Here is a 72,089-nt window from a genome sequence, read left to right on the forward strand (position 1 = left end):
AACAAGACTTGGTGTGCATCATGGACACAAAAACCCTCCCAGGTTGGACCAACTAACCTGAAAGTTCAAGAAAATTACTTCCAAGCATTGTGAAGTGTCTCCAATGGGGAAACTTAAATTTAAGACTATCGTCCTCTGAGACAATACATCATAGGTTATCACCTTTTTCTCTCTTAGGTTTCCAAAGAAAGACTTCCTATCAAAGAGACACACTTTGTTTCATTTCCAATTCAGTTTGACTGAGTGATACAGACCAAGCTTTTGGTCACTAATGCGTCTCAGCTGCAGAGTACTGAGCCCCTTGAGTTGTTCACTGCAGCCATTAAGCTCTCTGCAAATTACAATCTTTGGATGTAATTTCTACAAAATATGCCATATCTCATTTTATTACCCGCCTTCCTCGCTAATCATGCAGCTGTGTGAAATACTTGATTCTGATTGGTGGAAACTCTTTGATAATAGTAAATGATTCCGACAAGCAAAGAGACGACCTGAACACAAATAAAATCAGGAGTTACATCACATCCTGTAAATTGTTTATGATTTCACCTCCTTCTGCTGCCAATCTGACCACATAGAGGACATTTTTATTTTTATTCATATTCTCAGATTATTGGAGAGCATGAAGCTTTAGATTGGTGGTTAATGACTGAGCAGTCACCAGCAGAGAAAAGAAGTCAAGAGACAGTGAGAAACAGTGAGGGGTGCTTCAACACACAAGGAGCTGAGTGAAAGAGACATCGATCAAGTAGAAGAAAACAGACACGAAGCAACCACCAACCATGGTATGAGCTTTGGCAGAATTACAGGCCTGGTTAAGTGGGAAGAAAACGCCAACAAATTAAGTTGCTGGGAAAAGGACCTTATACAGGTGCTGCTGTTATTTCATGCATTATAAGAATGCCAATGAAATAAACGCTTGCTTGTGAAAGACCCACATAGGGACACCTAATTGTGAAAGTGAAAAGGCATAGTGGAGCGTCGTTATGGCATTGCAGGGGAATACCATTGTTATAAGGGCTGATGTTGTGTACAGCCAGGAAAATATACATAGAAGTGATACAGAAAGGCTTGACATTCAAGTGGTAACCAATTGGGAAGACTATTGCAATGCAACGGCAGAGTGGATGCCAAAAGGTCAATTGTTGTCCTCCTTGCTTTTTTTAATTAATTTTTTTTATTTTAAAGTTATATTTTTGGGCATTCTTGCCTTTTTCAATGACAGGACAGCCAAAGAGTGACAGGAAAATTTGGGGAGCAGAGAGTGGGGGAAGACTCGCAACAAATGGCCAGCCAGCCGGGAGTCGAACTGGCGACCTCTGCGACGAGGACTATAGTCTCTATACGTGGGGCGCTTAGACCGCTAGACCACCAGCGCCCCGTCCTCCTTGCTTTTTATGTAGAAACGCTAAAAATGAAGTTTATTCTTCGTGCTGAAACACCAAGCAAAGGAACAAAAGACAAGACGACAAAGTTAACAATCTAGATTAAGCCTTGCCATAACCGGAGTTCAGTCCCATACGGAGCTAACATTCTATGTTGTACAAGCTGCACTCTGGCTAACATTAGCCAACGTAGCTCCTCTAAATTACCTGTCAGTTGCATAAGGAAACTGGAAACCGGATTCCATAGGCTTCAAAAAGGTTATCAGACTTGCAACAACTTGTGAGCTTGAAGCTTTCAGAAAAAGTTCAACTTAAGCTTTCGTGAATACGATAAGAGGGATATGTTCATACAGGCTCTGCTCGTGAGCACCGTAGACATGACGCCATTGAATGCAACACTAGTCTTAAGAAAGGTCTAAACAGCAAAATTAGCCTTTTGTTTTCTTCTTAAATGTTTTTGAATAGTTGTGATTAATTTCTCAGGGCTTTAAGTGAGTGTGGGGAGCCAGCTTCCAGCAAGGAAGATACTTTTAATGAAATTAATTTGTATTAATATGAAGAGCAAACATCAAAACACCTTTGTGTGTTGCACTGCCATTTTTATTCAGAGACAGTGGAGGTGTTAAGTGAAAGCCAGAATAGATAATGACACATCTCTAATTGATTATTATGCTTAAATAGACTTTAATCACCTTGTGGATTGAACTGTTTGTAATAAAACCCCCTGTTATTGAATCTTTCTGGGAGTCCCCTGGATAGACGCTCCTTGAGTGTATAATAATCGTGATAAATGGCTTGTTAATGGTGTTTGACTTGATTTGGTCACCCTCTGTGGAGAGTGTGTGAGTGCAGACAATGATAAAAGACTGAGAGAAAGCTGAAGTTAAAGAAAAAAGGTATCCATATAGAACAAAGTGATTTCTTTATTCCCCCCCAATCCATAAATGACCAGCTGGCCCAATTAGGCGATGATTTAAAGGAGGCACCTCTCGACCCTGAAGACACTTCATAATCACTGCAAAATCATTAAACGGTGTGTGTGAAGCAAAGCGGCTGGATAACAAGCTCTGATTCCTCTACCATTACAGCTGGCCTGAGTCCCAGCAGCAGCAGCAACAGTAGCAGCCCCTCCGCACAGGCTGCCTCACAGGCGTCTGCAGGCCGAGGGTTGACTTTGAAAGAGTGCTCAACAAAAGCCTTTGCCTTTGCATGCAGGGGAGCACGCTGGGGGTTGCACACCAAAAGTGCAATTTATAATCTGTGTGACAACTTCCATCCCCAGCTGGCGCAAAAAAGCATCAGTCACTGCATCTGTGCTTTGCATATTTCGAGTCAAACGCGTTGAATGGTGAGATGTAGCTTCCCTCTTGTACCATTGATCATGTGGCGAGCTGCGACTCCCATGAGCTGCGCACATTAAGGCCAGTGACAAGCGGAAAACATTACAAATGAGCTTCAGCAAATTTGCAAGGAGGTGTCACCTCTTTGATGTATAGATGAGTGGATGCTGCCTTCTTTCTCTCTCTCCGTTAGCCCTCCTTAATCTCTCCAGTTGAATATCTTCCTTGAGTTTCTCCTCCTCCTCTCTCTTTTGAAGTAATACATTTCTCACTACTACAATGACCACGGCAGTCATTCTGATTACAGATGATTGGATCTGTTATGTCAGGATGGGTGATTTTCTAGCATTGACTTTAGGACATACTCAATTTAGATTTGCAGTGTATTCTAATGCTTCTGGAAAATGTATCAATAAATCAATAACCACAGAAACCATGCAGCTGTATAAGAAACAACTGACTGCAATGGAAGTGTAGTCTTCTAGTTTTTGTGGGCAAATGTAAGGTTCGATGAGGAGCTGGTATATTATGAGGTAGTGGAGTAATTTGGTTTAGTTAAAGCTCCTGTGAGTATCTTTCAGTTGGTGTTGTTTTTGGCGCCCCCTGTGTGCCATTTTGTCCTGTACATGCAAAGTTGACAGATCTCTCATCCTGCTATCATGGTTAAAGGTATCACTCATCAAGAGTCTCTGCCTTGGGACATGTAAAAAAAATACGGCTGTATCAGCAGCTACACAGCTAATCACGTTGTCTGACACCTACCCCCCACTAGACATAGTGATGGTAATAACTTTATTTGTATAGCACCTTAAAAGCAAATGTTTACAAAGTACTTGGACAAGCAAAGCATGGCTGGATTCGGTTTAAAAATAAACCATTAACAGACAGAGAGGAGGGTAGGAATTCTAATGCAAAAACAAAATACAAAGCAAAAGATTAAACATAATAAATGCAATTTAAACAGAATAAAGTGGTGAAACAGTAGACCCATAAATTGAATAAAAGCAAGGACAATAAAATAAAAAGGATTTAAGAAGAAGACAACATCACATTGGAGAGAAAGCGGAAAATGGAAAGGGATAAATCAATAATAAATGAAAGATTAATAAAAAAAACACTAAATAATCAAATGAAATTATCAAAAAAATATATATATATATAAAATAATAAATATAAATAATGATAAATACAAATAAAAAGCGGTTAAAAGGATGAAGTCACATAAAAGCAAGTCTTAAAATATGGGTCTTAAGAAGAAATTCAAAAGATGTCACTGACTCTGCGAGCCTTATTTCCTCTGGGAGGTAGTTTCAAAGTTGAGGGGCTCTGATGGAGAAAGCGTGATCCCTTTTGGATTTGAGCCTCTACTTTGGACGGACCAAAAGTGCCCCACCTTATGTTTCCTTTTCTTTTTTGTGGTGATTTATAGCATATAACCTGAACTACTTTTCCAAAAATGTTCCTCTTTTTTGTTTTGTTTGACTTAGTCTATAAGTTAATACTTCATACCAACCAATACCCAGGTGACCTCCAATCCCAGGAGGTGTAAGGTGCAGGCATAAGGGGATGATAAAGGGGGGGACTGATGCTGGTGGTGATAAGGCCAGAAGTGTGGGTGATGAGAAGATGAAGGTGAAGACCAGGAAACACTAGTAATGGCAGTGACTCATACTTCCAATGTCTGTGTCTGAACAGTCTCTGGAACAAAATGAAGAATAGCCTCTACCTTCAAATTATCCTGCCTCCTGTGTTCCATTCCAGTCTGCCAATATTCTTCTTATTTGTTCTGCAAAAGTCTGAAGTGGCAAATGTGTGGGGTCCTCATGACCCTGACGTCTGCAGCTGTGCATTACCTCCGTGAAGGAACGCCAGATGGCTTCTCCAAACTTACCATAGTTAAGTATTTCAAACAACCCTGTTACAAAGAACCCAAACTATCCCTTTAATGAGGCGCTTCATATGAAATTCCAACCGTTTAAAATTCACAGAAAATAAAAGAGTGGAAATGACATCCTTGATTGTTCTGGTGTTAAACAAAAGCTCTGCCTGCGATGAACCCGTCGTGGCTCTGATGAGGCCGAGGCTGAGCGTGTCGTAAATCATGCCCATAGAGCAAGGGGGAAATTGTACTATGATAAATATTGAGAGGTGGAATGAGCAATAGTTTTGTCACAATGCAGAGGCGCCAACCAACGCCGCCCCTTCCCTATGAAATGTAGCTTTGTGATTGGGCCCGGGCAGAGGCTGAGCAGAGAGCAGTAACTCAGGTTGCATTCTGAAGCCGGGATACAAAAAGCTTGTGATAAATTGTTATCCAAGCTGCACATCTTCTCCTGTTTTTCAGCGCTCTGTCAGACTCGGGAGACGTGTAATTGAGAGAGAACATGCAAACAAAGCTAATGATTTTCCTCCCACTTTACATTTCGTTCCCCCTGAGGCCTTTTGTCTGTCAAGCAGGGCTCATGCATCTTTCACTAAGTACAGCTCAGAGTCTGATGACCCCCTTCACACGCAAACCTTAAAAACGCTGCCTTCTCCTTCACAAAAGCCGAAGCAGAAGTCTCCTGTGCTTATGATCTCATGCTGTCTAGGATGAGTTTGGAGTAGCGGATGCCTGAGGGTTTCTTTTCATGAGATCAAAAGTTTATTTCCAGTCAGCGAGAGGACAAAACATTCACGTGAAAAATAATAATAATAATAATAATAATAATAATAATAATACATTTTATTTAAAGGCGCCTTTCTCGGCACTCAAGGACACCGCACAGATATAAATATGTACATACACAAATTTACATTAAAGGAAACAAAATCAGAGTCAAAAATGAAAACAATATAAACTAACAAGGGGTAAGAAAAAATAGAAACAATAACAAAATGACAGAGCAATTGGAGTCAGACGGAGTAAGCGGTTTTGAACAGATATGTTTTGAGTTGTGATTTGAAATGGGGGAAAGAATCTGTGTTTCTGAGTTGAGGTGGCAATGAGTTCCAGAGACGGGGAGCAGAGCGGCTGAATGCTCGGCTCCCCATAGTGGTGAGACGGGCGGAGGGGACAGACAGGTGTGTGGAGGAAGAGGATCTGAGGGAGCGGGAGGGAGTGGGAACATGGAGGAGGTCGGACAGATATGGGGGGGCGAGGTTGTGGATGGTCTTGAATGTCAACAGAAGGACTTCGAATTGAATACAGAACTGAACAGGGAGCCAGTGGAGCTGTTGGAGGACAGGAGTGAAGTGGTGGATGGAGGGGGTTCGGGCAATGATAGGGGCAGCTGAATTCTGGACCAGTTGGAGTTTATGGAGGGATTTGTGAGGGAGGCCGAAGAGGAGAGAGTTGCAGTAGTCCAGACGGGAAGTGACAAGGCTGTGGACAAGGATGGCGGCAGTGTGAGGGGTGAGGGAGGGGCGAAGACGATTGATGTTACGAAGATGGAAGTAGGCAGTCCGGGTGATGTTATTGATGTGTGATTGAAAGGATAATGTGCTGTTTAGGATGACACCCAGACTCTTAACCTGGGGGGAGGGTGAGACGGAGGAGTTATCAATGGTGAGTGAGAAACTATTGGATTTGGATAGAGTGGATTTGGTGCCAATGAGGAGAACCACTAAATGACTGTAGTGAGTGAACCGTGGTGCAAATGTACATCAAATGCCTGCTTTTGCAAAATAGAGTGCTAAATTATGAAATGACTACATACCAACACCCACATGTGCTCTGAAAAGTCACTGAATAATTAAAAAGGGTTTAAATATTCAATTTCCAGATGACAAATTGGTTGTGGTCATCTTATCTCGTGTCTGCCTCGACCATCAGTCTGTCCGGGTCAGGCAGAGGTCAAAGAGGTGTTACTTAGATTCAAAGACATGAAGTCACACACGCACACAGACCCAGGCAGAGGAATGGGTCATCGTGACTCATAATGGATTCATCTTTCTTTTTTTTATCTTCAAAACCGTCTCTCATGTGTTTCTGAGAGTTAGGAATATTAAGGAATGGCGAGATACTTAACACTTCCAATATATTCCCTAATCTGTATGGACACCTGCTGTATATGGAGCACTCAATTGATGCTTACTGGATGTTTTCCAGGTTTAAATCTTTTGGAAAAAAAAGCTTCTGAAATGAAGGGTGGCGCTGCAAAGCCAAGTCTCACATCAGCTGATAAAGTGGCAATAAATCTGTCCTGACGTTCATACACTCTACAAAGTTTATTTAAGTCACATTTCAGGGAAAACTGAGGGTATAATAAACCAGGGATTATATGGATGGAAGAATAATTTAGCTTGAAGAGAAGTAACCCAAGTAAAGCAGCACTTGTTGAAAAAGAAGAAGAGGCCAGAAGGAACGAGAGAAAGCAGATTATGCAGGGAGTAGGTTGTTGTGGCAGATTGGACATTATCATATTTTATTTCCCACAATGTTATAATATAGTCACAGCCTATGAGTGTATTGATTTAATGTTAATGACATGGATAAATAAATGTATTATCAGTGACTGCTGCTAGCTTAAAGCTAATATTAAGCCAATTTACATTGTGTCTAGACATAAAGACAGTTCTGTTTCTCCAGATATTTTTTGTGCACATATTAAAAAGTTGTACTTTTTGGACTTCAGGGGCTCAGTATCTTTAAGTCTTTAATAGAATAAATACACACTAAATAGAATCAAGGTGTCAAGGTGAAGTTATGATGTCTTTGCATTGTTTGTTGAAGCCTCTTAAAACGTAAATGGAATATTTAAAATTCAAATAGAATATCAACATGTAATGTGCAATCAAGCTTCAACAAAAATCTGAGTGGAAATAAACATTCATAACTATGAAAAAACTTGGTTCAAAAATAGCTTATTTTCCAGTTCAGTCCATTGCTCGGGACTGTGTGGGGGCGTGGCCTAACTCTTTGATTGACAGGTCAAGAGAGAGTTCACAGCCTGCATGTTAGAGCCGTCTGACTCTGAATCTAAAGACATAAAAACTCCAGAATCTGAAAAGTATTCATTTCAAATGGTCTCTGAGTGCTGAGTCACAAAATACTTCAGAATCAGGACTTCTATCATTCATTAGTTTTATCACTTCGTAGTCTCCGGGGCATCAGGACCATGGGACGCCCGGAGCAGAGGAGGCTGAAGTGTAGTATGTGCACGCAGAGGAGCTCGGCTCCGGGTGTCAGATGGAGCTGTTTGTCTAAACTCTGAGCTGTTTGGGGAAAGTTAGTGAACCGGTCCTGTGGAAAGTTAGAGAAGCGGTCCTGGGGAAAGTTAGGGAAGCGGTCCTGGGGAAAGTTAGGGAATTGGTCCTGGGGAAAGTTAGGGAACCAGTCCTGGGGAAAGTTAGTGAACTGGTCCTGGGGAAAGTTAGGGAACCGGTCCTGGGGAAAGTTAGGGAACCCGTCTTGGGGAAAGTTATTGAACCGGTCCTGGGGAAAGTTAGTGAACCGGTCCTGGGGAAAGTTAGTGAACCAGTCCTGGGGAAAGTTAGTGAACTGGTCCTGGGGAAAGTTAGGGAACCGGCCCTGGGGAAAGTTAGTGAACCGGTCCTGGGGAAAGTTAGGGAAGCGATCCTGGGGAAAGTTAGTGAACTGGTCCTGGGGAAAGTTAGGGAACCGGTCCTGGGGAAAGTTAGGGAACCCGTCCTGGGGAAAGTTATTGAACTGGTCCTGGGGAAAGTTAGGGAACCGGTCCTGGGGAAAGTTAGGGAACCCGTCCTGGGGAAAGTTATTGAACCGGTCCTGGGGAAAGTTAGTGAACTGGTCCTGGGGAAAGTTAGGGAACCGGCCCTGGGGAAAGTTAGGGAACCGGTCCTGGGGAAAGTTAGTGAACCGGTCCTGGGGAAATGAGCGGATCATATGCGGGACTGCTTTAGCCACTCGGCCGTGTCTCAACTCAACCCCAAATCCACCACAGTTAGGGAAATAGAAGAATGACAACAAGCTGTCATCTTCAGCGGTGGATGTGCAGACAGGGACACACGAGCACAGCGGAGAGCAGAGAGACAGCTATACAGACAGATTACAGACAGTACGTGATTAACAAACAAGCTAACAGCTAAGGCAACACTGGGCTGGGAGCTGGCTGAGACATCAGGAGCAGAGTAGTTTTGTTGAACATGTGTGCACTTGACTCAGTGTTTCATTTCTGATTGGTTAGATATTTATTTCGCCATTAATATCCAAGTTAACCCCACCTTCTTTATCCCAGCGTTAGAATGGTATCTAAAACTTGACTGATAATATTTAAAAAATGGATCAAAATTCAGTAAATATATATAAATATATATATAAAAGCATGTAAATGTGACTACAAATATCATATGTGGAATGTTTTTGTTGATTTGGGTTACTAGAGGTTTTAAGATGTTTCTAATGGTAACTTTTCCCCGTTTTTAAAAGTGGCAGTGCAAACTTTGTTGAATATGTAATTCATGTCAGCATGGACCCCAGTAGCTGTTGCCAAGGCAACAACTAATTGAGACCCGAATACTATAAAAAAAAAAAGACACCATCTGCTCATGCAGACATAGGGTTCACTAAAGGACCTAATGATGGCACACCTGTTTCCACAATCACCCAGTGAGCAGATGATGTGAGATACAACGCTCATACACACTTTATTCTGTTAGCTATATAACCCGAGTGATATCCTTACTAATTAACAGTAACATCGGAATGACACCAATGATTTCACTGAAAACACACGGAAATCAATGTACTAGCCTTTAAAACAGGGCCTTGTGAAAAGGGATGGAAGCAGAAAAACACTTCCTGTACCACTCTGCTGTTCTACACTTTTCCAGACACTACACTCTGTACTCAGGGGCCTTATTTTCTTGCATGGTGGGGTGTTCTGGTGTCCCCTTGCAGTACATTTGGAGTCTGAATAGTATTGACCAATCAGGTATCACCAAGCTTTGGTGCATGCAGGGGAAACAGTCCATGAGAAGAGCAAAAGCAGGCAGAACATAACCAGCGGTAACAACATCTTGGCTCCCATCTGTGATAATCTGACTGGTTTATTTAACACTAAGCATTAGCATATTTACTTGCAAGTGCAGCCAATGCCGGACTTCCACCAGATCCATGTTGAGTCCATCTCTGATCTGCTGCGGTTTGGTTACATGCTCCCTTGTATGTCAACACCCAGCAGATAAGCTGGAGTCACAAGACAGAGGATTTCCCGCTGTAATTACAGAATCAATGGTTTTCCGCCTCCATGATGAGCATCTCCTCATGTTGTCATCATCGGCCTCTGAAAACCTCTAACCTGTTGACTCCAGGCCTAGCTCCACTCATTATGATGATGTTTGGTGTCTGACTTCCCACCTTGCATGTTTGCTCTGTGCTAAATTGTTGCCCCATGCTTGGACATATGGAAAAAGTTGATTTCTTGCTTATCTGTTGTGTGGGGCTCTGGATTACCGGAGCAGAGAATGAGCAGACTAACACATTGACTAGAGTTGGAACCCATCAGCTCTGTTGTCGTGGTGGAGGGAGACGTGGTAAACATGGAAGTTAGCTGTAATCATTAATTTTAGATCAACATCTCAACCTGAGCAACACATTTGCTGGACCTTGTGTTGCAAAAGCCAATCAGTGTTTAGTTTCCCCAGTTCTTTAAACTTAAGACCCTAAGTTGCAAGTAAGTCACCAAAAAAATAGTTTCTGTGAAGTGAAGCGGGCTGCATGATGGTGCGGTGGGTAGCGCTGTTGCCTCACACAGCTAGAAGGTTCCTGGTTCGAATCCCCGGCCGGGCAGGTGCCTTTCTGTGTGGAGTTTGCATGTTCTCCCCGTGCATGTGTGGGTTCTCTCCAGGTACTTCGGCTTCCTCCCACAGTCCAAAAACATGCTCACCAGGTTGATTGGTCACTCTAAATTGCCCGTAGATGTGAGTGTGTGCGTGAATGGTTGTCTGTCTCTCTGGGTTAGCCATGTGATAGGTTGGCAACCTGTCCAGGGTGTAACCTTCCACCTGAAGCCAGCTGGGATAGGCTCCAGCCCCCCGTGATCCCTAATGGCAGAAGCGGTCAAGATAATGGATGGATGGATGTGAAGTGAAGCCTCTAAGAAATGAACAATGTACAGTTAAACAGAGACTCAACAGAAACAGATGAACAGGAGATGCAATGAACCAAGAAATGACGGCAATGACGGCTGTAACAAATTTGTGAATCTTAAAGGAGTGTCTTTGGAATCTGGGTCATTCTGAAGGCCTTCCTGACTGTTTCCTATATCTACAACCCAAATAGAAAGTGTCATTTCCATTGCTTGCTCTGTATTTTTAGCTAATACATATTCCTCAGTAACATATTAGCGTGCCTCCTCAAGTTCTTGCTGTTTAGGATAGTACTTTTCTCAGCACCAAAATCAGCTGCAAATCAGTTGCAACTAGGACAGCAAAGACACAGCCATGTGTTTACAACACTCTCAGCTTGCATCGCTGAATCTCATTCAAATCATATTTCATTATCAGCAGCTCAGTGAATAACATTACCCTCGTGGATTCATTTAGTTTGACACTAAAATAATTCTATGATGTTGGCACTTGTGACTTTTTTTTTGAGTTTTAGTTTGCATGTTGAATTATCTGGCGGGTTGGTTGTGTGGTTGGAGAGTTGGTTTCACAAGCAAAGTAGTGACAACATGCATAAATAACCATGTCGGCTGTCACCCAGTCTGACAGAGAGAGCGTGAACTCCAACAGTGTGCTTACAAGTCTTAACACCTACAATGTAGGAATGTAAATTGGCCTTTCCTTTGAGCTGTAGACAGTTGCACTTGTACTTATAAAGGCAGAAAATGTTCCACACAGCAGGTTAGTACATACAGATGTCATGTATTGGATCATTACCACTTGTCACCACCTCTGCACTTGCCTTGACAAAGTCGCGTTAGCATATCTGACTCGCTTATGGCGCTTATGTTGACATTGTGCTGACTGAAGAAGTGTGGCGTTCATATAACGTCTTCCATAAGCTGGTCTTTAAAAATAGACACATGGAAAATGGCTGCACCGTTCACCCACATCGCCAGTGTCTGGACGCTCTGCTTGTCTGTGTTCTCATTAAGCTTTTGTTCCGTCTCTTGAGCACAGCTTTAGGTTGTAATTTGGAACTTACACCTTTTTGAGAGCAGTTCTTTGTCCACCTGTTTTAATCATCAGCTCAAGCAGGTGTGTGCTCCCTCTGAGGAGCGTACACTTCACATTTTAAGAGCCCTCAGATGAACCTGTCTGAGGTCTAAAAGTTCCAGCAGACTGAACTTGGACTGCGGTGCATTATATAAAGGTAAGATAACAGTGTGTGAAGTGAGCTCTATCTTGAGCTGAGACCTCATGTGAATAAAGGTTTCCTGAGGGAGCAGGAATAAGACGCAGAGATATAAACTTTATATAGTTAACTTTAAGCTACACGTTCATTGTAGTGTGATTTAGATCTGTTGAATTTAGATTATTTTGGTTAAGAAATTTAAAGTCTGAGCCAGTCTTGGGCCCTGTTAACACGGACACCTTCTCAATGGAAATAGTAAGTTATTGTTGAATTTTGGCCGTTCATTTACACGAAACCATCAATTTGGGTGACTGAAATGTAAACTTTTGAAAACAAGAGTGGACTATTTTTAAAATGGACCATTATCATATAGATGAGCGATACGTGAATCCTACGAATGGCTACCCCAAGTCTTAAAATATGGAGCCAATGTGGAAGTGTGTAGAACTGCAGTTCATCAAAGGATTTTTTTTTTGGACTTGTTATTTTTGAAGATGTTAAACTTACGAGTTTTGACTAAATAAGGGCATGCCTGTGTTGGCTAACATGCGGGCACTCTGAAGCTGTTAGCCAATAGGCTTAAGAGCCGGCCTAAAATCCACCTCTTTGCATCACACTAGATTGACCAAAGTGAGATAAGATAAGATAAGATATACTTTATTTGTTGGGGGAAATTTATTTTGTTGCAGCAGCTTACAACACCGGACAGGGGAATACAACAATTTACTAACATAGTTAAAAAATATAATAACAGTAATCATAGCAATGACAGGGGTAAAATAAAATAAAGTAAAAATAAGATAAAATAAAATAAAATAGAATAAAATAGAATAAAATAAAATAAAGTAAAAATAAAATAAAATATGGCAACTATTTCAGATATATACACACTATATACACTTAGGTAAGTTATTGCATTGATAAAAATTGCACCAGGTTATTTAAAAACAAACATACACAGTATGAAAAACAGTGCGATTCAGATGGATACAGTAGTTATTTGTGAATGTACCAAGTCACATAGTAACTTCCATGTAGTGTAATGAAAGATGAGAACAGCTGATTAACGGGACACAGCAGTGCTGGTGTTAAACAGTCTGATTGCAGATGGGATGAAGGACCTGCGGTAATGCTCCGTCCTGCAGGGTGGGAGTCTCAGTGTGCTGCTGAAGGAGCTGCTCAGGGACCCCACAGTCTCATGCAGGGGGTGAGAGGGATTGTCCATGATGGATGTAAAGGCTGATTTATACTTCTGCGTTGAATCAACGGCGTACCCTACGCCGGGGGTCCGCGTAGCTCCCATACCTACGCACGTAGCTGACGTGCACCTCCTCCAAAATGTAACTACGCGTAAAGCCGACGCGGACCGCAAGCTCTGTGATTGGTCCGCTCAGCAGCTTTGTTTTTCCCGCACTCATATCACTTCCGGGATCCCAGACATCGGCCGCACATCGGCCGTGTATTTCATTTTCTCCTCTCTATTCTTCATGTAATCATGTCTGTATGGTAAACAGCAACATGTATCAGATGTAGATCAACATAACACGCTCTGAATCTCTGTGGAAAAGTAAACAGAGATCGTAGCGGGACCGGAAGCAGGCGACCGGCTATCAGAGAGATCACACTGCCCTCAAGCATTTCAGCAAAGAATTGCTGCGCGACACGGACACACCGACGCACAAGTATGTGGTGCTCATGTCCGCGTCAGCCTCTGCTGCGTAGGGGAGACACAGAAGTATAAATCAGCCTTAAGCTTGGCTAACATCCTCTCACCCACCCCCTCTATGGAGTCCAGAGGACAGCCCAGGACAGAACTGGCCCTCCTGACCAGTCTGTTAAGTCTTTTCCTGTCCCTGTCTGTGCTCCCTGCTCCCCAGCAGACCACTGCATAGAAGAGAGCAGACGCTTAACCTCACAGAGGTTCACAGATGCTACGTCCATTTATTATACAGTCCATGGAATTCTCTGAAACAGGGACATCCAAGCGCCATTCTCACCAATTTTATTTTTATGGCATCTTTTATACATTCAAGCATGCAGCCAAAAGTGCTTCACTGAAGAACAGAGAGAAAACAACAGGAATAAGTGGAAAAATGGAAAGGAAAGTGAGATAAAATACTTAAAAAGTAAAATCAGGACGATCAAATCAACAAAATAAAGTCAGATAAATATCAGAAAAATTAAAATAACATAAAATCATTACAATAAAATGAATTAAAATTAGATGAATACCAGAACAAAAATAAGATACAATAGAATAAAATAAATAAAAATGGTCATATTGGTAATAATGGTAGTAATGCAGTCCAGGGCTAAAAGGGAACTACTCCAAGTTAAAAGCCAGATTAAAAAGAGAAGTCTTAAGTTTAATTTTATAATCACCCAGAGAGCTTGCTGTGTTATGCCGGTGCATAAGAACAGAAAGCTCTCTGGATGGTGCTTGCAAGGGACACATGAGGAACATTCGAAAGGGAAGCACTTGAGGACCTCAGTGATTATGGTGATACATAAAATGACAGGACATGTGCTTAAAGTTCTAGTCTTTCTTCCTGTTTTTTCCCTCCTTGTGATTGTGTGTCCTGCCTTCATCATCTCACCTTTCTCGTTACTTGTTCCAGTCTCTGTGTTTCCTCCTTTCTGCATCAGATAGTTGTCAACCTTCCTCAGCGTCCTCAGTTTTCTTTGTGACCTTTGCATCGACTTTTACTAAGTATGTTTGCTTTATTGTGCTATTTGGCTTTTGCTTATTAAATCTTAATCATTTGCACTCAGCTCCTTGTTTTTTCACCACACATAACACCTCTTTATGGCACTTGGAGTTCTCTCTTTTTCTAAATAAACAAGAAAATCCTTAAAATAATGTAAGAGAGATTTCTTAATTCATGAACGCCTTCAGACTCATTTTTTTCCTTGTCAATAAAAACTTAAACCTCAGAGCCATCTCAAGGCCTATAAGCGAGATCAAAAGCTGCCAAAGCCTTGTATTGATTTTGTGTTAAAACATAAAAAAAATGTAGTTCAAGGGTCAAATTCTGTTAAGGCCCCTTTGAGGGCTTAAATGTTGCATTGCACCCAATTTGTTTCCTGCAGTTAATTTCCTTTTATCTCAGTATGTGACTAATCTCCTCGTAAAATGTTTGAATGTAAGCTAATAAGATTGCTGTAAATTTTTAATGATGTTAAATGTCGAGACACTGCAGCAGTTTACCCCCGGGATTAAAAGTGGCATGTTTATGAATTGTTGTGCCTGCATCCTTTAATTCAAGCGTTTTGTTTCAGCAGATGTGCTTCATTCACCTCTACACAGCAGCTTGTGTCGGCTCGTACTCCTTCTTACACAATCTCATAAATGTCTGCTTGTGCATTCACTCGTATGGAATAACCACTCCGCGTGCCTCAGTACGCAGACACAAACACACCCGCTGAGCAGTCACTCCTCATGTGAGCATCCACACGTGTTCCCATGCTAACTATGCGTGTCTCTGCATCAATAATTAAATGCGTGTCAGTGTGTGATCGTTGGTATTCACGCTTGCTTTGTGTCGCTGCCGTAAAGCTGCTCGAGTGTGTGCAGAACACAATCCCACTGTAAATATTAACCATATTAAAGAGGATGGAAAGCAATTACATGAAGCTGAATTAGACTGTGATGACCAGCGAGACAAATGAGGACATCACAAGGATACTTCTAATAGTGGTCCTCTTGGGGGGAGAGAGCTGTGGGGGTGTTACTACGGCAGCCATTTGGGTGTCCATCCATGCCCCCGCGGCCTGGTCCCTCGGTCGCGGGGATGGGGTTGGGGGCGTGGCTGGGGGAATGGTTGTGGCAGGGAGGATTGGCCCTCCGGTGTGCCGGCTGGCGGGCTGTGGTCCGGGTCCTGCCCGGCTGCCTGACTGTCTGCTCCTGGTGCTGGGCCCCCTCGGCCCTGGTGGCTCCTTTGGCTCTGTCTTGGGGGGCTGTGGGGGTGGTGTTGTGGAGGTGTTCCTTGGGGGGGCTATGGGATCTCCCCCCCCCCCTCGCCCCCGTTTCCTCCTGGGTCGCCCTGGGTATCCCGGCGGTACCTGTTTGCTTCCGGTCTGGGTCCCTGGCTTGTCCCCTGGCCTGGGTCTCCCGCAGAGCGTTGGGTCCCTGACTGCTCTCGGGGCACAGGTGTGGGGCTGAACCACTCGGCTGATCTGACCCAAGTGGTATCATCTGCACCAGTGGTGGTCTTGTTACACAAATAGAACACAGCACGGCGGCAACCCTCTGTGGCCCGAGCTTCAGTAATGATTGTGGACACTAAGGGTTGCTTAATCATTAGTATCACCACACAGTGTTTTTGGCTTCATGGTGAGATGGTCCCTCTCCATCTAAGTGTCTTAGGTCTCTCTCTCCTTCTCTTTCCCTGTCCCTTTATATATCTTTGTGTATCCCCCTTTTTTTTTTTTTATGGTCCACCTAGGTGTGCACGCCCTCTTTTACAGAACATGATATTAGCTGTCAATAAAAGATAGGCCAGATTTCAAAGAGGGATGCTGATGGTCGCATGCACACAGTCACAAGCAAGGGCATACTGCAAGAATAAATTGTATTAATATTTGACAGTTTGTGACAAACATGACACAAACCAGAAATATATATGCAGACAAGAAAAAAGAAGAAAGAAAGGAGAAAAAGAGAGAGAGAAAAAAAAAAAGGATACTTCTAAAAAAGACTGAACAACCTGTTTTGACTGTAACGAGGATATTTCCTCAACGGGGAATGGCTTTAGTGTGAGTACTCAGGAGGACAGATAGCCGGACAGTTCCTATCCCGCCACTGACTGGACCACTTCTCCTAAGCACAGCACTTACTAGTGTACACCCGTCTCTTACTTAGCAATCATACAGCAGGACGCGCTGGATTTGACCTGACAAAGGAGTCTTATTACCCTCCCATAATTGGAAACGCCTCGCACGGAGGGGGCGCAACATCATGATTCCATTTACAATATTTACAACTCAATAAACATTTCGTTTCATCCGCTGTCCTTCATGCCTGTGAATTCCAGATAACACAGAGGTTAAAGAGAACACTAAATATAAATTGGCTCAAAGCAGAGCATATGGAAGTGAGGGCTGAAGGGTCCCTTTGAGATTGCTGCCGCTTTACCTTCACATTACTGCCAAATGATATTGGGTGTGAGGCTTGAATTAGCACTGAAATCAGGCGTGGGATACAATCAGGCTTTTCAAGGGTCTTGGAGCTCCTGTGGACTTGCTGGAAAAGCTGTGGACTGCTGACTGACTCAGAAATGAGTTGAACAGGAGCCATGTGTTTAATGCATGTTATCCAACAAGGACTGATACTGCTTGCTTCTCTCAGGGAGTTCTGCTGGGGGAAGAATCCAACTTGAGATTCTGCAAAGCTGTGAAGGCAACTATTACTGATGCATTCTGGGTTTTTTGTCTCAGTGTTCATTTAAAATGGAGTTGCATTGCAGTCAATGTTATGCATTTGTTAACGGTTTTCATTAAACATGGGAAAACAACAACATGAATGGCAAAGAGGAGACCTATGGTGCATATTTAACATAATTTAACATCTGATTTAGCAGTTTTCTTTAATGCCCTTGAAGCCTATAAGTGTTAATGATTTACCTGTTGTTTTATTTACACTATGGAAGCTGGTAGCTTCATTTGATAATAATGAAAGCAAGGCTAAAATAAGCATTTTGCTTCTCTAAACATTAAATTAAAATAAATTAATCAATTAATAATAATAATAATAATAATAATAATAATAATAATAATAATAATAGATAAATACATAAAAAGAAAGAAAAAAAGATTAATAATTACTACTACTACTTATAATAACAACAATCATCATGAATAATTTATTTATTTATTCATTTATTGCACATATAAAAGAACAAAACAAAACATTGCATGTTCAATAACACGAGCCAAGATCATGTCATGTGCAGGAGGAGCCAAAAAAACCCTGACAGGCTTGTCGAGTGGCCCTCAATAGAAAATAATCAACACAAAGACAAAGTATCAATGTAGAAACAGAATATCTACATACAAAACAAACAAGGATTAATATTTAAAACTATTATTACTACCATCACATACAAATTAAATACATTTAAAAAAAGTTAAAAAGGGGAGAATAGTTGAGTTGGCAAGTAAGGAATTGAGTTGATACAAATAAAGAGATATACCACTACTAATACTAGTACTAATAATACTAATAATAAGAGTAATAATAGTAATTAGTTTGATGTATTTAAATAAATAAATAAAAATACTATAACAAATATTAAATTATTATAATAATGACAATAATAATGGTTATAGTAGCAATAGTACTAGTTATAATTCTTAGTATCATTTAAACCATAGCCATCATCATCACTGCTTCCTCCTTTCACTCCAAAGTCCCTCTGTGGGTTTTTGTTTTTTGTTTTTTTTGTTTTTTTTTGGGGGTGTTTTCCAAGATTTGTTGGGTTCCTGTTACTCTAAAGGCTGATTTATACTTCTGCGTCGAATCGACGGCGTAACCTACGCCGTAGGTCCGCGTAGCTCCCGTACCTACGCAGAGGCCTACGCACGTAGCTGACGTGCACCTCCTCCAAAATGTAACTACGCGTAGAGCCGACGCGGACCGCAAGCTCTGTGATTGGTCCGCTCGACGGCTTTGTCTTTCCCGCATTCACAGCACTTCCGGGGTCCCGGACATCGGCCACACATCGGCCGTGTATTTCATCTCCTCCTCTCCATTCTTCATGTAATCATGTCTGTATGATAAACAGCAACATGTATCAGCTGTAGATTAACATAACACGCTCTGAATCGATGTGGAAAAGTAAACAGAGATCGTAGCGGGACCGGAAGCAGGCGACCGGCTATCAGAGAGACCGCACTGCCCTCAGGCGTTTCGGCGGAGAATTGCTGCGCGACACAGACACACCGACGCAGAAGTATGAGGGGCTCATGTCCGCCTCAGCCCCTGCTGCGTAGGGCGACGCAGAAGTATAAATCAGCCTTAAGTATCATAGTATGGTGATGCAGTGGGAACCCAATATCAGTCGCCACCAGACCCAATGGGAGGGAGGGAGCTTGCCCGAGTGGTTCAGGACCCAATCTGTCCATCATCCACACTGTCGATCATTTATTTCTTTATTTCAAAAAGTTTATCTTTTCAAACTCTTCTTTCCATTTTCATATTAAGGGTGAACAGAGGGTGAGGTGGAGGGCATCAGAAGGGAGCAGAAAGGGTGAAGCAAAAAAAAGCATGAGCATGTTGCTTCACCACTTAGTGTCTGTACTGTGAAATTACTTCTACTACTTACATTTTTTTTGCATCTTTCAGCTCATTGTTTTGTGTTTTCCTCACCTGCAAAGTTTCAGTTTGATTTAATCTTTTTACCCATCCTGTTTTTTAGTGAAATGTGTTTTTAAACTGACTGAAAACTAGATAAACTCGCATCAAGCAACACACTGAAAAAGTTGGCTACTCCCTTGTGAGCAGTGTAGCATTTTGCCAACAAAAAGCCAAATATTTAGAAGTTGAAAACAGAGCCAAAAAGGTAGAGTGAATATTCCTTTCAGCAACATTACTCTGAATGAATGCCTATTTTGCTCCAGATGGGTTTTTGGGGGGTTTTCATGTGTGAACAGGCAACTGGTTGTTGGCACATTCACTGTTACAACTTTACAAAGAGGGGGGAAATGTCAGAAGTTGTGTTTTCAGCTTGCTTGCACTCAACACATGGCAATTTCAAACGGAACAGTTTGGACAGAAATTCATGGCACAAAGAGAAAAAGTAAAAAGATGCAAAAAAATTGACTTAAAAAAACGGGATTAGTAGAGTAGAGTAACGGGTTTCTTTTGGCCAACTTGTTCCAATTAATCAAATGTAGAATTACTCAAAATGCAGACGATTGTGTTGTTTACATGATCTTTATTATCTGAGTTTTTATACAGTTGAATCAAAATGTTAGTGTTTTTGGTGGAGGTGACGCAGATTTGAACTCTTTGTACAGTATATTGATTGGCTCAACAGTAGCAGTCATATTTTTGTACACTCAGTAGTCAATCAAAAGACCATCAACTGTATAGAAGTGACAACATGCCTTCACTTCCGCCCATTATGAGCTTTGAAGCCAAAAGACTGCCTCACCCGGCGCTGACATATTGCTCTGCTGCAGCCAAGGCATGCACAGAAGGGACCTGGCTGAGCAGAGCAGATTCTTGTGTTTATTTGAAGCAGACACTCAGGGTTATGAAAAGTTCAATGACTCTTGCGTTAGTGTCTGCTACATTTCCCCTCTCTGCTCCTCTTCCTCTCTGTCGGTCAATCCGATAAAGAACACAGCAGGAGCCCGCATTTGTCAACAGAGCTGTCAATCGATCCTCTTTTTAACATCCAATAAATAATTCAGACTAAACTTCTCAGAAAAAAAAGCACTTGGACATAAATCAGCATGATAAGAAGAAACTGCAATGACAGAAACTATGTTTGAATAAGAGATATTTGAAGTGTACTGTTATTTTATGGTTCAATGTAAGTTTGATCTGTTCACGTGGGGGAGGTGGGGTTTATGACTTATACTGCAGCCAGTCAGTAGGGGGAGCTCTAAATCTTTTGGCTTCACAGTAAGTGAACATTTATGGGTTTCATTTTAATATACAGTCTATGGGAAGGACCAAGAGGCAACCTCCAGTTTCAAAATAGCCCCAGTAATAACTAATTCCATAACCAATCTATTCATACCAAGCCCAAACAAGGGTTATACAAATATTGACATAATTAAAGTTGTTACTGGTTTGACTGACAGGTGGGTGAATCGTAGCTTAGTGCCAGTGGGCAAATCGCCTGTATCCTCTTTACCACCCTACCCGTGTCTAGGTTGACCAAACGTTAGATTGGATCAGCATATCCAATACGGCGACCACCATTATTTTGCTTCAAAACCAAGCGGCAACCTCCGGTCTAAAAATATGAGTCTCTTTCTCCTACATACAATGCTGTTTTGAATTCTCTGTCAAAACAAGTACCAGGGCTACAAACATTGTTAAAGACTTGTCCCACCCCGGTCACCATATAATCAACCTGTTGCCCTCAGGATGGCGCTACAGGTCTGACAGATCCAGGACCAATAGACTCAGAGAAAGCTTTTTCCCTAGAGCCATCAACGCTCTGAACACTCACCATAAAACACACTGACTACACTCTTCCTTCCGTGCAATAAAATCAATGTGCAATATTCTCCCCCCCCTCCCCACCCGATGTGCAATACTCACTGTAAATATAACTTGATACTATTTATTTTTACAGTCATTTCTTTTTTAAAAAAGGTTTTATTATCAGAACACTGTTGCTCTTGCTGCTATTGTTGTTTTATGTATTTATGTATGCATGCACCAACGGAGCTGCACTCCTAATTTCATTGTATGCAAATCACACAATGACAATAAAGGCATTCTATTCTATTCTATTCTATTCTATTCTATTCTATTCTATTCTATTCTATTCTAAGTAAGACCATACTCACACCAGAGACCATGTGACTCTAACGACTCACAGCTGACCCATCACCCTAATGACTGTCAGGAACTAGACTAACGACCCCACTTAGGACCCTTTGTGACTCCTGGACACACCCACGACTGTTAGTGGCTGATATCTTCGAGCTCTTCCCCAGTCTGGTCAGAACTGAAGAAGCCTTTCGGAGGAGAGGTGAAATTTCTTCAAGAATATCTAACAGTCCAGTTGCCTTCCGGATCAAGCTTTGGAAAAATATGATTCCAATGAGGAAGTGCTAAAAACTGCAGTTCATGGAGGATCCACTTGAGGTTGGCTCCAGAAGTACTGGAAACCACATACACACCAATTCAAATAAGACAATCTTTACAGCAGAAATAAACATGTTTACAGGACGAGTGTAGTCTGGATAGCTCATTTCTTGATTGTCACTCACTGTACGAGGATTAACTTTTTTCTAACACGGCAATTTCGATGATATTGAGATTGCAAGTCTTCCAATGAGAGGCACAGCTGACTTGATTGACAGGCGGTAACACTGTAGCTGTTGGCTAGGAGGCTCAAAGCCCGCCCCTTTACGTCACAATTGCTCGACAGCAGCAATATGGCTCCCGCCGACGATTGGCCTCAAAACGGCGCTTCAGAAACAGATGGGTGACATCACAGGTACTACGTCCATATTTTATACACTCTATGGATAAGACCCCAAAAGCAGGCTGCTATGCCAGAGTTGATGCAGTACAAAATACTTTTATAAACCAGACACATTCATCACAGGGCTTACTGTGAGTGAGGCAGGCAAGGAGGAATGCAAGCAGTCCAAACCAAGCAGAATAAATTGTGGGAATGATTGACACGCTAACTCACAAAAGACAAACTTGCATTAAAGAAAAACACAGGTTAAATAAACATGGAAGGTGAGGCTAATCAGGCTCAGGTGAAACCAATCAGGGCAGGGCAGGAAAACGCGAGGTAGGAAGTGAAGGGTAAAAAAAACAGATCAGAGGTGAGTAACTCAAATAAAACACGTAACTGTGTCTACATAATGAACCACTGAAGCACCAAAGAAGCAATACCAGACATAATAGTAGGTTAGTTTTGCAGCTCTGGAAGCTCCCCCTGAATATCAATGCTGTGGTGTTTTGCATTAGCGAAAATATTAAATCAAGACATGCATGGAAGGAGAGGAGAAATACTAATATTCTCACCCTTCATTACCAACAATTGACCAGCCTATAAATCCATCACGATGCACCCTCTTCAGAGTGCTGGCAATCGATTCTCTCTGTAATGACTTTGAATTGTCATTTTTATATGTTTATATAGAGTGCTACATATGATTTACTCCTCCATCACTCTTTGTGTCTGTTCTGTGTTGTAGTTTGTTGTTACTTGCCTCGGTTCGGAGCTTGTTTTGAACGTCAATGTCACATATGCCCACTTCTGTCACATGTAGTTTTTGTGATAAAGCCCCTGGGATTACCGACACCACCTGTGCGTTTTACATATACGGTACACCCCTCACATTTCTTCTAAAGATGATGCACAAGAAAGTCTGTAAACAGTTTGCTAAAGACAGCAGACTAAGCACATGGATTACTGGAATTATGTCTTGTGGTCTGATGAGACCAAGATAAACCTATTTGGCTCAGATGATGTCAAGCGTGTGTGGTGGCAACCAGGTGTGGAGTACAAAGACAAGTGTGTCTTGCCTACAGTCAAGCATGGTGGTGGGAGTGTCATGGTCTGGGTCTGCATGAGTGCTGCCGGCACTGGGGAGCTACAGTTCATTGAGGGAGCCATGAATGCCAACATGTACTGTGACATACTGAAGCAGAGCATGATCCCCTCCCTTCAGAAACTGGGCAGCAGGGCAGTACTCCAACATGATAACGACCCCAAACACACCTCCAAGATGGACTCTGCCTTGCTAAAGAAGCTAAGGGTAAAGGTGATGGAGGGGCCTATCATGTCTCCAGACCTAAACCCTATTGAGCATCTGTGGGGCATCCTCAAATGGAAGGTGGAGGAGCGCAAGGTCTCTAACATCCATCAGCTCCCTGATGTCATCATAGAGGAGTGGAAGAGGATTCCAGTGGGAACCTGTGAAGCTCTGGTGAACTCCGTGCCCAAGAGGGTTAAGGCAGTGCTGGAAAATAATGGTGGCCACACAAAATATTGACACTTTGGGCCCAATTTGGACATTTTCACTTAGGGGTGTACTCACTTTTGTTGCCGGTTGTTTAGACATTAATGGCTGTATGTTGAGTTATTTTGAGGGGACAGTAAATTTACACTGTTAAACAAGCTGTACTCTGACTACTTTACATTATATCAAAGTGTCATTTCTTCAGTGTTGCCCAATGAAAATATATAATTAAATATGTACAGAAATGTGAGGGGTGTACTCACTTTTGTGAGATACTGTGTATATCTGCACGATCAGAATCACCATTACATACAGTACGTTTTAATAGAAACAAATATGCAAAACGGTCTACATCACTTCCTTAACTTCAAGCTGGAGTTGGTAGTCTTGGAAAACTAGCATGAATTTGAATGTAGCTTGTCTTTAGGACTCTGTCTAAACCCTCCCCCCCCCCCTCTCCTCGGAGCACCTCCAAAACGACAAGCTTTTTAGACTCTGATCTGGACTACAGTCCTGAGCAAAGCACCTCATCGGGTCAGAGAGGACAGGCCCGAGGTCTAGCGAGAGGGGCAGTCAGTAGAGTCAGTGTAAGCAGAGGCAGGGGACGGGGAGTGCACGCTGGGGAAATGAACGTGCAGGAGGTGGGCAGAACGGCAGGACGGGATTTGATTGGTTTAAAATTTTGGGACCCAAAAACGGTGATTGGTTGGTGTTTTCCCAGGTTTACTCCGGCTGTAGATAGCAGCTTTTTTCGCTCTTTTTTAAGAACACATTATGTATTGATTACCATCGGGACATAAAGATCATTTTAACCAGTATGACAAAAAGTGTATCTAAATCTGACTACCAACCCCAGCTTTAACACAATGCTCACTCTTCAGTGAAACACAACATAAACACGGTGAAGCTTATTGGAGGGTAAAAAAGATTAGATTTGATCCATAGCACAACTTGATCTATCTCTGCAAACTGTCCTGCAGCATCCTGCAGAATTACTCTGAAAAACACTGAGCAAAACAAGATGATTGAAGTGCTGTAATACTTATAAAAAATTAACCATCTGCTGTTGAATCTGTGCCAGATAAAACAGCGTGCAAACACACAAACACTCACACACACTCACTCTGTTTCCCTCGGTTGTAATCCTGTGTCTACAGTGAACTCCTGGAAAGGACTTGAAGGGTCGCTAACAGACCTGCTGTTTGGATCTACAGTCGGTGTATTAGTCGTGATGAGCATGCAGCAGAGTGTAGAATTTGCGGGGCTTCTCCTGTGGAGGTTGTACACTACATTAGCATCTGCTGGGCCATACGATAGGAGATAAATCTCCAACAGGCGTGATGCATCTTCATTACAGTCACCACTTACCACCTCTCACCTAAACTGCCAAACTGTCTCTGTAGCCAGATGCTGTGTTAAAGCTTTGTTTTTTTGTGTGTTTTTTTAAAGGGAAAACCGGGGGTCTGACACGCTGAAGCGAGACTCCATCTGAAAGTGTTTGGGTGCCACTGCCGGGTAGATTTAGACATCAATCTTGGTTAAGAAATTACATTCAAAGATTGTAATTTGCACAGAGCTTAATGGCAGCAGTGAACAACTCAAGGGGCTCACTACTCTGCAGCTGAGATGCATTAGTGACCAGTTTGAAAAACTCCTGCTCGATATCACTCAGTCAAACTAAATTAGAAAACTGGGGCTGGAAATGAAGTGTGTCTCTTTGGTTGGAAGTCTTTCTTTGGAGGAACTGTTTTTAAATAACGCTTTCACATTAGAGACACTTTACAAAGCTTGTGAAGTGTTCATGCTGGAATTATTGATGTCTACTTATTTACAAGGGTGTCTGGTTTACAGGCTTTTTGGACTCACATGTCATGCTTCACTCTCCTCAGATGGTCCTATTTCTTGAGCTTGAGGTGCATTTCGACCAAGAGTTCCTGGGTCTTTTAGCTCCCAGAACTACTTTACCTGGAACCAAAAGGTCCCTGTGCCCCCATTGTTGTCTGCGTTTCGACTGCGGGCTGAAGTCCTGGGTAGATTGTGCAATCAAGCCAGTGATGTATGGAGAAAATAAAAGTAAATGCACTACACCACCAGACCAGTAGAGGGCAGTAAAACAAAGACGAATGCCATTCATCACAGATGACACCATAGAAGCAGACGGACAGGCAGGTATCATTATGAGCAACACAACAGTTGGCCTGTTAGCATGAAGAGACTCAGCTTGTTGTGTTTTAGATGGTGCTATATTTCATCACAGATGGATTCACTGAATCAACACGTGAGAGGAGATAAGCGCGAGTAGCAAAGACGTTTCAACACGGCTTTAAAATCCTTTTGAACTCATAAAGCCGTGGCAGAGATCGGCCGGTGTATTGGTTCAAACAGCAAACCTGTTAACTGCCGACATTAAACCGGATGCATCCCTCATAAACATCTTTAAACGATCATTAAATATCTGATGAGGATATTTTGAAATCTTAATAAAAACTAAACTAGTTTGCTTTCCCAGGAACTCCCTCTGTGTTTCAACAGCTGTGTAAACTCCACAAACACTGACACATTCAGCTGAAGGTCTCCAGTTTACAGGGTCACTTTTAAAACTGGAACACCGGGAGGAGAGACGCATTCACGGTGAGGCTGAGAGAAGACTACTGTTACAAGCTGCTAAATCAAGAGAATCACAGCTTCTTCTTTTGAAAAGTACACACACATACAAAAAAGATAGAACAAATAAAAACAAATGAAAGAAAGAGAAATCAAGTGAATCACAGATGTGTGTGATGTTATTGTGGACGACGGGCGGAACAAAAACACTGCGGTTAATCTACCAATCAGACATGTTCAGCATTGCAGGTTCTGCCCCCCTTTGAAAAGTAGCAGGGGCTTTTTAGGGGGGAGATTATCTACCCCAGAACTAAATTTAGACCCTGGGTCCATTGGACGAAACGCATGTAGTTCCAGGGTAAAGTTCCTCCGGTTGAAAAACGCCTTTTGAAGTTATTTTCTTGGACTTTCAGGCTACTGTTGCAACTTGGGTGGATTTCTATGCCCACCAAGTTAACTTTGTCTTTATCTGTCATGTCGTACATGTCGCTGAAAGATGGTAAAATGTGCCGAATAAGAAGGTCTGAATGTTAGATTGTTAAGGTTGCTCAACTGCAACATGTCCTTCCTCTGCTCTGTACCATCAGTAAGAATACTTCAATGATCCATTAGAGGAGGTAGGAAACAGGAGTGAAAGGTCAAGGAGCCAGGAGACAAGCAGCTACTTAAAGACCACTTCTTCTTTGATGACAATACAATCCACCGACTTCTCAACGCCAGTCTCTGAAACACCCAGCCATCCATTCACCTACCTGCTGGCTATGTCTGTGTGAGAGTGAGTGTGTGATGATTCCACATAGTATTCCTTCAAAAACAGGCATTTTCAGGCATGTAAGGATGCCATTAGACAGATTTAAGGTGCTGAGATCACCTGGTGAGGCCGGTGGGGTGCTGCACTGATCAAGGACTCGCCCTGTTGTCAGATGATATTCCTTCAGAGGGAGCCGTCTTTGGGAAGAACATCCCAGGCTCTCTGATCACTCTGCATCTCGCAATTGACATTTCGTCCATGCCTTGGACTGATTAATGCATCTTGGCATTCATTTCATGCGAGCAGGGAAGGTCACTGGTATTTGTTGCTGGACTCAAAGATAAGCTTTAACCTTAGTCAAACATGACAGGGGTGACATTCGCAGAACAGGACAGACGGAGAAACTGGACTTAGAGATCCTGAGTTTCTGTCTTCAAAATCAAATGCATGTTAAAGCAGCAGGATTTATTCTTAAAGCTCCCGTGAGGCGACATTAAAACAGACTTACATTATCACTGGTGGTTCTTTATGACCTACAATATCAAACTAGACCACCAGAGAGAGAATTTATTATTCTACATATTATTTTTCTCATCCCTGCCATCCCTGGTAGGTGTCAGACCAGGTGATTAACAGCCAATCAGCCTGCTTTGAGTGAGTGAGTGGCATGTGAGACCATTGAAATGGAAATGCTTGAGATTTTATGTAAAAAAAAGTATTGCTTACATCTATAAAGTGTAAGATCAGAAAATAAAACACCTTCTATCTTAGTCCACAGGGGGCGCCACAATCAACAGAACCCAAAACTTCCCCCCAGGAGCTTTAATCAGACTAAATTCATATGATTAACTTCCTGTTAATTTATTACATTTTATTCAGCCGTTCCAACACCTTTCTTTAGTTTGTTTGCATGCCTTTTAAAAATTCTTTATCTGTCTTGTTATTTCATATATGTTATCTGATGTCAGAAATTTGGTACCACGCACAGAAACTTTGTAGAAATGCAATTAATTTCTACATGAGACAATCAGAGATGAGGAATGTTTGTAACATATATCTTGATTTTTTTTCAAGCTGCAACCTTTCTGTTTTTGAGTTACTAAAGCTATTTGTGTGAACTCTTATTCCCCTTTAATTACTATTTTAATTCCTATCTTAGTTTATTTTAACTCACTTTAAATGCAACTTTAAATATATATACTTCTTAATATATTTCTAATTTTCCTTTTCTTTTCTATGTTTTGTTACATTTGTCATTTTTAAAATTTTCCTCTTTTATGCTTGTCTGGATGTTTCCAATGCTTTTAATGTTTTAATGTAAAGCACATTGTGTTGCCCTCCTGTATGAAATGCAGTATACAAATAAAGTTTATTTTCTTGATAAAACCCCCCAAAAAACGAATTATGTTGACAATTCAATTCAATTCAGTTCAATTCAATTTGCTTTATTGGCATGAACAAAGACATGTTGTTGCCAAAGCACATAAAATTCATACACATACATCACATATATATTCATTACATATTATATTCATTACATTACATATATATTCATTGCATATTATATATATTACATATTTAATACGCATTAATGAACGATGGCGTCACCAATACAGCATGTCTCAATGTCCTCACTTGATGCGGTATGCATTTCTTACCAAATGGCACAAATAGATAAGCAACCATTTAAGACATATCGGAGGCATTTTGCAACTTTTGAGCTGGATGTGTTTTCCCTCTTGAGTGTAGGTGGAGACCAAAACAGAGCTGAAAAAAACTCTGGTCAATATTTGGGCGGCTGTAGCTCAGTGGGTAGAGTCGGTCGTATCTCACTCAGGGTTCCCATGCGTCCTGGAAAACCTGGAAATCAGTTGACCAGTTTTCCAGTACTGGAAAACACCTGGAAAATGGGAGAAAAAGTCAAATGTCCTGGAAAATTACATATAGTCCTGGAAAATGATTCCAACATGGCTGCGTTTGACCTGACCCTATTAACAAAACACATCCCCGTTCATTGAAAGTTGAGCGCACGCTGTGCTGGAAAAGACAGCCACACTGCGCAACTTTTTTCACATCTTTTCTCCTTCACTTCATAATCATGCATTCACAGAAAACAGGGGTATATTGTTTATGTTTTATGGTACATTTGGCTCAATTACCGTACTCTAGCTCAGTTGTTCTCAAAGTGGGATCCTGGGACCCCTGGGGCTCTGCAAACCATAGCGTGGGGGTCCGTGAAATAATTTGAATACATTTCTAATAAATTATAAAATTGTGCTGTGTCATTATAAAACAGCATATACACCATTGTTATGATACCATTTGGTGGCTCAAAGGGATATGTGTGAGTCTTGTTACTGTTAATTTTCTGAAAGCGTTTAAGATCAATTACTTGAAAAGTATAAATGCTGTCATGTTCAGTCCAGAAGGAATGAAATGACCCTCTGTTTTAAAGTATACAAGTGATATTTACTTGATTCAAATTGAAGTGTTATCTGTTTATCACTATGGTACAGGTCTGAAGTATTTACATTGATACGTTTTACAATACAAATAGTTCCAAGGGAAACTAAGAGTGCAAATGGTAGTAAGCATGTGCTTTAGTGATGGGAAGTTGGGCTCTTTTCAGAGAGCCGGCTCTTTCGACTCTCAAACGGCTCTTAATTTAGGATCTTTTGTAGCCATATATTTTTTACCTTAATTTTAAAAATAATAGTTTGTGTTGAAAATCCTTTACGTACGGTGTTTTATGAGAAGCTTTATAATGCCCAATTGTGTGCATTTCTTCTGTTACAAAATCATTCTCACCCTGATCCTAGGGTTATGATTAGGGTTAGGGTTATGATTAGGGTTAGGGTTAGGATTAGGGTTAGGGTTAGGTTTAGGATTAGGGTTAGGATTAGGGTTAGGGTTAGGATTAGGGTTAGGGTTAGGTTTAGGATTAGGGTTAGGATTAGGGTTAGGGTTAGGATTAGGGTTATGATTAGGGTTAGGGTTAGGGTTAGGATTAGGGTTAGGTTTAGGGTTAGGGTTAGGTTTAGGATTAGGGTTAGGATTAGGGTTAGGGTTAGGATTAGGGTTAGGATTAGGGTTAGGATTAGGGCTGGGATTAGGGTTAGGATTAGGGTTAGGTTTAGGATTAGGATTAGGGTTAGGGTTAGGGTTAGGATTAGGGTTAGGGTTAGGGTTAGGGTTAGGATTAGGGTTAGGGTTAGGATTAGGGTTAGGGTTAGGATTAGGGTTAGGATTAGGGTTAGGATTAGGGCTGGGATTAGGGTTAGGATTAGGGTTAGGTTTAGGATTAGGATTAGGGTTAGGGTTAGGGTTAGGATTAGGATTAGGGTTAGGGTTAGGGTTAGGATTAGGGTTAGGGTTAGGGTTAGGGTTAGGGTTAGGATTAGGGTTAGGGTTAGGATTAGGGTTAGGGTTAGGATTAGGGTTAGGATTAAGGTTAGGTTTAGGATTAGGGTTAGGATTGTGATTAGGGTTAGGGTTATGATTAGGGTTAGGATTAGTGTTAGGATTAGGGTTAGGATTAGGGTTATGGTTAGGATTAGGGTTAGGATTAAGGTTAGGTTTAGGATTAGGGTTAGGGTTTTGATTAGGGTTAGGGTTATGATTAGGGATAGGATTAGGGTTAGGATTTACTACTGTGTACAAGGTTAGGTTTAGGATTAGGGTTAGGATTGTGATTAGGGTTAGGGTTTTGATTAGGGTTAGGGTTATGATTAGGGTTAGGATTAGGGTTAGGGTTAGGATTAGGGTTAGGGTTAGGATTAGGGTTAGGATTAGGGTTAGGGTTAGGATTAGGGTTAGGGTTATGATTAGGGTTAGGGTTAGGGTTAGGGTTATGATTAGGGTTAGGGTTAGGGTTAGGGTTGGGGTTAGGGTTAGGGTTAGGATTAGGGTTAGGGTTAGGATTAGGGTTAGGGTTAGGGTTAGGATTAGGATTAGGGTTAGGATTAGGGTTAGGGTTATGATTAGGTTTAGGGTTAGGGTTAGGGTTAGGGGGTTAGGGTTAGGGTTAGGGTTAGGATTGGGGTTAGGGTTAGGGTTAGGGTTAGGATTAGGGTTAGGGTTAGGGTTAGGATTAGGGTTAGGGTTAGGGTTAGGATTAGGATTAGGGTTAGGGTTAGGGTTATGATTAGGGTTAGGGTTAGGGTTGGGGTTGGGGTTAGGGTTATGATTAGGGTTAGGGTTAGGGTTAGGGTTGGGGTTGTGATTAGGGTTAGGGTTAGGATTAGGGTTAGGGTTAGGGTTATGATTAGGGTTAGGGTTAGGGTTAGGGTTAGGATTAGGGTTAGGGTTAGGGTTAGGATTAGGGTTAGGGTTAGGGTTATGATTAGGGTTAGGGTTAGGGTTAGGGTTGGGGTTGGGGTTAGGGTTAGGGTTAGGGTTATGATTAGGGTTAGGGTTAGGGTTGGGGTTGTGATTAGGGTTAGGGTTAGGGTTAGGGTTAGGGTTGGGGTTGTGATTAGGGTTAGGGTTAGGATTAGGGTTAGGGTTAGGGTTATGATTAGGGTTAGGGTTAGGGTTAGGGTTAGGGTTGGGGTTGTGATTAGGGTTAGGGTTATGATTAGGGTTAGGGTTAGGGTTAGGGTTGGGGTTGGGGTTAGGGTTAGGGTTAGGGTTAGGGTTGGGGTTGTGATTAGGGTTAGGGTTAGGATTAGGGTTAGGGTTAGGGTTATGATTAGGGTTAGGGTTAGGGTTAGGGTTAGGGTTAGGGTTAGGATTAGGGTTAGGGTTAGGATTAGGGTTAGGGTTAGGTTTAGAACCAGATCTAAACTTAAGCATACAGAACTAGAACCAAACTCATGCAAACAGAACCAGAATCAAACTCAACTAGAACCAAACCAGAGTCAAACTCAACCAGAATCAAACTCAACCAGAATCAAACTCAACCAGAACCAAACCAGAACCCTAATAGAACTGAACCAGAACCGACCCAGAACAGACCCAGAACCGACCCAGAACTGAACCAGAACCGAATCAGAACCGTACCAGACCCGAACCAGAACTGAACCAGAACCAAACCAGAACCGAACCAGAACTGAACCAGAACCGAACCGGAACCGAACCCAACCAGAACCAAATCAGAACCGTACCAGACCCGAACCAGAACCGAACCAGACTTGAACCAGAACCGAACCAGACCCGAACCGGAACCGAACCAGAACTGAACCAGAACTGAACCAGAACCGAATCAGAACCGTACCAGAACCGAACCAGACCCGAACCAGAACTAAACCAGAACCGAACCAAACCAGAACCGAACCAGAACTGAACCAGAACCGAACCGGAACCGAACCCAACCAGAACCGAATCAGAACCGAATCAGAACCGTACCAGACCCGAACCAGAACCGAACCAGACTTGAACCAGAACCGAACATGACCCGAACCGGAACCGAACCAGAACTGAACCGAACCAGACGTGAACCAGAACCGAATCAGAACCCAACCAGAACCGTACCAGAACCGAACCAGAAGTGAACCAGAATTTAACCAGAACAGAACCAGAACCAAACTCAAGCAAACAGAACCAGAACCAACTTAAGTAAACCTAACCAGAACCAAACTCAAGCAAACAGAACCAGAACAGAACCGAACCAGAACCTTACCAGAACAGAACCAGAACCGAACCAGAACCAAACTCAAGCAAACAGAACCAGAACCAACTCAGGTAAACCGAACCAGAACCAAACTCAAGCAAACAGAACCAGAACCAAACTCAAGCAAACATTATTAATGTCCTCAGGTTGGTATTGAGAAAAATCAGATGAGCCAGCTTGGATGGGCTGATCCGATTTCTCCTCTCAGTGAGTATTTGCCCGGTCTTTAAGAAGACTCTCTCAGAAGGAGCAGATGAAGCCAGGATACACAGCCTCCCCTCCATCACCTGTATCCTATATCCTCACATATGATTGGCCACATGGCCGCCATGCTGACTAATCAAAACAAAGTTCTGCTGTGAGCAGAGCTGGGTCTGAGCACTGAGAGAGCTAAGGAGGGAAAGGAAAAAACTGGGAGCCGGCTCTCTCTTGATGTGAGCCTTCTGATTCACTATAAAGCATCGACTCTCAGAGCCGCGGCTTTTGATCATGACACATCACTACTGTGCTTAATCTGTGTTAGCCATAGACTACATGTCTTTCAATGTAGACTTCCACTGAGAGGAACATATTAGACTATTTAGGAACTAAATTAGGAACTAAATTTAGACGGTCATACCAGCTTGATCATCAATGAAAATGTCCTGGAAATGTCCTGGAAAATGATCTCTGGAAATGAGTGGGAACCCTGCTCACTGAACCCCAAATTGCTGCCTATGTTTTTCAGAGCTCAAGGTTCAAGGTTACTTTATTCGTACATGTAGGTAGATTTTGTTTGCAGTGAGTCATCCTCCTTTTAGCATCAAAACAACAAACATTACAAGACAATACATGACAAACAAAAGTGACAAAGTGCTTAAGAGGTAACCCAGAATAAAAACAATAACAACAAGAAATGAGCAATCAATAAGAACAAAATCAATAAAAACAAGATAGACATAAAATCAACCATTGGTCAATAAAAGCAAGATAGAAACAGGATAAAAGAAAGAAAGATATGTGTGAAAGTGTATGAATGAGATTAGTTTATAGGCCTACTGATGGTCCCTCACTGTATAGCAGCCTCTACAATCAGGGAGTGAATGGGTATGAATGGGTGAATGCGACGAGTAGTGTAAAAGCACTTTGAGTAGTCAGAAAGAACAGAAAGGCACATATAAGTCCATTTACCATCTAACTTTAATTCACATGCAGCTGTTTATGGTTGTACTACACCAGAACTGTTGACAATAAAGAAGTTGAAGTTGATGAATGATTGAAATATGTGTCTAACTTTGAGTCTGTTTTAGGGGAAATAAAGGGCACACCACATTTCTTACAAAACTCAAGATTAAATTACTGTCAGGCGTTTCCTTCCTTATGTGTGTATTTTCAGATCTGTGTAAACACAGTTATAGTGTGCACACATTTTTGTGTTGAAATGTTTGATCTTTCTCTAAAAGCTGTGACAGTAACCTGCTGTCTCACACCTGTGGTTTTTTACAAGCATGACCAAGTCGAACACAATATTAGACTCTCAAATGATAATATTTAGAGCTTAAAGCTCATTTTGGATACTTTTATGCTCATGATTATGTAAATAGGACCCTAAATGACATAGTTAGAAGCCTAATGTGGATTTGGGTTCCCACTTGCTTTAATGTTATTAGTTACACCTGTGCTTTTACTGCCAGGAGGCCTGTTCTTGTAGCCTCAGAAGGAAAATGTGGAACAAAATGGAAACCAGTCCAGAAAAAAGAGATGTTACTTTCTTCTTCTTGTTGTCAGTGCTCGCTCCCTTTGGAGTGGAAAAGCTCCTGGACACAAATCATTCCCAACACATCCCTGCAGTGAGGTTAAAGTGAGCGTCCCTGTACTTCTTATGCAGCGCAACATATCAATAACACATGCAGGGAGTGCGTTTACAAATCAATAATCTTTACCACACACATAACGCCACCTGTACGAGAGATTGAGTCGATGTGTGTGACCGGCGTGAACAAGGTCACGCACGCCCTCAGACTTGCTCAAACACACTTCAAATCCATCAAATTAAATTCGATAAAAAGGCTCTACTGCAATTTAGCGGTATTCTCAAATGAGGTTCTTAGAGACCAGAAAAACAGGGCAAGTACAGTTCAAGTTCAAAGCCAAAGGCTCATCTTTCATCGTATGACACCAAGGGACACGTTCGTACGCTGCTGCAACAATGAAGTGTCACTGTTAATGAGTGATGAGCGCTGATTTATTTTTGCTGCAGTGCTGTGTTAAACAAATCACTTCATAATCCAGTCTTCTAATATTCTCCACCGTGACAAAGATTCTTATACCAGTATTTATGAGTGAGAGGAACACACTCATAACCAAGTTAATATTTAGTCACTGGAAGGGGGTGATGTTTAGGAATAGAAAAGGATGTAGAGAGAACATTTAATGATATTAAATGACACAATTTAATTCATGTTTAGATCAGACTGCAGACTTCTGCTGAGGCTTTTTACCAAAATGAAGGCTTTTCTCTCAAATTTACACACCAAAGCTGTTTGCAGCATTCGTAAATGATGATTATTGAACAGAACCACCACTTCTTGGCGTTCTCCTGAATCATCTCCTCAGTCAGTAAAAGTAAGAGCCAATTGGCATACATTAGACATCAACACTGGCACAGTTTAAATCAACACTTTATGAATAAGAAATCAGGAAACAGGTTTACTGCTCAGTAGGTGTTCAAATGGAGATAATTTGCCAGAGTTTTCACCTCAGGTAGGAAAAGAAAACAGGAAGTGGAAAAGTGCCAAGCACGATTTTAAAAACTTGGTTTATACAGTCAAAAAAGGAGATTATGTGTACTGCTTGGAATAAATCAAACGTAGGGTAAAAACATATAGGTCAAAGATGACAACATTAATACAACAATGTCATATCTTAGTGCATGGTCACAAGTTTTGCACACAGTAGTGCTGCAGGTGAAGATCAAGATGCATTCAAGTACAAGCGTGCAATATGTTAAACCTGCATGCACATGCCCTTTTTGAATTTACTGCTTTTTCAGTTGTTTGCTAGCAGACTCCAGGGACAAGAGGCACCTTCATGCAGCTTAAAATCAATAGAGGGGCATGAATTGTTTTAGCAGGGCTCAATTAGGCTCTTATTGTGGCAGGCTGATTTAAAAAATGTGTTCACTTCATTTTAAGGGTCAACTTTATGTATTAAATTATATTATATCACATATTATATTATAGTACTATATTTTATTGTATCATAGTATTAGTATGATACCATATTATATAATACAAATATTATATTATGTTATATTATTATTTATTACAACTTATATTACTATTATTTAGTACTTTTTCTATTCTCTATCTCTTTACACAGACATATTACATACATATATATGTATATTTATTCATATTGCATTCAATCTGTCATAACCACACCGTGTCAACCTATCACTACTGAATAATATTGCTTACACCACCAGTCATAAGTTTGTAAACACCTTCTCATTCAAGGGTTTGTATTTATTTTAATTATTTGAAACACTGTAGATTAATACTGAAGACATCAGAACTATGAACGAACATATATAGAATTATTTAATTAACAAAAAAGTGTTAAACAAAGCAGAATATGTTCTATATTTTAGATTCTGTAAAGTAGCCCCCTTTTTTCCTTCATGACAGCTTTGCACACTCTTGGTATTCTCTCAGTCTGCTTCATGAAGTGGTCTCCTGGAATGGTTTCTAACTAACATGAGCCTTGTCAAGAGTTCATTTGTAGAATGACTTGCCTTCTTAATGTGTTTGAGACCATCAGTTGTGTTGTTCAGAGGTAGGGTTAGTACACAATGAATAGCCCTATTTGACTACTGTTGTAATCTAGATTATAGCAAAACCAGATTATTTCACAGTTTTGATGTCTTCAGTATTAAACTACAATGTTGAAAATAATTTAAATAAATAAAAACCATTGAATGAGAAGGTGTGTCCAAACTTTTGACTGGTAGTGTACTTCCTGTAATTACAGCTATTTACACCATGTGTAAAATTTGTGTATACCTTTACAAATTTTATTCTTATTTTTATTTACATTTATTCTCTATGTGTGCTCTATTATTCTTGCACTTCTATATCTGCTTCAACAACCACATTTCCCTTTGGGGATCAACAAAGTATTATCTTATCTTAACTTTGGACTGTATAAAAACATGAACAGCACTACAGCTCCTTCAAAGTGAAGTCAAAACATTCAGAGCTCCCCCTGGTGACTGGCTGCTGTACAGCTCATGAAGCCTCCTCCAGGAGAACCCTTAACCTAAAGACCTAGACCATTTTTGGGGGCGTCAGACTCTCCTGATTTGATTTTAGATATGCTGAATGAAACAAATGTGGTATCAATGGAAAGCTGAGAATGTCTGCTGTAACTGAGTTTTTAAAGCTTGTTGAAAGGATTAGCAGTTCAAACATTATTAAACATTTAAGAACAATTAGCCGCCGGCAGCTGTCTAGGTCTTTGAGGGTTTAATGCATTCATTGTGGATCAACTAGATAATTAATACATCAAGTAGAGTTTTCTGTCATTTCAGTTTAAAAATGTTAACTTTTTTTTTTCTTAATGGTATCATTTTTTAAATTATAAACTTGATGCTACAAAGAGAGGATATGAGGTCATGATTGACAGCTCTGATGACAAACACAACTCCATATGCAGCATAGTGGAGTTATGTCAAGGGAAAACATACCACCACACGAGTCATTGACCTTTCCCTTATTATGGGTGTCTGTTTAAAACGGACACAGGAATCTGTTCTAATGTGGACTGTGTCCTTTGAGTGGTGGATGGGGTGTGAGATCGGTTCTGCAGCTCCACCTACCAGATCGTTTCTGCGTGTGTCACCAGCACATCATTTCAGTGTCCTTCAAGGCAGTATTTTGGCTTCATGCCGCCTTTATTAATACACAGTCAATGGTTTCAACTCTGCACTGTCTTTATCTGTGGCTGGTTGTGTAACAGCTGCATGCTTTCATTCCTTTTAAGACACATAGTCATGTAAGAAATGTCTCATTATGTTTTACCCTCTTTGACCATCATGCACTTAGATCTGGTACTGATCTAATGCACCTCTTTGCAGAAAGATCAGTGAGTCCACTGCTTGAATAAGCCCACTTTTAAAAGGACTACCTTTGAGGCAGAGAAGACAGCACAACAATGATTCTTTGGCCGACACAAATAGGTCACCGAAATGGAGCACATATCAGATCACAGCTGCCCTTGAAAGCTGTGTGTTCTCCACTGCAGCAGGGAGACTGTTTCATAATGGAGGCTTCAGTGTTGAACTGATGTGTCAATGTGCTCATCCTCGTCGTTCATTGGTTCAAAAAAGGAGATGAAGCAGTCCTTATGATGGTGTGGAGTTTGTTTGACAATAATAACAGAAGATCACTCGAGTCTTTTAAGCTCTGATGTACATGTTTGAGTTTTTGGGGAGGGTTGAAGCCTCGAATTCAACTGTGGTCAGCTTTGGATATTTAGACCAGTGCTCATAGATATAAAGTTTATCTTCAAGGCTGGTTTGGAAAAAAAGAAATATAAGATGCTGCTCTGATGTCAAAAACAGCATGTAAGATAGATATTTATTGTTATTTAACAGAAGAGTTAACGTTACACGCAAGAAGGGGACACGTGTGCAGGAAGTGAGTAATAAACATGAGCAAATCAACATTAAGAAAGGGATAATGTGGGTTTGCAGGTAGTTATGGGAAATAGAACCCTGACAGGGTGAAGCAAGACCCCAACACGAAGCTGCTAACCTACACTCACCTGCTCCGCTGCCTTTGCTAATATTCCTGGATAGAATCAAATACATAAATGTCCATAGCCTGCCAACTTGGCATGTTAATTGAAACTAGTGTTTTAGCCACAAGTTTTTACCTCTACTTACGGTCTATGGCAGGGTTTCCCAAAGTGTGGGTCGGGACCAAGGGAGAGGTTCCGGTGGCTGGTGGTGAGGCTTTCAGCAGTGTGACTGCCCCCTGGTGGCTGGCTGCAGTATAGGTCAAAAAATCTGCCTCCCCCATTCATTTAAATGGGAGAGCAGTCAAACTTTAAAAAATGAATACACGTCGTACGAATGTTTCTCACATCCGTATACTGTGGTGATATGTAGTTAGTATTTGACTGTTTTGTGTTCAAGGCCTCTTTTTTCTGAAAAGTTTCTTTTTCGTTAGTTATTAGAGTTTAAAAAACGGGGTTTTACTTCCGGGTTTCCTTTGATTCACAGCCGCCGTGGAGTGAAACTTCAAAGGGCACACAGCGTCTTGTGATGCTACGCTGTAGGGCGGAGCTTATTACTGTGGCTTCACAGGCTCTGGCTGCACAATGGCGGCGCCCAGGAGCGGGATTTTTTGGCTTCAGAACCGTACAACGGGAAGAGGCGGAGCAACGCTGTCCATTTTAATTTACAGTCTATGGTCGGGACCCCCTTGGGGGTCGCTAGACACAAATGGTGGATCGTGAGGTGCTTTACAGAATGTTTTTTTTCCCTAAGTCATCTAAAAATAGTACATTTTACCCGTTATTGTAAAAATATGGACAAAAATAGTTGCTAACCTTGAAATAAAACCTTGAAAATAGAAAATGTAATGAGTTTTCTGCCGTCTTTTTGCCAGATGACTCCTTAGTTTGGTTGTAGTTTAGGGTTAGTGAAACAAGAAACACAGACACATGCTCATATAGGTAGGCTAATTTTCTGCAGAACAGCTAAATGAAGCCACATTTAGTTACTTTGAGGGACAGTGGAGGTCACGAGTCTTTGGCATCTTCATTTTAGGGGTCGCAGGCTGAAAAGTTTGGGAACCCCTGGTCTATGGTGTCAACAAGCAGAAGCAAAGCTTGCCAGAACTATTTTCCACGGATTGATTTGACATGACGTGTGGTCAGTGAAAGTTAATAACTGTTGTCAATGGGTTTTGACAAATCAGAATCAAGCATCTTATAGAGCCAGAAGATCAGTAAGAAAGCCGGGTAATAACAGAAGTTAACATTAACATTAAAACCTGTTGAAAGTCTGACAGCCCCTCCCCCCTCCTGCTGCTACAGAAAGGGTCGCCACGATCCAGGTCAAGTAAGAAATGTAATCCAAATGCATCATATGTACTCACTCTTTCTTCTTATTGAATCTTTCCAGGGTGACAATTTGCAAAGTGGCTTCTTATATTACTCTCCTTTCTCACTTTTTGACACAGAGAAACAGAAAAGCCTCCACATGTCAGATTTAAAAGTTGAAGAGCAGCCACAGTTTCCAAATCATGCTCGTCGTTTTTTACTGTACTGGGCAGTGAACGCAGCAAAAATGGGATGATGGGTCTCTGTGGTTCTCAATTCCCTCCACTCTGCTCTTCTGTGGCTGAAACAAAACAATGCTTTTTGCCCTGGAGATCTATCACCTCATACCATCACAGGTATTGAGACAGTTTTTCTCTTGCAATATCATGAGACTGATGATGGCACTACAGTATATCTCTGCAAGAGGGTTAAGTTAGCTTTGGATAATTAGCTTGTCTCCTGGACTAGAAAGCTGTAAGTATTAGATTAGAATTGTTTTGTTATTTTTTAATGATTTCAAACTCTTTTTTTTACCAGACATTATAAAGTTTGGGTTCAGTTTTCACATGCCGATCTTGTATGGTCATTTTTTGATGTCTAGCTAATTTTAACAATGAGCCCCATGACTTGAAGCGAACAGCTCATACTGCTGACTGACGTACAAAATATGGTTGCAAAAAGAAACCCCTCATTAAATGTGCTACACCAGTTCTTGTCAGTATTTTATTCTTAGCCTGCAATGCTTCACTTCTAATAAATCCTAATGAGAGGGTCCAAAAATCACCAGATGAGCTTCACCAAATCTGTAGTGCAGACTGACAGTTTTTGTGCTCAGCATTTAAGGAGCGAAAAAAGAAAAAGTAAACATATAATTGAAGAGAAAGTCTGCTTGGGGGGGAAACTGTTTGTTCCTGATTCATTAGTGATATTTACCTTACAAAGAAGTGTTGTGCAGTCGTCAGCTGTTCTGTCAACGAGTGCACGAATACACATGTATGCAGGAAAACAAATTAGCCTGCTAAAGCATCTAGATATCAACAAAGAAACATCTGTCCTGAATCTCGTTTTGGACAGTTGTTTTTGGTAACAGCACAATCGTTTCTCTTTGTTCGAGGCTGTGGAACTATTTGCTAAAGCCTCCAGCTTTAAAAAAAGAACTGGTGACAGGCTATTTAGGGACGGCTTTGCTGTGGGAGCTGGTACAGCCAAATCGACAAGTCTGTGGCATTTAGGAGATGAGGGGGGACTTCATACTCCCCGCTTCGTGTACCATGGGGCACAGTGACATCTTGCATGAGTGACTGTCATTTCCACCACAGCTGCATGGAAAATAGTCATCGTGAGATTAGAGATGACAGGCTATTTAATAAAACCTTGAATTTGAACTCATCATGATGAGTTTACAGGCTGATGGATAAACGAGCAGAGCTGTTCTCGTTTGAATCTATTCCTGTTTTCATGTTTTTCATTTAAAACAAATGTCTTGCAAATGTCATACAAGAAACCCGACAATAATAATGTTTCACTCTGCATAATTATCAGGATAGCTGAGTAAAGGTTAACAAGACTTTATCCAAACAGAAAAACAACAAGACACAACACGAACTCTGCATTCATTAAGACAGGAAATTTATACAATCTATGAGATCTCAGAGCGGTAAACAGAAGTAACCTTACAGCAGCTCCCATGGCAAATTGAGCTTAATACATTTCAGATAAAGTTGGAAGTGTAGTAACTGAGGAGATTAACATGCAGACAATGAAGTCTGCTAGAAAACTGTTTCCATCAGGAAACTCAGCTCAAGTGGTAATCATAGCCGGTCTGTCAACATGAGAATCAGAGGTCTGCAGCAGCATGCAGAGTCCACACATCTACTGCTGATTGTTATTTTTCAACTCTTTCTAATACTGTGTTCCCTGTTCCTTTATTTTATTATCTTCTGAAGCACATCCTTTACTTAATTAAACAGAAACAAAGCTCATCTCTTTCCTGTAACTCTTACTTTTTTAGCTTTTCACATGTTTGTTCTTTTCCTCTTGTAAAAGGGACAAATGAAAATTTCTAAAAATTTTTGCAGTTTTGTTTTTTATAGAAATAAAGGCTCAAGTCTTGGTGATTAAGTTTGATATTTTAATATGCTCAACCTTTATTTTAGTCAAACATTGAATGGATTGTTCCACAGATGTTTCTTTTGTAATATTTAAGGATGAAAAACATGATATATGGCCTCATAGCCTGTTATTAATAATACTTTATTTATATAGCACTTTTCAATACAAGTAACAAAGTGCTTTACAGTGGGCAATAAAAACAAGAAGTGCAAAGCAAAATTAAACAATTAAAATTAAAATGAAATAAAAGCTTAAAAAACCCTACAAACTTATAAAACAGACCCTTAAATTCAGAGCTAAAATTAAATAAAATCACACAATAAAAGCTTTCCTGTAAAAGTGTGTCTTTAGTAATGACATAAAATACAGGACTGACTCTGCAAGTCTGATCTCCTCTGGCAGGCTGCAAGAAACAAAAGCTACTTCTATTAACAAATATTTCAATAACTAATAGGCTTTTTGAAAATGTTGCTAAAATGCTCCAACACACTGAAGACAGGATGAAATCATTGTCGTGGAATTCTCATGGTCTTATATATATGTATGTAAGAATGTTTAACTCTTGTATTCTTCCAGTCTAAGTGTCAGGGGCAGAGTAATTTTTCCTATGTTAGCTGTGGCTACAGGGGGATAGACGAGACATGGTCTGTACAAAAGGCCGTCATATCGGAGCTGGACGTCTGTTGCATACAGAGCCAGAGTGTGACCGTCTGCTCCTCGCGCGTTCCACGGTCTTACGCGGGCATGCGCTGGATACCTGACGCGGGAGCGCGCAGCAGAGGAAAATAGGAGTGCAGCGAGCGTGAATGTGGATGGTTGTGTGAACACAGACTGATTGACTGCTCGGTTGACAGACAAAGTTGCGTGCGTCTATGGGAAAGTAAGTTGTGTTTATTTGTGCTGTTAGTGCATTGGTCTGTTTAGATTTATAGAATAAGTAAGAATAGTGAAGTTAATTGTTAGATATTTGGTTAGCTTGATGCACGTGGCTCAAGTGAAAGTCTGAACGTTATCCATAAAGTTTAACAAGTAGATATAGATAATAGATAGTGTGCATTTCTGAAAGATATTATTATACATATTGTAAAGTTGAATATCAATCAATATCAACATATCAATATCATTATTTGTTATCTGAAGTGTGTTATTTTGGTCTTTACAGAACCACGCTTAAGTGAGTCCCATGTTCTGAACTGTTGCAATTCCTAATAAATCCTTGAAAGAGAGAAGTTTCAGCATCCATGTTTTAACAGACACCCCTGGAGCGAAGTGTATTGAAGTAATTCGGACCCTATACAGTCCTACAAAATCCTACATAACAGGGTCAGTGTAGTAATCAAGGTCTCTCCCTCTGTTCCTGTCTTTATCTGTGTCTTGTGACCAACTTACTGTCTCCACCCTAGAGCCCAGCTCTTCTTCCTAATTGTTTTGTTTCCTATTGTCCAAATATGGTTATCTAACTGTAGTGTCGTCTTTGGGGGAATAAAGGTACATGCCTGAGGATTTGTCTGGCAGAACAGACTTGGCATTGCACTGCACTCCCCTGCCTGTGTACTGTTATATTATTTCTCCTTGGCCAATTTCTACATAAACTATTTCAACGTAAGCCGTCAAAGTCTCCTGAGTCTTCTCTGTCCAGTGTCCAGTTTATTTATGAATTCCATCACAATCGTTGTAATTCTAATAAGCTCTGTATTTCATATTTGTATTTCTTCTAAGTTATATTTTTGGGCATTTTCACCTTTATTGACTGAACAGCTGAAGAGAGACAGAAAACTTCGGTTAGCAGAGAGTGGGAGAAGACATGTGGCAAATGGTCATGGCTGTTAGTTGAACAAGCAACCTCTGTAACGAGGACTAAAGCCTCTGTATATGGGGCCCGCTTAGACTGCTAGGCCACCAGCTCCCCACTGTATTTCTTTTTAATAATGAAGATGGACGACATGATACTATGTGACAACAGTGCTCTTAGACACTGTCTGCCATTTGGTGCAGTTGTAGTCAGAGAAACAAGCCCTGGACATGTCAACCACTGAAGAGCTTCCCTCTGCACTTCATGGCAGACAGCAAAAGATGAAGCTGAGATTCAGCCCTACTTCAAAATTAGAAGTGCTGTTGAAGAATCAGACACAGCCTCGATCCCACAGTGTATGTCCGGCCTTACTGTACACATATGTTGTGTGCATGCATGCATACTTACTACGCTAATGAAAAAGATCCATAACCACACACAGGCTTTTTTTTCGAAACCACCTGCTACATACTAACTACGAATACTATACTGCATTTGAATTTAGTATGTAGTATGACTGTTCTGTTGGGTCTGGTCTGCAGAATGCTGGGTCAGACGTCACTGGATTTCCGGTTTAGGAGGCGGAAGTAAACAACGACCAAGCTGATAGATAAACTGCTTCTTTAGCATCACTTCTGATTCAAAAAGTTAAGAAGTGGTTTATGTGGAATTTTATAATTTTCACAGCACCTAAAAACTGAGTTCCCCCCCGATCATGTTGATGCTAAACGATGCTAGGCCCCATGTTCCCTGCGAGCTGAGGAGAAGTAGTCAAGGATGACGTGCTGGTATTGAGGAGCAAGCTAAGAAAAGACGACATCGACCTGACCCACCGTTATGGGGAATGTAAGATCTATCTATGATAAGGTGGACGCGCTAACCCAGCACCAGAGGGAATACTGGCAGAGTAGCATCATGCGAACAGAGCTAACACCGGACATGAACTCCACATTGGAAGGATTTCACCTGGGTGGACAGGATACAGGAGAGCAGGACTGAACTAACTGGTGAAGAAGGCCAGCTCAGTCCTGGACCCTGTGGAGGTGGTGGCTGACAGGAGAATTATGGCCAATCTGTCGTCTCTGATGAACATTTCTTTCCTATATATATTCTTGTTGAAATTCTTGTACAGAACACTTTTTTGTTTGCTGCTGTAACTCCATGAATTTCCCCGTTGTGGGACTAATTAAGGAGTATCTTATCTTATCTTATCTTATCTTATCTTATCTTATCTTATCTTATAAAAGAAGAAAACAGAAAAGGGGAAAGTTAGCGCTGTGCATTATGGGAAACTGTACGTTAGGGAGACTGGTCCGATGCATGCTAAGAAATGTTCATGAATCAGTAAGACATCCGGGTAGTTTTGGCATACTGCAGATTTTTCTCTTGTTCAAATCAGAAGACATCCATAGTCTTTGTCACAAAAATGGGAGGATCCAAAATGCAGACTAAAAGAAGGGTTTAATTACCCCCCCAAAAAAACACCAGGAGATAAAACAAAACTTACTAAATTCAAATCCACAGGAAACACCAGAGCACTGGGAACACAGGGAGACATACCAACACTCACAGGGGAGGACTCAACAATGAACTGACACAGAAGAGACTAAGTACTAACAGGGTCAATCAGACTCAGGTGAGACAATGAGGCACAGGTGGAACTTATGAGAGTGCATCAAACTGGAGGAAAACACAAGGGCAGGAAGTAATCTAAAGCAGATACACAGGGGGCAAGAACTACAAAATAAAACAGGAAACACCAGAGCACTGGGAACAAGGGAAGACATAGCAACACTCACAGCACAAGGTGCATCAAACTAAACTAGAAACACACAAGATCACAAATACCAAGAGGAAGAAAACTTAAAACAAACAGATTACACACAGACTTCCTTTAGCATACTTAACTTTATCCCCACATCAAAAAACTAGCCAAGCAGGGAAAGAGAACAGGCTGTAGATCGAGGTAAGCTGTCCTGTCCGACCTATCTGTCTACTTCAGGATGACACTTAGGACTCAACAAGCTGCCTCAATGAAAGACACTCAAACTGATTCAGACCTAGAACTGTACCTGCAGATGTAGAGTGAAACTTACAGAGTGTTCTTGAGGAAGTATGTGAGAGGTGAAAGGGTCACAGAGAGCAGCTGTACGAATTTCCGTTCAAAGTGATGCTTGTCAGCACATCATCTTCCCCGCAGATGAAACCATTTATCCCATTATCTACCAAACGCTCTCCATCACTTACTCCTCTCTGCTACAGACGGAGAAGTCAGATGTGGGGGAATATTGTCCTCATTAACCTTCGATCGAAACTCCACTGGAAAGACAGACTGCTGGGGGGAGAGTTGCTGAATTAAAACTTGTTCAGCTTAGCTGGAGGAGTCTCTCCGCTGAGTGAGTTTGTTTCTTCTCCTTTGTCTTCAACTTGAAGGCAATCGTAGCTTGATTGGTTTTACTTCAGTAGTGCGATTGTTCACAATCAATTTTATGAAATGTTCGTGTACTCACAGAAATTTGGAAAGGTTTAACCCTTTAAAGGGCACTCATTGAAATACTTGAAATTCAAAATTTCTACCCTAGAGTGCTATTGGAGGACATAACAAGACTATTTGACATTTGTGACATTTTTCAAAAATGTTCATTTTCATGTAGAAAATTGAGGTCAATGAAGTTACCAAATATGGTTCCTTGCCCTGTAGTGGTAAACAAAAAACAAAAGTATATGAGTAATACAAGAAAAATCATGTAGGGGTGAAAAGAACATTTATGCCATTTTGGGTGTGTGTGGAAGTTACCAAATATGGTTCCTTGCCCCATAAAGGTTTAAGGCTATGCCAAAATTATTTAATTGCAAAGACAGACAGAGACAATAAACCAGTACCCAAGTGTCCCTGTGTTGCCTTTGTCATCGTCTCTTTTACCATTCAAATATCCTTTTTAGTGTCTTGTATTATTTTTGGAGCCTACTTAAGAAACCAATCTCACAACATCTCATCTGTGACTTTTTTTTTTTTTTTACACTTTCTGAAAAACAAAAAACTCAACGTCGTTGTTCACACTGAAAGTGTCATCTACCGGCATGAACATGAATATACTATTCTCTGAACTGACGATGCCAGACGGTGCCGTTATTCTCAACCAGACAGACATGACACGTCAAAGCAGATCTCTGGATACCAGAGCGTCTCCAAACCTCAGTGATTACACCTTTTTGTTCTCAGCTCGTAGATTAATGATTACTCTAACGGCTGATAACAATATGTTTGTTGAAACAACGCAGACCTGAGCTATAAATCAAAGCAACATATTCTATAATATTCTCAGCTCAGAAGGATACAATCTCATCCTCCCCTCGGTTCTGCCTTTTTGTGCTTTTAATAAACAGCAAGACACTTAAACTCCGGCCGGGCCTCCCCTCCCTTATCTTGACTTCCATACTGTCCTCGCTCAATGAAGTCCAGGGTTTACTACTTCATAAAACCACAAGACCTTATAAAGATAACTATCCGTGCAAATATTAGTTTTTCGAGACCCTACTTGTCTCGAAGCCACAGGGCGTTCGCTGCTATCACACTCTGGCAGTAATACCTTGCGTGCATTTGCACTTGTAGGTGGATATTCACTTGCATGCAGACGCTGAAATTCCGTGCTGGTTTATGCTACTTGTGTGCCAGTGTGGAAATCTTTCAGGCATTTTTATGCATGTGTCAGTGTTTTTAATTTGCACATGCAGATATCCTTCACGGGGATCTACTCCTGCATGAAAACACTCTCCTTTATGTTGCTATTTATGCTTTAGGACATGACAGGGACAGAATGAAGGTCTGTCATATGAGAGGAAATGCTGCAACTGATTATTTCTATCATATCATCCTCTGGGCGCAGGTCTGCAAAATGTGTGACATGCCTCTGCTTCAGTGGATATGTGCCAGTCCGGGCTAAATGAATGATGAAATGAAGCCAGATGGGAAAAGAACAAAACAGCTTCCTGAGAGGAAAAAAAAGGGAAAGGAGAAAGAGAGAGAACGCTATGAATGTCAGGGAAAGTCACAGGAGAGTGCACCATTTCACACAATAGCGATCTCAATCCCACAAAGAAGAGAGAACAGAGAGGAGAGGAGAGTTACACTCCAATGGCCATGAAACTATTGATTTCATAGAGAAAGTCTGCTGGAAAAGCGAGCACAGCTTCTCCTGGTGCTGACAAGTCGGGGGCCTGATTGTTGTTTGCGGGGCTCTGGCTGGATTCATCCTGTTGTCTTCATATTCAGTGACAGTTTTCACACCAGCTTGCAAAAATATCAGCAAAACATGCTCAGCAGTTTTCCCCAAGATGTGACAAGCTGTGTTCACAAACATGAACACAGCAAAACAAGAGGTGGGAAGTAACAAAGAAGGATTTTCTGACATCTTTGTACTTTTCACCTCCTACATTTGAACACCAATCTCTTTACTTTCTAATCCTTACATTTGGAGAATAGACTTGCTGCTTTAATGTACATCTATGAGAGCAGCCTTACAGATTTATTTTGTTTGCATTATGTTATGCAGATGAATACAGGGTGAAGAAGAGGTGTGCACCGACTGTGGCATGGGAATTTGTAGCATTGTATATAAAAGTAAAGCAGAAGAAGACAACGCTGATTTTCACAACATACATTCTTCAAAAAAACGACCTCAGTGTGTCACACAGAATCCCTCCATCACCATCCTCCTATCCAGTTTTCCATTAGGTTATATAAACTATATATACAGTAGCTTTGGTGTGTGGTGCCACAAAGTCATTAGACCTTCACTAGAGGACTCTACAGGAGAGTGATGAAAACAAGTTGACTCCACTTCCATCACAGCAGAGACAGACACAGACAGGAGAGGACAGAGGCTGAAAAATAAAGGCAGAAAAGGAGTCAGATGTGAATGTGGGGATATATTCAGAGAGGAAGTCACATGAAAAGGTAAATTAATTCCTACCTGTGTCATCAACAAGCTTTTTTAGAGGCAGGCCAACTTTGCTGTTGTTTTCCTTTAATGCCCAGATTTGTGAGTTAGCCTAAATTAGTCACCACTCTCCAAAAACAGATTAGCAATCATCATGATATGCTACCAAAAGAATGCAAGTGTCTTGTGATGCACCAAGGGTAATGTATTTAAGGTGCCATTAGGAATCCTCAAGAGAAACCATAATATGGAGAGGACAGGAAGGGATACTGCCAGCTGGTAAGAAGTCCTGGTATGCTGAAAGAGTTCCAGTATGCAAAGAGGTTAGATTTAAGAAGTGACTATACCAGAGCATTTAAAGCACTGCATCCAAATGTGTGCAACAGAAATTTCAACGTTCAATAACTTTTTGTTTTATCGTCTCCCAAATATGAAATGAGGTTCAAAGAGGCTCAAAATTAGAATTGTTATCCAGAGGTCTACTATAACTTTTAGTTTTGACTTTAAGTTAATTTCAGGTCTTCAAGTTTTTTTTTACTTCTCCTTCTTCACTAAAGTTTTTTCTTACAAAAGTATCTGCACACAAAAAAATGGCAACACTTGATATCTTAATTTCTTGTTATTGCATACATTGGTACCTTTAGTCAAGACTTAATCTATTGATTTAAAGGGACAGTGCATATTAATTAACATTTCAGGATAGCATCCATGTAAATATGACAGTGTTAGCCATACTGTGGCGGTTCTGGGGAGGGGTATTACACAATAAAAAAAGCTTTGGTACAGGCAGAACACATGTCCGGCATTTGGTTTCAGTCCCTTAGAGCGCTACACCTCCAGAAGGTAAAGTCAACATGCTCATCACCTGCCCTCAGAACTAGATCATTGACAACCCGCACTGAAGTCCTGCAGCTTAAAATAGACAACCATTATCAGTACACTCATGTTGAGTGTAAACAGCCAAACAGCTGCTGTCAGTCTGCATTTTGATCTAGTACACAGTAGTATATATGTCTAGTATATAGGGATGCACTGATGTTTTGCCAGTTTGTTCTCAGCCGGTCCTCGCCCTTCTCAGTCTCTTTTGTCAGGGTTGGATGTGTCCCTCTGACAACACCCTTGGCCCCAGCCTGGCCCCCCAGTAAAATTGGTCTAGAACCGCCACTGTAGCCATAAGGCTAATTTTCATCTGTAGTCCCCGGCCGGTCAAAACAGAGTCCATAACAATAGATAAAGATAAATAACAACAGAAAAGAAACAATACATCATGATAGCATGACTATGAAGAGAGAGTACATCACAGATAGTGCAAATAAGCGCATTAAAAGGCTATTCTGCATAATGGAAAACCACAGTGATGCTTTTTTATAACCCACAAAAGAAACCGAGACCATGAGTAACAAATACAAGTTATATTTCTAAACTTGTAATGCCTTAAAGCTCTGTGAGCAGCTAGGTGTCAGATCAGGTGATTGACAGCACTCTGAAGAAAAAGCCTTAGTCGGCTTTTTCTACAGCAAAGATTATCGATTGGTGATACATTTGACTGTTTGAAGGTAGGATAAGAGGTTTCGTCAGAAAATGGGCAAGTCCACAGGGGCCGCCAGAGTCCAAGTTCCTCACAGGGGCCTTTGGGACACCAGATTTACATATTTTGTCAAATGCAAACCATAAAATGACATGAAATATGAGAGCAGGGCTAAATGTAGAAGACAGTTGAAATACATGTAATAGGAACATACATAAAAAACAGTGTTGTTCAAGACTAAACACATGAATCAACTATTATATCCACAAATTCCAGCATGCGCTCTAGTACAGTTGAGCGTGATTCATGACATCACCCATCAGGGGTCAGTTCAGCCTTGTACATGCTGTGATTGATATGCAGATCGACCGGCGTGCGCTATGAGACATCATTTCTGTCTCATTGGATTGTGATTGATGACTAAGGTCAGGATCATGATATTTGACCTCCACTGTGAATGTGCCATAGAGAGAGAGAGAGATTAATGCACCTTAATAAACCAGTCACAGCTCCGCCGTTATGGAGTCTGACACACAGTTTCACGAATGGCAGAGGTTAACATGCATCTTTGCAAAAGCTTCGCCCTGGCTGTTCATCAAATGGAGCAGGTTAGCTGCACAGAGCATGCTGAAAAAACCTCGTGTGACACCGCTCCATGAACAAACAAGGACATGTTGGGTTTATATCACACCTTCCTAGTCCTTCACATGCCATAAAAATATGCCACCAGTCCCTGTGTGATTCCCTCTGTCATCAGTGTCTCCTTAGCATGGAGACGATTGGCCTTTTTCAGCAGAGTGTGACACACAGCACAGCTCTACAAACTCAGAAATCAGGGAGGGATACACAAAGGTCACCAGCTGACAGGACTAAGACATATTGCGCCCTGAGGAGATCCTCTGAGGAGTGAGCAACTTACTGATTTCACCCTCCCTGGTTCGCACGTTGGGGGAAAAAACGCCATTAGTATTCAAGGACAACAGTCATGCTTCAGAAGTCATTTGAATAGGGTGAGTTTTCTTTGGCTTTCAGGCTTTGTTAATGAAAAGCGCTGCAGGCGAGAGCATATTATACGTTTATTGCTCTGTGGCGACAGAGAGCAGAGAGCTGGACATTGTTGTTGGCGCATCGATTGTTCTACAGGACGCTCAGAACAAAAATCAATATGCATATGTGAAAAAGGATCAGTCACCTTTTGGAAAGCTAATGCCTTGATTTACAGTGAATGACTTCCAGTGAACTTTCCTTCAGCGGTGAAATCATATTCAGATCATTCATTTAATGCAAAGTGAATTCAAAAATCCAATACAGTAAAAAAAAAGGCTGTGACAACTGGATGCTTGATCTTAAATTGTCCTTTAAAGAGGACGTGTTATTCAGATTTTCAGCTCTATAGTAGCTTTTATTACATACAGTTGTAAAAAGTCATAATTCATCTTATATTGGCCTGTCATAGCTCATATTCTGTTTTTACTACATTTCTTTTTCAGTTTTTCTGCCTTCATTTAGAGACAGGACAGTGCATAGAGTGAGATACTGAGTAGAGAGGGCGGTGGATGACATGTAAAGGCCCGGAGGCTGGATTCCAACCCTGACCGCCTGCTTTGAGGACTACAGTCTCTGTTCATGGGGCGGGGATTGAACCGCTGAGCCAAATCAGCAGCCAGGTCATATTTTAATCTGTCCCTTTTAAGGTCCCCTTATCCATGAAAGCACATTTCCTCTGAACACACCAGCTTAGACAGTGTGAGAGTGACATCACCCAGTGACCTCAGTGTTATTAAGCCCAAAGATGGCGGCTGCCATGTTGAGAATGCTGATTCCAACTAACTAAACGGGCAAAGATGTGTAGCAGAGGCTGACCAGTGAATCTTGTTTGACCACCTGTCAATTGAATCAGCCCCACCCCTTTTCATGCCTAGTTATGTGCCTCAGTGAAATCAAAACAAATGTGTTTTGATACCAATAAATAAATGGGTTAAAGAGACCAAAGCTATTTATTTTACCCATGCTGTGAACATGTTTAATTTCTATTGTAACAATGGGAATTTCAACACGGGCTCCAATGGAGATTACTCAGCTTTTAGAGCCAGCCTCAAAGGACCCTACTGGAGCTGCCAGTTCTACATTGGCTGTCTCTAACAGGAGGTTGCTGCTTGCTGATTAGCTTCCTGGAGTGTTAGGACGAGGAACAGCAGCAGCACCCAACATCACTTCAATCAATCAATCAATCTGTATTTGTGTAGCACCAAATCACAACAAACGTTATCCCAAGACTCCGTACAAACAGAGCAGGTCTGCCATACTGTATGTCAGGGGTTCCCAAACTTTTCGGCCCATGACTCCCAAAATATAGGTGCCAAAGACTTCTGACCCCCACTGTACTTCAAAGTGATTCAATGTACAGTAGCTCCATACTTAATTTAACTAGTATGCAGAAAAGTAGCCACCTACATGCACATGTGGCTGTGTTTCCTGTGCTGTTAACTAACCCTAACTCTAACCCTAACCTTGGGAGTCATCTAAAGAAAGGCAGAAAACTCATGAAAAAAAATGTATTTGCAAGGTTTTATTTCTAAATGAATAACTTTTTAAAAATATATATTTACAGTAATGGAAAGTAAATTAAATTTTAGATGACCTCCAATTAGTGTGGCGACCCTCCAGGGGGTCCCGACCCCCACTTTGGGAACCCCTGCTCTATTTTATGTTATTAACAAAGACTCAACATCAAGAAAGGATAAGATCCAGTCCCATCTTACAGACAGGACTCAGTCAGATCTCATCTTAATCCACCATGAGCAGAGCACTTTGCAGCATTTAGCAAGTTACAGTGGGAAGGACAAACTTCCTTTAACAGGCAGAAACCTCCAGAAGGACCAGACTCATGTTAGCCACACATCTGCTGGAATTGAGGTGGGGTTGGAAAGAGGGATAAAGGAGATTAAGAGAGAGAGAGAGAGATGACAGTGATGAGACAGGTAGTAGTAGTAGTAGCAGCAGTAGGAGCAGGAGTCTGGAATGTCCACAGCAGCGACTCCCTTGTGACCATCTTGAGTCAACATGTCAAATGAGTGGTCCTGTAAAGACAGTAACATCCTAAACCAGTTTGGTATAACTGCTGCACTCTAGTTGGTCCAGAGCAATGTGTATGAAACTGCTACTTGCTGCGAAAGTAGAAAAAGGAGACATCTGTCATGTCTCTAAATAATTGATTGAAAGTAAAACCAGGACAGCGACGACGTGATGCGCATACCTCATAACTCTTGACTCTTCATCTTTGATAAGGTAGAACTTAATAACTATTATTCATTCAATAACATTTATTTTGGTGGACTTATTTAACTGTGAGTGATCTAGTAATGGGTGGTTAAAATCTTTGAGCTCCATTCCAATATATTCAAATTAAATTTCTTGAAAACACCTATGTCACAAAGGTCAATATATTAATCATAAAGGGAAATAAAAATACAAATTTAAAATCAAAGGGATTCATTTCTTCACACTTAGAAAGTAGATAATGACAAGCCCAGATGCTGAAAAAAGAAGTGTCTTCACATGGAGCTGTCTTTCATCAGCTCCTCTCAGTCCTCCTTGTGTGGATGCTGTGTGTCAGAAAGCCTGAGGGGGGAGCAAACGAGTGGAGACTCACTGGCTGCCAGTCGACTTCATGTGTAAGAAGAAAGAGCAGGGGAAGGGTGAGGGAGAGAGAAAAGTAGAGGCGAGGGGGAAACGTGAGAGAGAACAGTGGGAGAGGAGAGGAGAGAACACGAGGCGCAGCACATGGTGAACGAGAGAGGAGAGAAGAGCAGCAGGTTAAGGTGAGGGAGAAATGAAGAAGTGGAGGCAGGGGGAGACGGGGCGTTCACTGACACATTGCTGTTAAGTGAGAGATTGCAATGCACGCACTCTACTGCAGATGACATTTGGAGTTTTAAATGAGGAGCAGAGGTGCGCTCAGCCTCACAGCTTGTACAAAAGGTCTAAGTCAGTGTTTGTGGAAGTTGTGCTTGAGTGCTGCATGTTTTCTGACTGTGGATTGAAAATACTCCAAATTAAGTCAAGATTTTTTACCTTCAATTAAGCAGTAATGTATGAATATACAGATACTTGACTTAAATCCTAAGTATCTGACTTATCTGCCACTTGGTTTAAACCAATCAGCAACCTGCAAAGTGGTGTTGAAAAATGAAGCCAAAGCAGAAGTGCAAAAAACTGCAGTTCCTTAAGTGTCCACTTGAGGCTGACTCCAAAAACCAAAGGAATCCCCATTAACCCCCATGTTAAATGCCAATTTTAAGTATTTTAAGACAGGAGTTGTGCATAACCTAAAGTTTTATTGTGCTCCTACATTTTTTTTCTGCATTTACCAGCTACTTTTATTATTTTTTTTATGCTGAATCTCATGATAAACCTGTAAAAGCTGTGGGAAGTTGCAGATTCAGGTGTTATTTTTCTATCGGCTCCTTACCACAAATAACTCCTTTACATTACACATTGTCAATGCGATTCTCACAGGAACAACACCCCCATTCCATTGTTCTTGCTACCTATAACCATAGGTGATGACACCTTTATTTATTTGATTTAACTGGAGTTATTTAATGGATGCATTTGTGTGAGAGCAGCTTATTAATGTTGCAAAGAGAGTCTTGCCTCATTTCAGTACACAGCAACCTTTATGAAGTGTATCACATTAGCTTAACAAGCGACAGCTAAGTAAATTTCCTTATTAAGGACAAATAAAGTTCTATCTATCTATCTTTAGAATTTCTAAACTGTACTTCTCCCACTGACTTTTTCCACTTTATCTTATTCTGTCAAAACCCTCTTGTTGTTCAGCTCTGATTCATCTTCTCTCTCTTCAAAAGGAAAACAAATGAAGCTATACTGTATTAGCATGTTAAAGGTACAGACGGTGGCCTTCAAGGTGAAGAAGCTCCTGTGATGCATGATAAGTATGATCATCCTTTTATTAATGACAACAACCACTGTCTTCTACTTTGTCTCTGCTTATTACTTACTCTAACTCTCCCTCTCCCATTAAAGTTCCTAACATAGACCTTTCTGGAGTCCCTGAGCTCCCTTTGTCTCGTAGGTTCCTCTGAGTCGCTGCTGTGGACGTGCCAGACTCCAGCTATCCTACAACTACTACTATCCATCTCACTACTATCATCTCTCTCTTCATCTCCCTCTTTCCAACCCCAACTTGGTCCCAGTAGATGTGTGTCTAACATGAGTCTGGTCCTGCTGGAGGTTTCTGCCTGTTAAAGGAAGTTTGTCCTTGCCACTGTAACTTGCTAAATGCTGCAAAGTGCTCTGCTCATGGTGGATTAAGATGAGATCAGACTGAGTCCTGTCTGTAAGATGGGACTGGATCCTATCCTGACTTGATGTTGGGTCCTTGTTAATAATATAACAAAGAGTACGGTGGAGACCTGCTCTGTTTGGAAAGAGTCTTGAAATAACGGTTGTTGTGATTTAGTGCAATATAAATAAAGATTGATTGAATAATTGATAGTCTAAATAGACTGGGGATTTAAAACAATAATGAAGATATCTGGGTGAAAGTAACAAAAGATATGCCATAGTTCTTGGACATTAGGCATTGAGGAACACTGGGGAAATCAAATGTTATACCTCTGACTGTACATGTTGCCCTGCTCATCATTGGAAATGTGATTTTAACTGCTAGATTAACTGAATGAACAATTCCGAGTGATATGATGCCGTCTTGAATATTCTCTTTGTGTCTGTTTTGGCGCCCCCTGTGGTCAAACAGATACCTCTTACATATTGGCAGATTTTATCATTTGCATGCTTATGTGGTGTTTTCTGACAAAATTTCTCATACTGCTTTCTTTTAGCAGCAAAATGCATCACTCACTGTGAATATTTACTGTGAGAAATATATAAATGGCTTTTTCTTTAGCACGCTGTCAACTGTCTGATCTGACACCTACCCACTGGAAAAGGTCACAGGCATAAAATATGACAATATAGAAACTCTTGGACTTGTCTTGTTTGCTTTTGTAGGTTATAAAGAGACACCAGTGAAAAACTGAAAAAGTCAGCCTATATCACAACCAGTTAAAATTAAACCTCCTCACAGACTTTAAGTGACCAGAGTGGCCTGTTAGTGGAAAACACACTGAAGTGTTGCCACATGAACCAAGGGAATTGACACTTATCTGAAAAGGAACTTGTATTGTTTCATCTTTTACAAGAAAAATGACAGTAAACCATATCTCTAGTGAAAATATACCCTAATTACACACACGTGTCATTGTGTTTTGAAGTTTTATCCAGGATGTGATGAGTAACATGTATGTATGTGTGCTGTATGTCCATGCTGAGGAAAAAAGGATAGTAGTATCACTCATCGATGGCTGTGCTTTGGATTGCATGCAGTAATTATCGCTGATTGAAGCTGAAAACAGAGAAACGTAAAGCTGCAGGAGCAAACATCTTAAGCAAATGAACTCACTATGGAGAAACATCAATTGTGTTTGAGAAACATCACAGCGAGGAGGCAGCGGGCGTCATTCAGCAGCATTTGGGCTCTTTTGCTCCAACGTTGTGTATGTGTCCTCATTAGAACCTCGGCTATCTGGGATATTTACTTGCTCCGTGTTGGTGATTGTGTTTTCATTCGATCATCATCCTCCAGTCACAACTGCTTTCCCTCACTCGGTGTGAGACCGAGCCCCGCTGCGACTCTGATTTCCAGAATAGTGTTTGTGTCACAGTTCCTGGGAGTCCTGTCCCTCTTCACAAACAGACACGATTCTCTTTTCCAACAGCCCTAATGGCTCCCCTGTTTTCTTCTCGTCTCAGCCCCGGCAGCGGTCTTTACAAGTTCCTCTTTGGGGATCTTTTGTTTTTGTAGTCTTTTCCTGCAACGGGAATATGGAGACGTTCAGAGTTTTTGCATCTCAGTCTGCTGTGTTCTCAGGCTGTGATGGATGTCATGTTTCCTCCGGAGGTTTTTGTTTATGACAGTCACTATCCATTTCAGTGCATATCACCACTGCACAGTGTGCTGTTACGTAATGGGCCTGTTGTTTTATGCAGAATTGATTTATACACCTTTCTGTAATGGAATTTTGTGTGTGCGTGTGTGCTTTGTTTTGTTTCAGGCCCTGCTTGTTTTCTAGTCTGACCTCGGGTTCGAATGCAGAATGAGATGTTATCCCCCGAACATAATGAAGTTGCTGTAACAGCTTGCCAACCTGCGACGTGTCTGTGCTGACATTTGTTGTAGGTTTACCCCTCTGGCACCGTTTGGAGGCAAGATTAAGCACAGAGCTGCATTGCACACAGCCGAAATATCCAGCTTCTGCTAAATTTAAATGCGTAAATAAGTCTTAAACTTCACCCCTTACAGCTGCTGCCAGGAGCTTTCTTTCTGTGTTGATTTTAGTGGTCCTTGTGGACAACATACTAATCCTGTCCTGCACATTTATTACATGTATGTGTGGAAATCTTGACAGGTAAATCCTGCCTTGCATCCTTTTAACCAGCCGACATTTGACTAACTGTGAAACCCTGCTTGTAGGAATGTAAGTAGGGGGTCTTCAGTTCGATGGCAAGCTGTAGAAATACGTATGTAGTGATGATGGTCTTCTAGCTGATGGGCATGTGTGCCTTTTCAATGTCAAATTGAAACGGGGACAAGTGGTCAACACGACATCAAGTCCATTTGTATGCTGATGACACCCAGCTTTACCTCTCTATTCACAATAACAGGTCTAGATCAGGTGCTCCCAAACTTTTCACCCCACGAACTCCAAAATATAGGTGCCAAAGACTCGAGACCCCCACTGTACCTCAAAGTGATTGAATGTGTCTTCATTTAGCTGGTCTACAGAAAATTAGCCTACCTATGAGTCATCTGGCAAAAAGAAAGGCAGATAACTCATTACATATTTTATTTTCAAGGTTTTATTTCAAGTTTAGCTACAACATACTAATCCTGTCCTGCACATGTATAACATGTACTGTATGTGTGGAAATCTTGACAGGTAAATCCTGCCTTGCATCCTTTTAACCAGCCGACATTTGACTAACTGTGAAACCCTGCTTGTAGGAATGTAAGTAGGGGGTCTTCAGTTCGGTGGCAAGCTGTAGAAATAAGTATTGTAGTGATGGTGGTCTTCTAGCTGATGGGCATGTGTGCCTTTTAATGTCCAATTGAAATGTCTGTTTTGATAAGTGCTAACATTATTATTATTATTATCATTATTATTATTATAAAACAGTGCTTCAGAAACAGATGGGTGACGCCCATCCATTTATTCCACATAGTCTATGGTCCAGAACGGCATACTATCATAATAACTATGCTGTCACATTGAATATGTGGTACATCCACAATTCATAGTATGCAATTTTGGGCATATGAGAAATGCCCACCTGAATAATAGACTAGCCTGAATTTCTAAGTATGAGACAAGTCCTACTCAACCACTCAACTCAGCCAGCCAAACATGTATGGCAGCTCTTCAAACTTTACTGTCAAGTGGAGCTAGTCAGCAAGCAACAAGTGGCATATGAAATGTAAGTAGAACATTATCATGTGGTTAAAAATACATTCAAATATCTACACAGCTGTGAATGCAACTGTAATGTTAATAGGTTTCTGTGTGGCCCCACAGGTGAGCAGACTTTGACGCCCTTGAAAATGTACTTAGTCTTCAAGGCAGTCATTGTACATAAGTATTGAGAGTGCTGCATTTTATGTATTAAAGTTTACATAATGATTGACTAAATGTGAATTAGTAGAAATGATTGGCTTCAAATTTGTGCCTGTTAAAATAAAAGTACAGTTTTATAATGTGGTACTGATGTAACTATGAGTTGTTGCTTAGTAAAGTTACACACGGACAGTCCAGTGTCATCAGCAAAGAAGTAAAACTTTGCAAACAAATGGAACAAATCGGATGTATTCATATTCTTTGAACCTTTATGATTCAGGAACTTTTCCAAAAACTACCAACTTTTCTGTCTCAGAACTTAAGTACTTTATCTCCCTCTTCACCAGAAACAAACCTGGTGTCTCTCTGCACCTAACCACTAAGGTGTTAAGATAAACTGAATGTAGTCAGCGAATCATTGCTACTTTGGAGACAACCCAAGGCAAAATGTCTCTCACTTTCAATCTCTGCATTTCTTTGCCAACATTTACAACATATTGCGAGTGAAAGTTATGACGGCTCCTGTCCAGTCTGACTTGGACTGGATGTCTCTGTGTTGTCTCTCAGATGCCCGAGGAGCCAGGTCCCTGGTGAGCACCAGGGCCCAGAACTCCCTGAGATTTAAAAGCATTGAGTTGGATCCTTCTGCTCCCTGCTCAGGCCTGAGTCCCCTTTTTATTTCACTGTAACAACTCCTTAAACTACATTCATCTCACACATTTGCCCTAACACTATTGATACTGGCAATTAGTTCTCTTAGACTTAAATGCTGCTTATGATACCGTTGATCACTCAGTTTTATTACGTCTTAAACTCTGAGATGGATCCATTTATTCAGCTTTTAAATGGTTTCATTCTTACTGAACTTGGAGGTCTTTTGGTTTTGTCACTAGAAAGTCACAGTCACCCCGTGCAAATTTGCCCTGTGGAGTACCTCAGGGGTAACTTCTGGTACCACTCCTGTTTTCTATTTACAAGCTGCTCCTTGGACATATGGTCAATCGATACGATATCAACGTCCATTTTTATGGTGATGACATCCTGCTTTACCTCTCTTTTAACCATAACAACCTGGATTACACATTGCCACTCATCAACTGGATTACCAGTCTTAGAAATTGATGGCTACTGATGACAGCTGAACATTAACAAGACAGTAGTTCTTCTTCTGCTTCTTATTATCCTCAATAGCAGGTCCATATCAGGGGCTACCAAACTTTCTAGCCCGTGACCCCCAAAATATAGGTGCCAAAGACTTGCAACCCCCACTGTCCCTCAAAGTGATTTAATGTGGCTTCATTTAGCTGGTCTGCAGAAAATTAGCCTACCTACATGAGCATGTGTCTGTGTTTCTTGTGCCGTTATGAATTAACCTGCTGCTACTGATGCTTTTGATAATTAACTGTTCACTAACCCTACACTTAGGAGTCATCTGGCAAAAAGAAAGGCAGAAAACTTGTTACATTTTCTATTTTCAAGGTTGTATTTCAAGTTTAGCTACTATTTTTGTCCATATTTTTTACTATAATGGGTAAAATGTACTTTTTTCAGATAACTTTAAAAAAACAAACTTTCTGGAAGACATCTCACGACCCCTCATTTGTGTTTTGCATCCCCCCAGGGGGTCCCGACTCACACTTTGGGAACCCGTGGTCTAGATAGTCCTCATTCTAATACCTTTGACAGTGTCCCTGCTTAATCCACCAATGAGCAAGTCACTGGAAACAGTCTCTACAGTTTTTTCTTCACTGTATAAATCATGGAAGTAATAATTCCTCTCTTAGCTTATAAATAACCCTCCACAAATACATACAGCCATCCTCATTTTTTAAAGCATATCCCATCAACCTTAAGCAGGCCGTGATGTGCAATTAAACACCATTAAACAGCAGTGCTGAGCTGGATAACAGTATCTGAAGTGTAAGTTTATTACAAAGAGCTCTCCTCAAGCTGCCAACATGAAAGCTACCACATGTGTTTTTCGCTATCAGGAGGCAACATGATCGGAACGCCGCTGCTTTGAACACGCACTCGTTTCAAGCACCGGCTGAGAGGAAATAATAAATAATGGAGGCTTGTAGCTCATGTTGTGAGTGAGAAACAGGGTGGGAAGGTGTCACATCGAACGTTAGCAGTGGGCGCAGTGGGTCAACTACAGAGTGGAGCAGTGATGAATATTTCCTGCATTGCTTATGCAGCACAGAGGCCTGTGAAACAACGCCGTTGCTGTAAACTCTGCTTGTCTGGCTAAACGGCTGTTCCCCCTCCCCTGTAGCCTTGCTTTTGCACAAAAAACAAGGAGCCCTACCTTCCCATCGACCCCATATATCCACAGCGGACTCCACGGACTCCTGGAGAATAAGCTGATGGAGTTGTCAGTCTCCACCACATCACACTTGATATGGCTTGAATGCAGATGAGCCGTTGACAAATTGCTTTTTGCCAGAAGGTTCAGCCGGAGGTAAGAGCCCCAGGTTCACTCCACAGCAGCAGTGAGAGAGGGGGGGGGGAGTGATTTATAAAGAGGCAAAGACATGTCTTTGTCGAGCCTGTGGCATTGACAGGCGCTTCATCAGCGTCCAGATTGGGTTTCATGGTCAACTAGAAGGCAGTGATGCGGCAAGAAGAGATTGGCATCCTCTTATTGTCTGGCTTGCTCTGGCCCTCTTAGTGCTGTTTTTGACTGGCAAACACACGGCTTCAAACTGGAGCACAAGTGACAAATCCAGAGTTCGTCAGCCCTGGTAAGAGGTGAGGCTGGCATTTTGATATTCTTATCAACAAATCCAATTTACTGGACCAAAAAACAAGTGATACACAGTTACAAGTGTTGTCTGATACGCCCCTGCCTATTTGCTAACAACAAAAGCCTCAGTTCCAACAAAAATACCCAGAACTTTTGTCCCAAGGAGTTTGCCTTGTAAGGGTCTATAACACGTTGTTGTCTGTGTTTTGAGTGTGGTCTGAATACTTGAATCAGTCGATGTGTTATTGGTTTGAAAACAGATTAACAAAGTTCAGTCGTAGGTGTTTTGTCTTTTATTAATATCAATCAATCAATCTTTATTTAAATAGCTCCAAATCACAACAAACTTTATCTCAAGACGCTTTTACAAACAGAGCAGGTCTAGACCGCACTCTATGTTCTATTATTAAGAAAGACCCAACAACCAGACAGGATAAGATCCAGTCCCATTTTAGAGACAGGACTCAGTCTGACCTCATCTTAATCCACCATGAGCAGAGCACTTTGCAGCATTAAGCAAGTTACAGCAACAACGACAAACTTCCTTTAACAGGCAGAAACCTCCAGCAGGACCAGACTCATCTGCGACAGCCATTTGCCTCGAGTTGTGATTGGAAAGAGGGATAGAGGAGATGAAAAGAGAGAGAGAGATAGTGGTGAGACAGATAGTAGTAGTTGTAGCAGCTGGAGTCTGGCATGTCCACAGCAGCAGGCCGTCTACAACAAAGATCAAGAGGAACCTACGAGACAAGGGAGCTCAGGGACTCCAGAAAGGTCTATGGTTCGTAACTTTAATTGGACAGGGAGAGTTACTGTAAGTTGTGGGGTGAGAGGGGATCCCAGTGTATCAGTTCCCCTGGCAGTCTTTGCCTATAGCAGGATATCTAAGAGCTGGTCCAAGCCTGAGCAAGCCCTAACTATAAGCTTTATCTAAAGGGAAAGTTTTAAGACTACTCTTTTTTAAGTTCTAATTTTGGCCTTTTTGCCTTTATTGACAGGACAGCTGAAGATAGACAGGAAATTTGAGGAGTAGAGAGTGGGGGAAGACATGCAGTGAATGGTCGACCGGCCGGGAGTCGAGCCGGCGACCTCTGCGATGAGGACTATATAGCCTTAAAATCTGTTTTGCAAAGGCTGTGAAAGTCTGCAATTTAGCATTATGGCAATTTGTTTGTACAGTCAAATTGAAATGCCCAGTTCTCTGAAAGTTCTGGATCATTCCTGGTCCCTATGTGCTGCAACCTGACTCAAAAGGTTCCTGTTCAGACAGCATTAACATAAGGGAAGCTAAGGAAGGGACTTTTATAACTTCAAAATAAAGATCCTGGCACTGAATTTTGACCCAGGTTGTTGCAGTGAAAACACATTGTGGTCTCTCAAAGGTCCACGGTTCATCCCGAAAATGATCCAAGTGTGAAAGCACCCCAACTAATTTGATGACGTATTCCTTTTCATCAACACTGATTCTCTTGTATTTAATATGACTGACCTAAGAGTCACTGCATTGTCAGTCTGAAGCAGAGATGTTCTCCGTCAGAGAATGTGACTCAGCACATTCATTAACCGTGGTTCATGTTTTCAAGTTTTCTTCGCTTATTATGGCGACTTTGGACATTCATTAACGGAGAGATTGCAGGCTGGTCTGACGCTGAGTTTGAATGAGTCCATGTAATGAAAGGATGTAATGGACCAGCTCTGAGGCAGACAGAGGAAATCAGACAATAGCGAGCCACGCAGAGAATAAACAACACTGGCTGTGTTCATCACAGTGAAGAAACATGTTATAATACTTGCCAGTCGATCAATTTAGTTTGGAGTTTGGGGCTTTTGATGGCATGTTTTCATATTAAAAGATTTTTAAAAAGCAGTAGAAGATTGGTCTTATCTTTAAATTGCAAGTCTGATAGATTGAATATTTTGGGTATGTACTTAAACCCCAAAAATCTGTGAGTGACATTTGGTGCCTGCGGTGTGAAAACCATGAACCACAAACAGGGAGAATAAATAACTAGCTTGCACCACTGTGTTTCCCCACCAGCCTTTATTTTTTTTGATGTGACTGACTGGGCTGTGAAGCGGGGGTGTAAGTGGTTTTGTGACAGTATGAAAAGAGATAACGACAACAGAGATGGGGTTGATATCCATCCATAAGTGAGCGTTCATTTGTCACTCATCATGTCTGCCTCCTGCTGTGAGTCTCGAGGTAACGTTATGAGAGTGAGGCACTTTAAGGATACATCTCCACACACTGAAAGAGGATATTAGAGTCCTTGTAAATGGAGGAGTGTGGATCATAATGAACAAAGGGAAAATAATGATTATCATTAATGGGCTTGGGGGAGGAGGGCGAGTCAATGGGAAGGCTTTTCATTCGCCTCTTTAGGGCCACTGAAGAGTGATGCGTCTCTCAGTAGACTGTTGTTAATGTGCCATCAGGGGCTTCTGCAAAGCTACTGCAATGAATAATAAGTTTAATGATGTTTGTTCTCTACGATGACACATCGACAGTGCTGGGTAACCACTTAGTATTAAACCAGCACTCAACTGCAGGCACCCAACCACTTCCACTCCACTCCACATTTTGTTTTTCATCGCAGAGCGTAGGAATATATTTCATGCTATAAAATTTCTGTCAAAAATTGATTCTTTCTCGCTCAAAATTATAGATGATTAAGATTTCCCTCTCCTCTCTCTCTCTCCGTCCGTCTCCCTTCTTTACTGTCAGGAACCTGGCAGTGTGAGAATAAATGGGTTCTCATTTCATTCAAAGTGCCTTGAATTCCAAATAATATGACCTTTTTAATATGCCCTCCCATTCCACCGCTGCATGATGGTCCAGCAGGTTTTTGAAAGGTGCAATTGACAGGTGGGCACAATATGCCTCAGTTTGGATGGGCACTTTTATTGAAAACACTCTATGAATGAGAATGAGTCTGAGACCCTAAATGTCCTCTTCAGTTTGGATCTCAGAAGTAGATTTATAAAGTAATAATTATCACTGATTAACCGCTCTGTGTGTGTGTATGTGTGTGTGACAGTCCTGGGAAATGGGACTAAACACTCTAATTAGTGATAAGGTTATGTTTCCCGAGAGACTAATGTGGTCAGTGTTATTTTATATAAACACAAGCCAGCTGACATCAATATTGACTGTGTTTTAATATGGACAACACAGCTCCATTTCCCCCCAGATGTGAAGCCAAAATACAGCCTCAGGAGGTGCTGATAAATTGCACTGGTGGAGCCAAGGCATGCACAAAAGCATTCTGGCAGGTGGAGCTGTGGGAATGATGTCATACCCCTCCCACTTACCAAGACACACATTTAACTGACTGATAAAATATCCTTCAGGTCGGTACAGTCCACAGCAGAACAGATTCTTGTGAGAGTTTGGAGGAGACATTCACAGTTATGGAAGTTTCAATGACCAGTGTTGTGCAAGTTCACACAAAAAACGAACTAGTTCATGTTCATAGTTGTTTTTTTTTTATTTGAAGTTCATGGTCCTAAAAATGAAGTATTTCACAGTCTTTTTTCTGTTGCATCTATATTCTTTTTCAGTACAGCCTCCTATACTTCAGTCACCAGCCCTTAATCACTGACATTTACTAAACTACATGAATTACTGTAAACTACTAAAGAATTATAGACAGATATTAAGTGTAAAAGCCAAGAAAATATGCAGCTATGAAAACTTAGAAACACACATCTAACTCTATGATCAGTCAGCTGATTTTTTGGCTAAAGGATCTGTGTTCCCACCTGTCAATCAAGTCAGTCATGTCCTTATTTGGGCAAAAACTTGTAATCTTAATATCTTCTGAACCTTCGTGTTAGAAAAAATTCACCCCCCTACAGTGTGTGCCAGTAGAGAAATTAGCTATGTAGAGCCGTTATTTTGTACCAGGCTGTAAACATGTTTATTTCTGCTGTAAAGTGTATGTGGTTTCTGGTGTTTCTGCAGCCAGCCTCAAGTGGACACTCGATGAATTGCAGCTTATAACACTTCCGCATTGGCTTCATATTTTGAGACCAGAGGTCAGAAAGGTGTTAATATAAAAGTGGCCACATGGTTACAGGGTTTCCTCTATGACCTAACAGGGGCTGTCTCTCTATGCTTTAGTTCTAGCACTAAACTTAACTGTGAAAAAACAAAACAATCAATTACAGGTCATGAGAATAAAATTTCATTTATATTTATGAATGAAAAATGGATAAGGACATTTTAAAGGATACAATTATCACTACCAATCTTCTCCCACAGCTCTAATATGTTGGGATGGGTGATAAAAAAAAATGCATCCACTAGAGGTCGCCACACAGAGTCTAAAGAGTTTCAAGTCAACAAATATGGTGATGGTGGAGGGGGTATTGATTATGTATCTATTAAGAAAGAGGGAAAATCAGAGGCGGGTTCGTGGTTTGTTAGTCTAGGTTGAACAGTTAGCTACAATGCTTGACACTGCCTCCTTGATTTCACACAACATTGACAGACCCATGTGGCTTACTATCTATTTATCAGATAGTGTGTACATAGTGTGTATACATCTGTAATAGTTGCCATATTTTATTCTATTCTATTTTACCTTTATCATTACTATTATTATTGTTATTATATATATATATTTCAACTATGTTAGTACATTGTTGTATTCCCCTGTCCTGTGTTGTAAGCTGCTGTAACAAAAAAAAATCCCCCAATGGGGGACCAATAAAGTATATCTCATCTTATTTCTGAGGTGTAGCATAACCACATCTTTGTCAGAGGTTGAGCATTGATGAGCCTCAAGACCACTTTGCAGCATGTCTTTATTTTTCCCATGTAATGGAAATCAGTGATGATGGAGATGTTTACAGTTGTTGACTTCATATAATTACTCAGATGATTCTCAACCTTGGGGTCCTAATCCCAATGGGGGGGTCTCAAGGTCATATCTGAGGGTTACAGGATGGTTGTGGTTTAAAATAACAGGCATATCTAAAATCAAATAACATAGATGGGGTTACGAAGACATACAATATAACTGTCAGGGGTTCCAACTTGGAAAGGTTGAGAATCTGTGCTTAAAGCTGCAGTGAGGAGTTTTTTGGTGGTATTTAATGCCCTTGTTATGAACTAAAGAAGTACACAAGATCATCAGTGTAGAGATTAACTACTTCTGTGTACTGTGGTGAGCTGGTGAGTTAAATAATGCTCAGGGTCAGAGCTCTTCATGTAATGAGCAGCTTCTGTGATTTATGCAGCTGGAGCACAACCACAAACAAAGCACCGGCCAGAGGTCTGGATCTGGAGCAGCATCTATGCTTAGTGTTGAATTTATGGACTGACTTTACATTCTGTAAAACTCTGAAAACAGCATTCAACATGCACAACCACCAACAATTAAAAACAGAATAACTGTGCAACAATTATATCATCTCTTTACACACTTTTTTTCATCAACATTGACAGACCCATGAAGCTTTGCTCAATGTGTTTGTGCAAAGTCATTCAAGTGACTGCCAGCTCCAGGGTTGCTGTTAATGCCTGAAGTCACTGCCTCTGGGTAGATGTCAGGTGACAAAGAAACATTCTTTTTTAAATATTTCTGCAGCAAAGATTGTCAATTAGTGTGCATATGTAAAGGACAAGATCAGCAGAATCATAAGACGTGTGTGTTGTCCACAGGGGGCGCTAGATTTTTAACTGGATAGAAAAGATGAAAAGCAAACATTTGTATTTTTGCATTACCCTTTTTCCTTGGGCTCCTCACAAACTGGCGCCCCCAGTGGACAATATTACTACACTTTGCAAATGATTTTGTTTTTACACAGGTATGAACAAAATGACAATAAAGCTTTATTTGATTTGAAACAACACAAACTGAAAGTTCTTGCAGGAGCTCAAACTCAATGAATATGCCCAGGATATAGAATAGAATAGAATACTTCATTTATCCCTAAGGGAAATTCAGATTATATTATATTATTATGACATAAAACCAGTGTTTTTTTTAGGTTAAACAGGAGAAAAATTGTCAAAAAATATGACATTAACTCACAACTGAAATCATTTTACAGTGCATGAAGTTTGCTTATTGATGTTTAAAGTGTAGCAGTCTCTTTTTTGTTAATTAAATAATTCCATATATGTTCTTTCATAGTTTTGATGTTCTTGGTATTAATTGTTTCAAATAATCAAAATATAAATACAAACCCTAGAATTATAAAAGGCAGGATTATAAATAAAATACTTAAAAATAAAATCAATACAGTAAAATTAATAAAATAAGTAATAGTGGAAAGAAAAGTTAAAAATAAGGTAGCATTAACAAGATCAGATGAATACAATAAATACATAGATAAGTAAATAATTAAATAACATGAATATATGTTAATGCAATGATTAAAATAATAATGATTGTAATAATGATAAAAATAATAATGCAGTCCAGGGCTTAAAATAAATTACTCCAAATTAAAAACTAGATTAAAAAGGTAAGTCTTAAATTTACTTTTAAAAACACCCAACTCCTGTCTGTCTACCCTCATTTGTCCATCATGTAGACTCTCAATGGATATGTTTTCAATGAAATCTTGTAAGCGTCACATGATTCATCAAAGCCACATGTGCAGAGTCCATAATGATCCCCTTCCTTTATGAGCAGCTACAGCTAGTCCATAAATGACTGAGATGTCTGTTGATGGTTTCTATGATACTGCTGCTGTTATGAAGCCTTCAGTGATGCTGATAAAAGGCTGTCACCAAATTTAGCCCCGTGGCTGTGCTGTCGCCGCCTTGCCACGGCGACCGCCCACAAAGGGCATCAGCAGTTAGAGGGGCAGTGACAACAGGAGGGGAAAACAAAGGGTCAACTCAATTAACCTTATAGATGTGCTTACCATACTGGAGTTTCTGTAGATGCCACAATGACTGCTGGTTTAATTGGTCATGGCAAAGTGTTGCCTGTAAGACGCTGATGCTGTGTTTAGAAGGCCGCTGCTGAAGCGTTGTGTAAACATGGAGTTATATGCTAATTAATTGATTGTGCTAATTTCAATTAAATAAGGAAACTACATCAGGCTGCTTAAAGAGTTTCTGTTGGAAATGTTATATTGTTTGATAGAACAAAAAAAATGTTCTCATTAAAATTATTGCTCTTGGAAGAATAACACAGTTTATTCATCATTTTTATTTCACTCTCACAATGAGAAACTTATAAGGTGTTTTAAGCCCTCCAAATAATGAGTTTTTAATGTAGGAGAGACGCGCCGAAATGGATATTTCATAAAGGAGGATAAAAGGGGCGTTAAATTTAACAACCTTTCAGGCAATCAAACAAAATAAAAACATTACCCCTCCAGTGAAGTGATGAAAAGAAAACACTGCTGTTAATTATGCCCAAGTCCATTTTGTGGATTATGGTCCATTTTGTTCTTTATGCAGCCCACTAAAAACCTCCACAACCACTCCAACAGCATTCAGACTGTCATTGGAATCAGCATTCTCCTGCTCAGAGAGCCTGTCACAGGCTGTTTCCATGTACCAGTAAGCATCGACCGAGCGGTTCATGATGCAGAACCCCACAAAAACAAGCCAGCCTGAGGAGTGTTTACATGGCTGTTAGCAGAAGTTGCTGATTGTGTCTGACTGCCAGTACTGGATTGTAAAATTTCAAAACACCTTGTCAGTTTAGAGAAGGCTTTTACAATACAGTATTACAATCTGTGACAAATGTACACTATGATAAGTGTGAGGGCAAATAAAAAAACATCTCTGTTATCATTGATTTGGAAACCTGTTTGCTGTTTCTCTCGGCTACATCAGCCAGCCTGTTGGTGGAGTTTCGTTGTAAACAAAGTTTCTGTTGACTTTCAGAATTTGTCACCCAAATGCACTGCTAACATCCTTATATCCAGTGGTGGACAGTAACAAAGTACATTTTACTTGAGTACTGTACTTAAGTACATGTTTTGAGTATCTGTACTTTACTTGAGTATTATTTTTAGAGGAAACTTATTACTTTTACTCCACTACATTTCTATCAGTGCTCTAGTTACCTGACTACTTAAGCTTTGAAGTCAGCTCATGAATTTCCTTCTCTTCACTGAAATCTGATCCTAAAGACAGTAAAGCGTGCTTGTGTAGTTCTGTTTGTCTCAGTGGTTTAGTCATACCTGTATATCGTGCGTCTCCACGGTTGAACGTGGAGCAAACACAGAGCATCACTCAGATCAGGCCGTTCATTTAGAGGTGGTAATGATGGCTATAATTCTCCACCTGAGCACCCACGGCTATATCTTCAGCCCGTGTTAGAGGTTTTTGAAATGAAGAATGATAGGTATCATTTAAAATGTTCTCTCTGTTTCCCACTCTGCCCAAACAAACAAACATTCACTGTCCAACCTGAGAAAGCGTGTTGAGCTACGTAACGTTTGTTTCAACTAAGTTGTCTGTGGAGTAACTTAGTTGCTGTTTTTATTCCATGGTATAGTTTTTAGAGATTTCAACTAATGGTTTCTAAATGAACAGAATGTAACAGAATGTACTCCTGTGTATTCTTGACTGCACTTATGTATTTTGAAAATACAACGTTTTGAGTACTTTGATTACTTAAGTATTTTTAAAAGCAAGTACTTCATTACTTTAACTCAAGTAATAATTGGACAGAGCAACTTTCACTTGTATTGGGGTAAAATCTGACCAAGTGGATCTATACTTTGACTTAAAGCTGGGGTTGGTAATCAGATTTAGATACACTTTTTGTCATACTGGTTAAAATTATCTTTATGTCCTGATGGCAATCAATACATGATGTGTTCTTAAAAAAGAGTGAAAAAAACCTGCTATCTACAGCCGGAGTAAACCTGGGAAAACACCAATCACCGTTTTTTGGCTCCCCAAATTTTAAACCAATCAAATCCCGTCCAGCCATTCTGCCCTTCTCCTGCGCGTACATTTCCCCGGCGTGCACTCCTCCAAGTCCCTGTCTCCTGCCTCTACTTCCCCTGACTCTATTTACTGCCCCTCTCGCTCGTCCTCGGGCCTGTCCCCTCTGACCTGATGAGGTGCTTTGCTCAGGACTGTAGTCCGGATCAGAGTCTAAAAAGCTCTCACCAACAAGCAGAATAATTAATGACGTTCAGTAAGTCCTACAGAAAATATATATTTATTGTAGCGTCCGTCCGGACGCTGTAGTGATGACGAGCCGATTCGTGAACACGTTGAGTTTTAATAACTGGTCACTGTCGGCCATGATCACGCCAACCAACAAAACAACAATCAATGTTTGAATGAATGAAGAACTTCTCCTCTTGTCTCTCCTCTCTCCCACTCGCACACTCTACACCTCTCCTGATGCCTTCACTGACCGTCAACACTGTAGGAATTAAGAACATCTACACTGAACACGTTTAACAAACAGTAGAGCTGTTACAGTATTACATGTGTTATAACTTTTCTCCTGATATCATGTCACCGGTACAACTAGATAATGCTAGCATGATAGTTGTGAGTACTAACAGCAGCCATGTTTGTTTGTGTTTTTAACTTTCACTATGATAATGTTTTGGTGATGACCGGTTTTGAATCAGTCACGATCATATGGTCGAGAATCAGTGGCGCTCGTGCATGTGAGCGGGGGGGCATCGTTTTGGAGGAGCTCCGAGGGAGGAGGGGAGGGGTTAGACGGAGTCATGAGGAAAAGCTACATTCAAATTCATGCTGGTTTTCCGAGACTACCAACCCTAGCTTTAAGCAATGAAACTATGTACTTTGTCAACCACTGCTTATATCTCAAGGATTAAATTTACTTTCTTGTTTAAAACATTTTTTTTTAAATTAATACTCATAGCTGGGGTAGACATCCCTGGATAAAGCATTAAGAACCAGATTATAAAAGTACCAAACGTGAGTGTGAACGTTAAGGTTTGCCCATGCTAATAGATTTTAAGAAATTTTAAGGGTTGCTGAAAATTTGAGAGGCCCCACACATAAAATAACAGATATAAGCATCTTGTTCCTATTCTGTGTCTACAGCAACAACATGACCCAAACAGCACACTACACATTAACAGATTCCATTCACATCCTTAGCTGGTCCATTGGTGCATCTCTCACCACCATTTGTCTGTCTCAGTGGATTCTGGACTACCCTTGGTGCAGGTTTAGTTTTTTGGTCTGCATCAACAACCAACACATCCCTCCACAACATAGGAGCCATGAGAAAATTGCAAATAAAAGCAAAAAAAAAGAATCACTGAGGGATTCATCAAGAAAATTAGATAGAGTCCAGCATATACATACATACACATATCTATATGTACATGCATACGTACACATACACATGCATACATACACAAGTACATTCATGCATACATATAAACATGCATACACATCCACATATATTTCAGCCAATAAAATGCTGACCAAAAAAGGTGTAGGCTGAAACCAAGGCTGATCCTGCAAGTGAGGACCTACGTAGAATTTGTATTGAAAACCTTGTCAAGCAACAAAATCAACTTCAACCTGAAATAGTATGGAGTGATAGTAACAGCCATACTCTTCAACAAAACAAACATTACCCT

Source organism: Notolabrus celidotus, chromosome 17 (assembly GCF_009762535.1).
Source record: "Notolabrus celidotus isolate fNotCel1 chromosome 17, fNotCel1.pri, whole genome shotgun sequence".
In the NCBI taxonomy this organism is placed as follows: domain Eukaryota; kingdom Metazoa; phylum Chordata; class Actinopteri; order Labriformes; family Labridae; genus Notolabrus; species Notolabrus celidotus.